This window comes from Carassius auratus, unplaced genomic scaffold (assembly GCF_003368295.1).
Source record: "Carassius auratus strain Wakin unplaced genomic scaffold, ASM336829v1 scaf_tig00214251, whole genome shotgun sequence".
NCBI classification, from domain to species: domain Eukaryota; kingdom Metazoa; phylum Chordata; class Actinopteri; order Cypriniformes; family Cyprinidae; genus Carassius; species Carassius auratus.
In genome coordinates, this window is record NW_020527579.1 from 95507 (window position 1) to 162500 (window position 66994).

Genomic DNA, 66994 nt, shown 5'->3' on the forward strand with positions numbered 1-66994 from the left:
TATTTCTCACCGTTCACCTTTTTACTAAAGCCACTCGCTGGTGGTGAGCCCGGGTGCGAGGGCCCGTTCGTCGCTGCTTGCAGCTTTAATTAGTGCCCGAGCACCGATGGTGTGAGGACCCTCTTGGAATTGCTCCGTTTATTATTATTATTATTATTATTATTATTATTATTATTATTATTATTATTATTATTATTCTTCTCCAAAATGAATCGCATTTTTGAGGGCCTAAACATGCTCGAAAAGTCATGAAACTTTGCACACACCTCAGAACTGGCGAAAATTTACGTCTGATATGGGTTTCAGAAGTGGGTGTGGCAAAATGGCTCAATAGCGCCACCTATACACGTTCAACGGTGTGTGCCTCGAGCTACGTTTCATGTACATGTATGAAAATCGGTATACACATGTAACTCTCCAATACCTACAAAAAAGTCTCTTGGAGCAAAATCCGAAACCCAACAGGAAGTCGGTTATTACTAATATTATGAGCAAATTTTGTGTCATTTTTGTCATTTCCATGCGTTGTATTTTAACGAACTCCTCCTAGAGATTAATTCAGATCAACACCAAATTTGGTATGCCTAATCTGAAGGCCTTTGCGATGTTAAATTGCGAAGCTTTTGAGTTTTCGTTAATGGGCGTGTCCGTGGCGGCCTGGCGAATTTCGATGATTCGCCATGAAACAGGAAGTTGCTATAACTCAGACATACAATTACCAATCTGCCCCAAACTTCACATGTTTGATGAGAATCCTGACCTGAACAGATTGACATGCCCATATTCAGTTATAGTCATAGCGCCACCTACTGGCAACTGGAAGTGACATATTTTACACTGCAATGAACTACTCCTAGAAATTTTATGACATCAATGTATTTTTTGTGGTCAGTCTAATCTAAAGGCCTGTGCGATGTTAAGATGTGAAGATCTTGAGTTTTCGTTTAAAGGCGTGTCCATGGCGCCGTCAAGAAGTTCGATGTCTCGCCATGGGAATAAAAGATGTTATAACTCAGGCATAAAATGTCCGATCTTCCCCAAACTGCACATGTGTGATAAGAGTCCTGGCCTGAACACATCTGAAGGCCAAAATTCCATCAGGTGTGGCAAAATGGCTCGATAGCGCCACCTATACACTTTCAACAGAGTGTGCCTCGAGCTATGTTTCACGTACATGTACAAAAATCGGTATACACATGTAACACACCAATACCTACAAAAAAGTCTCTTGGTACGAAATCCGAATCCCAACAGGAAGTCGGTTATTTAGAATTTTCTCTGCAAAATTGGCGTTGTTTCTGCCATTTTCAGGGGTTGTACTTTAACGAACTCCTCCTAGAGATTTATTCAGATCAACACCAAACCTGGTCAGTGTAATCTTAAGCCCTTTGCAATGTTAAATTGCGAAGATCTTTAGATTTCGTTAAAGGGCGTGTCCATGGGGGCCTGACAAATTTCGATGTTTCGCCATGAAAAAGGAAGTTGCTGTAACTCAGACATACAATGTCCAATCTGCCCCAAACTTCACATGTTAGATAAAACTTCTGCCCTTAACAGATCTACATGCCCACATTCAGTTATAGTCATAGCGCCACCTATTGGCAACAGGAAGTGACATGTTTTACGCTGCAACAAACTACTCCTATAATTATTTTGAGATTAACATATATTTTGTGGTCAGTCTAATCTAAAGGCCTGTGCAATGTTAACTTTTGGAGATCTTGAGTTTTTGTTAAAGGGCGTTTCCATGGCGCCATGACAAAATTTGATGTCTTGCCACAGCAAGAGAAGTTGTTGTAACTCAAGCATAAAATGTTCAATCTTCCCCAAACTTCACATGTTTGATAAGAGTCCTGGCCTGAACACCTCTGAAGGCCAATATTCCATTATAATGATAGCGCCACCTGCTGGCAACAGTAAGATTGGCACATATATGGGATATACTTTGATATATTCCACTTATATTTAGGACATTAAATGCATATTTCTCAACGTTCACCTTTTTACTAAAGCCACACGATGGCGGTGAGCCCGGGTGCGAGGGCCCGTTCATCGCTGCTTGCAGCTTTAATTATTATTATTATTCCGCTTCTCCAAAATGAATCGCATTTTTCAGGGACTAAACATGCTCGAAAAGTCATGAAACTTTGCACACAACTCATACCTGGTGAAAATTTACGTCTGATATGGGTTTCAGAAGTGGGTGTGGCAAAATGGCTCGACAGCGCCACCTTTAGACGTTCAACAGTGTGCGCCTCGAGTTATGTTTCACGTACATGCACGAAAATTGGCATACATATGTAACACACCAATACCTACAAAAAAGACTCTTGGAGCAAAATTCTAAATCCAACAGGAAGTCGGTTATTTTTAATATTATGAGCACATTTTTTGTAATTTTGGTCATTTCCATGTGTTGTATTTTAACGAACTCCTCCTAGAGATTTCTTCAAATCAACACCAATTTTGGTATGCCTAATCTAAAGGCCTGTGCGATGTTCAGTTGTGAAGATCTTGAGTTTTCGTTGAAGGGTGTGTCCGTGGTGGCCTGGCGAATTTCGATGATTCGCCATGAAACAGGAAGTTGCTATAACTCACACATACAATGTCCAATCTGCCCCAAACTTCACATGTTTGATAAGACTCCTGACCTAAACAGATTGACATGCCAATATTCAGTTATAGTCATAGTGCCACCTATTGGCTACAGGAAGTGTCATATTTTACGCTGCAACAAACTTCTAGAAATTTTTGACATCAATGTCTTTTCTGTGGTCAGTCTAATCTAAAGGCCTATATGATGTTAAATTGTGAAGATCTTGGTTTTTCGTTAAAGGGCGTGTCCATGACGCCGTGACAAAGTTCGATGTCTCGCCATGGGAATAAAAGATGTTATAACTCATCCTTAAAATGTCCGATCTTCCCCAAACTTCACATGTGTGATAAGAGTCCTGGCCTGAACACATCTGAAGGCAAATATTCCATTGGGTGTGGCGAAATGGCTCGACAGGGCCACCTATACACTTTCAACAGAGTGCGCCTCGAGCTATGTTTCAGGTACATGTACAAAAATCGGTACACACATGTTAACACACCAATACCTACAAAAAAGTCTCTTGGTACGAAATCCGAATCCCAACAGGAAGTCAGTTATTTAGAATTTTCTCTGGAAAATTGGCGTTGTTTTTGCCATTTTCAGGGGTTGTACTTTAACTCCTCCTCCTAGAGATTTATTCAGATCAACACCAAACTTGGTCAGTTAAATCTAAAGGCCTTTGCGATGTTAAATTGCGAAGATCTTGAGGTTTCGTTAAAGGGCGTGTCCATGGCAGCCTGACAAATTTTGATGTTTCGCCATGAAAGAGGAAGTTGCTGTAACTCAGACATACAATGTCCAATCTGCCCCAAACTTCACATGTTAGATAAGACTTCTGCCCTTAACAGATCTACATGCCCATATTCAGTTATAGTCATAGTGCCACCTGCTCACAACAGGAAGTGTCATGTTTTATGTTGTAACAAACTACTCCTAGAAATTTTATGACATCAACATTTTATTTTGGTCAGTCTAATCTAAAGGTCTTTGTAATGTTACATTGTGGAGATAATGAGTTTTTGTTAAAGGGCGTGTCCATGGCACTGTGACAAAATTTGATGTCTTGCCATGGGAATAGAAGTTGTTGTAATTTATGCATAAAATGTCAGATCTTCTCCAAACTTCAGATATTTTGAAAGTTTCATAGCCTGAAGACATGTTAAGGCCAGTATTCAGTTGTAATCATAGCGCCACCTGTTGGCAAGGACACACTTTGCAGGAAAATTGGCAGATATAAATCACTTTGACATATTTCACTTATATTTACAACTTCAAATGCATATTGCTCGCCGTTCACTTTTTTCTAAAGCCACTCGCCTGCGGTGAGCCTGGGTGCCAGGGCCCATTCATCGCTGCTTGCTGCTTGCAGCTTGCAGCTTTAATTAGGGCCCAAAAACCGATGGTGTGAGGACCCTGTTGTATCTGCTCTGTTTATTATTAGGGCTCAAGCCCGAAGGGGTGCAGAGCCCTATTGAATTTCTAAGGATTATTCTTATTATTATTCTTATTATTATTAGGGCTCAAGCCCAAACGGCAAGAGGCCTATTGTTTTCCTTAGGATTATTTTTTTATTAGGGCTCAAGCCTGGAGGGCGAGAGCCCTATTGTTTTCCTTAGGATTATTTTTTATTATTATTTTATTTTATTTTTTTCTAAAGTTTCTGGGGCTTTTGGGGTCCTTAACATGCTCAAAAACTCTTGAAAATTTGCGCCGATTGCCACCAAACTCGGTCAACATGATCTCAAGTTCGTTTTAGCTATAGTTCAGAATTGCGAATGGACAGCGACTCAAGTAGCACGTAGTAGCCTGTTATCGTGTTCTACGAATTCAGTAGCCTACATTTTTGGGAAACACACGAGGAATTGCAGCTAACGTTCATAACCTTGCACGTAGAAAGCGCTTTTAAGAGCTAAGATAGGCTAGGCTACATTGTTATCGGGGAAACCCGGCCCAGAACAGATAGCCTAAACAACAGAACAGGAAAGAAAATAATAATATAAATATAATATAGGCTAAATAAAAAAACATAAAATAGGCCTACAATAAATAGCTATATATTGTTTATACTTAAATAATTAACAAATTACGACGACAAAAATAAAACACTGAATAAGTTTGAAGCTTTGAAAAACCGGCAAAAAAATGTCCCCATCAGACAAAGTTTTTTCGTATAGATGTTTCTGAAAACTTAAGGCTTTTTTCTTCATAAAACAAGTTGGACATCATCACACAAATGTCTGCGTATGGACCAGTTTAAAACAGAAGACTAAAATTTGCCAGCAGAAAATAAGGATAATGAGCCTCTCACACGAGGTATAAGGTTGAACTGATTTTTTTAGTTTTTGATTTGCGTAGAATGCAAATTTTGTAGAACTTGAGAAATAGATAACGATAAAATAAAATACAGGAAATGAAAAAAAAAATAATACAGAAAATACAAAGTGTGCTTCCACAAATAAATAATTTCTTTAAACACTGTTTTTTCTTAGGATTTCAAGGACTTTAAATACTCTTAAGGACTAATTTTCTAAACAAAATAAATAAACAAAAAAAAAAGAGTATATTCTGCTATTTATGCTAATACCTCCCAGCAGTGCACGCACTAAGCAGAAATGACATAAGCCCACATATCTTTACAGACAGCCAAGTATAAAACACAAATACTGTTAGAACCCTCTGCTCTGAAAAAAAATTTTTTTAGAGTGGAGAATGAATTCTCACACATTGCTGTGGATGCACCAAATGACAATGCATGTTTGAAAGCAGTCGGCACACTGGGCATGGCAATCAGATGGTTGTGGTACGTTGAGATGATGTGCTGTATGGTCCAGTCTCCCCGCATTGCTTGCTTTTGTGACATTAAAAACTCTTTAGCAACTTCAAACTCAGCGTCAACAATAATCGATTGTGACAGGTCGAGAATATGCTTCACAGCTTTCACATCAAGAAAGTTATCGGCCTCTGGATTTAGTGCTGTAAGTGCACTGGCCAGTTGTGTGTTGCGCTCGCTGAATCTACGCTCCAGTTCCCCAACCACTGAATCAATAGTGTTGTAGTACAATCTCCGAAGTTCAGTTTCCACGTCATCATCACCTCTGTGTCCTCCTGTAGGCCCTGTAATGATGTAACCATCCATCCGTGTGCTCTCTATGCGTCTCCGTTTTGGCCCGGGTCTCAGTGAGTCACTGGTGTGCGTGGCAGTATCCAGCATCTGCTTAAACTCTTCATCACAACAGAGTTTTTTAACACATGCTGTTGCACTCGCCACAACACTTAAACCTGTCAACAAGTCAGTGTCCTCTCTCTGGAGAAGCTTATTCGGTGGGTCCAATAGAAAAATGACACTGTGGGTTAAGTTGGCAAGGAACATGAAACTTGGCTCAGATATCTCACGCAGCAGACCTGTAGCTTCCATTCTCGTCTCCGAGCCATAGTTCAGCACAGTGTCAGCATTCCATCGGGTGTCGCAAAATGGATCTATAGTGCCACCTATATACTTTCAACGAAGTGCCCCTTGAGCTACGTTTCATTTACATGAACAAAATTTGTACACACATGTAACACACCAATACCTACAAAAAAGTCTCTTGGTACGAAATTCGGATCCCAACAGAAAGTTGGTTATTTTGAATTTTCTCTGAAAAATGTGTGTTGTTTTTGCCATTTTCAGGGGTTGTACACAAACTCCTTCTAGAGATTTATTCAGATCAACACCAACTTGGTCCTTGTAATCTAAAGGCCTTTGCGAAGATCTTGAGGTTTTGTTAAAGGGCTTGACAAATTTCGATGTTTCACCATGAGAAAGGAAGTTGCTGTAACTCAGACATACAAAGTCCAATCTGCCCCAAACTTCACATGTTAGATAATACTTCTACCTTGAACAGATCTACATCCCCATATTCAGTTATAGTCATAGCGCCACCTGCTGGCAACAGGAAGTGTCATGTTTTATGCTGTAACAAACTACTCCAAGAAATTTTTTGACATCAACATTTTATTTTGGTCAGTGTAATCTAAAGGTCTTTGCTATGTTAAATTGTGGAGATCTTGAGTTTTTGTTAAAGGGCGTGTCCATGGCACTGTGACAAAATTGTCTTGCCATAGGACGAGAAGTTGGTGTATAAAATGTTCGATCTTCCCCAAACTTCACATGTTCGATAAGAGTCTGAACACATCTGAAGGCCAATATTCAATTATAATGATAGCGCCACCAGCTGGCAACAGGAACTGGCACATATAAATGACTTTGATATATTCCACTTATATTTACGACTTTAAATGCATATTTCTCGCCGTTCACCTTTTTACTAAAGCCACTTGCTGGTGGTGAGCCTGGGTGCGAGGGCCCGTTCATCGCTGCTTGCAGCTTTAATCTTTATTTGTAATGGCTACCATCCCACCTTCCTCCATTACAGGTATCTTTCTGTAGCTGTCAATTCCATTCATCTTCTTTATTATACGCCATACTGCATTTATTTCAGTTTCTCTTCCTATTGTATTAAAGAACCTTTGCCGTGCTGTCTTCTTCTGATTTTCAATAACCTTTTTAAGATAAGCTCTCTTTTTTGATAATCTGTGACTGTTTCTTTTCAAAAATGTTTATGATTTGTTTTTCTTTCTTGAATTGCTTTAGCTAAATAAATGCCATTTACTACTTTACCATATATATCATCAACACTACCCTCTACTGACAGATATATATCCATATTAAACCAAGATTACAATTTTTTATTTGAATCTTATTTTGAATTTCACAGATCAATGGCAAATGATCACTTCCAATATTATCTTTAGCTACTGACCATATGAATTTACCAGCTAATGATGGTGAAACTATTGTGATATCTAGACATGACATTATTATGTCTATTCTTATAGGGTTGCAATCATTTAAAAATGAATTCTGCTATTACTTCACCTTTTTTTATCTGTGTTTCTGCTACCCCAAATACTATTATGTGCATTGAAGTCACCACACATAATCATTTTGCTGGAGGATTCTTCCATGGGACTTTTCAGAACACCTACAGATAATTCTGAACAAGGATTATAAACGTGGACTAATCTGATTACGCCCTGTTTACCCATAACTTCTATATGGCAGTTTTCCACAAGTTCATCAAACAACCGCAGTAAGAATATTTCATCAAGCACGGTGAGTAATGGCTTCTCCTACAACTGTTATTTGCACCTCTTGCCACATGTACAGTTTATCTATCTCTGTCGCTGATGAGGGATTCACATGTGATAAATGCAGGGAAACAGTTAGGCTGACAGAGAAGATTTCAGAATTAGAGACACGCATCCAAACTTTAACTGAGGACAGTAAGAATGTTAGGGCTCTAGATATGGCTTTGGATGCGTCTAGCTCAGGGATTCCTGTACATTGTCCGGTTCCAGCAGAGCCCCTGCAGCAGGGCAACTGGGTGACGGTGAGGCAGCGTAGTCGTGGGTCAAAACACCGCTCTTCTGTTCCGATCAAAACATTAAACAGGTTCTCTCCACTCAGTGATGCACCCACTGAGAATCCTGATGAAAGTGCTCTAGTTATTGGCGATTCTATTGTACGGAACGTGAATATAGAGACACCAGCCACCATAGTCAAATGTTTACCGGGAGCCAGAGCGCCTGACATCTTGGCAAATTTAAAAGTGCTGGCTAATGCTAAACGTAAATACAGTAAGATTGTTATTCATGCCGGCGCTAATGATGTTCGACTTCGCCAGTCGGAGATCACTAAAAATAACTTTAAAGAGGTGTGTGAACTTGCAAGCACGATGTCAGACACTGTAATATGCTCTGGTCCCCTCCCTGCTTACCGTGGTGACGAGATGCATAGCAGATTGTCATCACTCAATGGCTGGATGTCTAAGTGGTGCCCACAGAATAACATAGATTATATAGACAATTGGACGAGCTTTTGGGGCAGACCTGACCTGTTTAAAAGAGATGGTCTTCATCCCTCCTGGGGTGGCGCCACTCTTCTGTCTAGAAATATGGCAAATAGTCTTAGTGTTTATACTTGACTAACTGGGGCCCAGGTCAGGAAGCAGACAGACTGGCTAAACCGACCGTCTGCTAGCTGCCTCCCGTCACAGAGGTCAGTTAATTCTCAGCACATAGAGACTCTTTCCCCTAGATATCACACTATAGAGACTGTGTCTGTTCCACGAACTAGAAAATACAAAAAACGTCCAAACCAAGTTAAGGTTAACAATTTAATTGAGGTTCAACAAATAAAAAACAAATGCAATATGGATAAACAAATGATAAAGATTGGCTTATTGAATATCAGATCCATTTCTACGAAAACACTTTTTGTAAATAATATGATAACTGATCATAATATATAGATGTGCTCTGCTTGACAGAAACCTGGCTAAAACCTGATGATTACATTATTTTAAATGAGTCCACCCCCCAAGATTATTGTTATAAACACGAGCCGCTTCTAAAAGGCAAAGGGGGAGGAGTTGCTTCAATTTATAATAACGTTTTCAGGATTTCTCAGAGGGCAGGCTTCAAGTATAACTCGTTTGAAGTAATGGTGCTTCACATAACATTATACAGAGAAACCAATGTTAATGATAAATCCCCTGTTATGTTTGTACTGGCTACTGTATACAGGCCACCAGGGCACCATACAGACTTTATTAAAGAGTTTGGTGATTTTACATCCGAGTTAGTTCTGGCTGCAGATAAAGTCTTAATAGTTGGTGATTTTAATATCCATGTCGATAATGAAAAAGATGCATTGGGATCAGCATTTATAGACATTCTGAACTCTATTGGTGTTAGACAACATGTTTCAGGACCTACTCATTGTCGAAATCATACTCTAGATTTAATACTGTCACATGGAATTGATGTTGATAGTGTTGAAATTATTCAGCCAAGTGATGATATCTCAGATCATTATTTAGTTCTGTGTAAACTTCATATAGCCAAAATTGTAAATTCTACTTCTTGTTACAAGTATCGAAGAACCATTACTTCTACCACAAAAGACTGCTTTTTAAGTTATCTTCCTGATGTATCCGAATTCCTTAGCATATCCAAAACCTCAGAACAACTTGATGATGTAACAGAAACTATGGACTCTCTCTTTTCTAGCACTTTAAATACAGTTGCTCCTTTACGCTTAAGAAAGGTTAAGGAAAACAGTTTGACACCATGGTATAATGAGCATACTCGCACCCTAAAGAGAGCAGCCCGAAAAATGGAGCGCAGCTGGAGGAAAACAAAACTAGAGGTATTTCGTATTGCTTGGCGGGAAAGTAGCATATCCTACAGAAAAGCATTAAAAACTGCTAGATCTGATTACTTTTCTTCTCTTTTAGAAGAAAACAAACATAACCCCAGGTATTTATTCAATACAGTGGCTAAATTAACGAAAAATAAAGCCTCAACAAGTGTTGACATTTCCCAACACCACAGCAGTAATGACTTTATGAACTACTTTACTTCTAAAATCGATACTATTAGAGATAAAATTGCAACCATTCAGCCGTCAGCTACAGTTTCGCATCAGACAGTGCACTATAGACCCCCTGAGGAACAGTTCCACTCATTCTCTACTATAGGAGAGGAAGAATTGTATAAACTTGTTAAATCATCTAAACTTACAACATGTATGTTAGACCCTATACCATCTAAGCTCTTAAAAGAGGTGCTTCCAGAAGTCATAGGTCCTCTTCTGACTATTATTAATTCCTCATTGTCATTAGGATATGTCCCCAAAACCTTCAAACTGGCTGTTATTAAGCCTCTCATAAAAAAGCCACAACTTGACCCCAGAGAACTAGTTAATTATAGACCAATCTCGAATCTCCCTTTTCTGTCCAAGATACTAGAAAAGGTGGTATCCTCACAATTATATTCCTTCTTAGAGAAAAATGGTATATGTGAGGATTTCCAGTCAGGATTTAGACCGTATCATAGTACTGAAACTGCTCTCCTTAGAGTTACAAATGATCTGCTCTTATCATCTGATCGTGGGTGTATCTCTCTATTAGTTTTATTGGATCTTAGTGCTGCGTTTGACACAATTGACCACAACATTCTTTTGCATAGACTTGAACACTTGTTGGCATCAGTGGAAGTGCATTAGCATGGTTTAAATCGTACTTATATGACCGCCATCAGTTCGTAGCAGTGAATGAAGATGTATCATATCGATCACAAGTGCAGTATGGAGTACCTCAAGGCTCAGTTCTAGGGCCGCTACTCTTCACGCTTTATATGTTACCCTTGGGAGATATCATCAGGAAACATGGTGTTAGCTTTCACTGTTATGCTGATGATACGCAGCTCTATATTTCCTCGCAGCCCGGTGAAACACACCAATTTGAAAAACTAATGGAATGCATAGTCGATATAAAAAATTGGATGACGAGTAATTTCTTACTGCTAAATTCAGAAAAAACAGAGGTGTTAATCATAGGGCCTAAAAACTCTACTTGTAATAACCTAGAACACTGTCTAAGACTTGATGGTTGCTCTGTCAATTCTTCGTCATCAGTTAGGAACCTAGGTGTGCTACTTGATCGCAATCTTTCCTTAGAAAGCCACGTTTCTAGCATTTGTAAAACTGCATTTTTCCATCTCAAAAATATATCTAAATTACGGCCTATGCTCTCAATGTCAAATGCAGAAATGTTAATCCATGCATTTATGACTTCAAGGCTAGACTATTGTAATGCTTTATTGGGTGGTTGTTCTGCACGCTTGGTAAACAAACTACAGCTAGTCCAAAATGCAGCAGCAAGAGTTCTTACTAGAACCAGGAAGTATGACCATATTAGCCCAGTCCTGTCCACACTGCACTGGCTCCCTATCAAACATCGTATAGATTTTAAAATATTGCTTATTACTTATAAAGCCCTGAATGGTTTAGCACCTCAGTATTTGAATGAGCTCCTTTTACATTATACTCCTCTACGTCCGCTACGTTCTCAAAACTCAGGCAATTTGATAATACCTAGAATATCAAAATCAACTGCGGGCGGCAGATCCTTTTCCTATTTGGCGCCTAAACTCTGGAATAACCTACCTAACATTGTTCGGGAGGCAGACACACTCTTGCAGTTTAAATCTAGATTAAAGACCCATCTCTTTAACCTGGCATACACATAACATACTAATATGCTTTTAATATCCAAATCCGTTAAAGGATTTTTAGGCTGCATTACTTAGGTAAACTGGAACCGGAACACTTCACATAACACCGTACTTTCTACATCATTAGAAGAATCTACGCTAATATTTGTCTGTTTCTCTCTTGTTCCGAGGTCACCGTGGCCACCAGATCCAGTCTGTGTCCAGATCAGAGGGTCACTGCAGTCACCCGGATCCAGTACGTATCCAGACCAGATGGTGGATCAGCACCTAGAAAGGACCTATACTGCCCTGAAAGACAGCGGAGACCAGGACAACTAGAGCCCCAGATACAGATCCCCTGTAAAGACCTTGTCTCAGAGGAGCACCAGGACAAGACCACAGGAAACAGATGATTCTTCTGCACAATCTGACTTTGCTGCAGCATGGAATTGAACTACTGGTTTCGTCTGGTCAGAGGAGAACTGGCCCCCCAACTGAGCCTGGTTTCTCCCAAGGTTTTTTTCTCCATTCTGTCACCGATGGAGTTTCGGTTCCTTGCCGCTGTCGCCTCTGGCTTGCTTAGTTGGGGTCACTTCATCTACAGCGATATCATTGACTTGATTGCAAATTAAAACAGACACTATTTCAACTGAACAGAGATTACATAACTGAATTCAATGATGAACTGCCTTTAACTATCATTTTGCATTATTAAGACACTGTTTTCCAAATGAATGTTGTTCAGTGCTTTGGCGCAATGTATTTTGTTTAAAGCACTATATAAATAAAGGTGATTGATTGATTGATTGATATGCGCTCTGCATTACTTTCTCTATTTACATGCGGGTATATCACATTTTCCTTTATGAATTTCACACATTCCTCCACCTCTACCATTATTCCTGTCTTTCCTTATTACTCCATATCCATTAATTGATTAAGCTTCTGGCATTCCAGTGAAGCAATAGGAAAGACATGATCATGTTATGTATCACTACATTGAGATGCATCATAGCTTGTTGTTGTGCTTCCTTCTGTCTTTCCTTCTTCAGATTTTAATATCTTTTGTTCTGCTGATATACCAATGGAATTCAAGAATTTGTTTGCACATTCTACCACAATTTTTATTTTGTCTGATCTTTTTTCCACATGTGCAGTGTCATTCACCACTGCACAGATAAATGCCACAAAATCAGTTTTGTTCAAGTTAATGCTGTCTGTCGAGTAATTTTTTAACAAGTTTAGCTGTTTCATTGACATTTTCAACTGAGAAGTTTGTGCCTGTTCTCTTCGGATTTGTTTCTGCTACTTTTCACTCTACGAGCCACTTCTGCATATGTTAAATTCTGCATTGCAGCATTTCATCTCAGTTCCTTCCTGACACTTCCCATACTCATGCTATTCTCCACATTTTACATACCACATTTTCCCTTTGCAAACAGCAGCAGTATGCCCTATGTGTTGGCAATTATAACAACGTAAATGAGGGGGAACAGATTTCCGTACCACATAACTGATGAAACCTAGCTTCACCTTTACTGGTAAATTGCTGTCTTCAAAGTGTATCAACACAGAGAGACTATAAAAAATTGTTTTATTATCTTTCCATATCATCAGTCTTCTGACAGAAGCAACTTTGCCTCCAATTAAGTTTCCTTTTACTTCCTCCATAGTTACATTCAAGGGCACTCCTGAAATAACCCTACCTACTGATACCTACTTCAGCACAGTTTATGTTCCCACCAGCCAGTTTTCATTTTTAGTATTTTTGCTCTCTGAATTTCATCCATACACTTGATCTAAACTCTTCCATTATTTCAGACATGCTGCCCCTTTCACTGATCCTATTTCTTTTTCTATCGCTTTTGATAGAACAGGATGCATATACTGTTTTGCTTGCTTGACAAATATGATCATGACTTTTATGTCTTTTTCATCATTACTTGATATCACCCTTTGCCCGGTCTCCCTCGTTTTACTTGAACACAATTGTTCACATTCAAACTCATCACCCATGTTATTTCTTTTTTTCTTCAATTTTATTATATCGTACTTCATTGAATTCCATTTCTGGATTATCATCATCCGAAGAATCATCCATTATGTCTACCTACTCGAGTCCAAAAACTGTTCCTATTTTGTCCTTTTAGAATCTGTTGATTCTAGCACCAATGTTGTTTTCGTCAACGAAAACCTCACATTGGTTGCTGCCAGAAACACATCCCCAAGAGCCCAACTCATATACCTGACTCACACTCTTGGTCTTCTTCAATACTGGTTCTTCTTGACACTGACAAGGAGCAGTTGGTAGGTCCAATCAACTAGACTAGGACAGGGAGGAGCACTGAAAATAGGACAAAACATACAAGAAATACAGCTCCCAGAGGGCCACTGGCAGCATATCAAGAGAGACACATACCATAATAATAAAACGCCAATTCAGACGTCCTGGGATCATGTTGTCATTTTCATTTGAAATTTTAACTTTCAATATAATACATATTCCAGTGCATGTGGCAAAGAGGTTTGCACACTTGAATTAAGGAAAGGGGGTTGTACTAGAAATGCAAAATGAAATGCAAAGGAAAATTCTTTTTACAGTAAACAGGTTGTGTGTGATCACAAAACAACTTCATGGAAACAGTGTAACATGTAATTTTACCCAGACATGTGCATTTTATATATATTTACTTTGACATGCATTTATTTGTAACGCTAAAAATGTTACATATTTCTACATCACAGTATAACAACATTTGTGTATATGAATTTCCTAAATGCACTAAAATTAGAAAAGTGTTTTGATTGGTAATAGTCAAACAGGGTTTTGTGGTCCCATACTGACATCATAAACAAATTTGTTTTCAGTTTCACATTTTTATTTTTATTTTTGGTTTCAATAAATAATTATTTAAAAAATAAAAATAAATAAATAAAGGAAAATGAAGTTGTGCATTTAAGGTTGTCTGACAGGGTAGATCCTTCAGCTACATTTATAAGAGTTCATCTAAGAAAAGTGAGCAAACTGGCTTAGCTAAATCTAATTGTACCCCCACCCCCGGTATGCAGTACAAAGTAAATAAAAAAAGGATTTAATGTACATCCTTGATCTAATTAGGCACTTTCATTAAAGCATTCCATAGCCAATGGAGTCATATGACTCTGATCAGACAGTTTATCACTGGATAAGTCAGCTAAATAAGCTACAGACTAAGAAGATGTTTAGCGATGTCAAGGCAGTTATGAACCACTGAACTGTTAACTTATTTAATATTAGCAAATAAAGATTTCTTAAAAGTAAGCAAAAAAATAAAGTTTTCTTAAAGTTTGCATTTGTAAATACTAAAATGTCAAGGTGTGTGTAATAGGTGAATGTGATTTCACTAAGTACATGTTCCTGGATCAACATCCTTGCTGATCCTGGAACAACATTCCAATCAACCAATCAGAATCGAGGGAAAAGTTTTCAAGAAATGTCAGTTTTAGGCTTATCGGGGTTTGATGCTTGTACACCCTTGTTATTCACCTATCATTTCTCTCTGATTTTAGGAATAAATTGTGGGTAAGGTTAGGTTTAGGGGTAGGGATTGGATTTAGTCTGTATTTTTGGACAGTAATGTTGATCCAGGATCAACAAAAGATGTGAAATTTAATTGTAGTTCAAAAAGATGAAGATATCCATAATGTAGGAAAAATCTACAACAAATAAATCTGCTCAATGGCGATAGCTTAACTTCAGTCTTAGTGAAGACAAGAACTGACTATTAACAAAGGAAAATGAACACTATGCACACACAAGATTGTAATGAACTAAACTAGAAACAAGTGAGCATAATCAAAAACCATAGAAACTAAGGGAAACTGGAAATAAGCTCAGCAAATGTGAAAATTAATTCACTTTTTTTATGAGTCTCTGAAACATAAACAGTAAATACATTAAATTCTAATATATACTACAGCCTACTAACTCCACACCTGTTAACTCCTGTTAACCATTACCATCAGGTGAGTATCACTCACAGAGTACACTAACGGGAGCTCCAGGGAAAGGGAAAACACAAACTCTGCTCCAGAACACTAAAAACACCATGGCAGAGCTGGTAGAGGAGAGTATGGTGGAGCTGGTGGAAGGTGAGACCACGGTGAAGCCAGAAGCCTAAGTGGATCCATAGATAGTACCAGGGTGAGTAGAGCCCGAGGATAAGAGGACAAGATTGAGCCGGTGGGACTAAGGACAACAGAACAGCTCGAAGAACGGAGCACCCAGTTAGAAACAGATCAACAGACCATGACGGAACAGGAAGCATGAGAAAATCCAGATGATTGACAATGGTAAAATCAATGGATTGAAGACCAGTCCACAAATGCAAAAGCTTAACATAACTTAGTCAAGATAAGAACTGACCATGAATAAAAGGAACAATAAATACACACACAAGATAATGATACATTAAAAAGGTTTTAATAATTTAACCATTTTTAAATTGTTGAAGGTTTTTTGTTGTGTTTATTTTTTACATGCATTTAACAAAAAAACAAAGGCAACACACAGCTGGTGTTCTACAAGATTTTACAGGCTAAATAATTTCATGCATGACCAATAAAAAGATCACTTTGTAACCAGACTGAGAAGGCTATTTTTATAACACATTAAGCTGTTTTGAATCTGTGATTTAATAAGCCCTGGCTGGATAAATAAAGTCCCCTTTGTTTCTTTGTTTAGTAGGTTTGGTCTTAGAAGTTTTAGATTTTAATTCACAGTCCTGCAACTCATTAAGTGTTTCCTTATGTCTTGCATGTCTGTTAAATATAATGTTTTTCTTACTTATGTGAAAATTGTTTATCTGTTTTGATATCCCACATAGTAGTTCATTAATATTAACATACTCCAAGTAAAGCCAAATTTCTCCAAGGAGTTTGGGAATCTCATTAATATTATAAAAAATATATTTTAGAAACTTTTACAAAATTTTAGGAAGAGAATGACTACATGCCCTGTTAATAAAGCAAAGCTTTGTAAATAACAGTCTAAAACAGGGTCAGTAAGCACCAGTGGAATGCAAGCAACAGTCAAAAACAAACCTCAAAACAACTGCATTTCTCTCACATTTCCCTTGTCTGAAACACTTTCTGTCAAAGTAACAACACAGTAGTTGAGTAATCCCACACAGAAAACCATAAACTGCTTAATGTGGTTAAGAGTTAAATGTACTGTGGCTTTGAAAAACCATTCCATGATAAACTAAACTAGAAAAGTAAAAATAAAAATAAAATAAAATAAAATAAATCATTTGTATTTTATTTTATTTTTTTAAAGAAAATAGTTGTTGGATTCTGTGTACGTTAAATAAGAGAACCATGTGTTTTCCATGAGAGAAAGAAGATTTAATGGCTTAACTAAATGTCATGTGGCCCTGATAGCTGGCATCATTCAGAATCAATTCTCTTGCCCACAGCCACAACTCAAACATGTGTAAAAGCTTGTGATAAGCATCAATAACACCAAACAGGAAAACACGTAAAGACAGAACATAATAAATTAAAAAGTTAGTATGATAATAGGTAATATTTTATTTTTATCTTTTATATATATATATATATGAAATGACGTGACGTGTATATATATATATATATATATATATATATATATATATATATATATATATATATATATATATATATATATATATAAATTGCAGCGTTGGGAACATTATAAAATACAGACTTTTTTTTATATACGTATATATATTTCAAAACTGAAATATAACCCCTGAAAAATGAATGTACTACTGAATGAGCACTATTTCCTCTAAACGTTCTTATTTTCAGCACTAAATATTCATGTTTTTCCTCAAAAGATTTAAACCTTAGGCAAAACAAATGGTTTAAATCAGTCAAACAGAGTTGTTAACCCAAAATTGTTAGACCCCCACCCACACCATTTATGAATTACGTTTCATTATGAAAAGTTAATTTTATTCCTTTTTTAATGCAAACATGAAATGAACAAGGAAAGACTGTAAAACTACAATTATTTTTAAGATGTGCGTGGATGAAACTTGATGAAAATTTAAGGCATCAAATATGAACTGACTGATGGGGTGGGATTAGAGTACTAGACAATGGTGTGTGGATTAATTCCATATTATATAGAATACCAGTGTTTCATTGAACAGAAAACTTCATGGCTGTTTTATCTCTCTCAGCAATTAATTGTAAATGCTTCAAATTAAACTTTTACTTTTTAACTACAGGCACTTGTACATGTCATATATTGTGCCATAATATTTATCCCATCAAGCATAATTTGTGTAAATCAAAAATCAAATGGTTCAATTGATTTATTTCATAGAAAAATCAGTCACAAGTGTTTTGTGTCTAAAAGTTAATAAAATTCATCTCTCTCAGTCAGCAGTATCTCAGTGTTTTTAGAGAGTCAAAGGTTATTTTCGCTATTTGCTAAGAATGCGACTGAATAATATTGGACAATAACATAAACATCAACGCAGATGCTCCTTAAGTAATTACTTACTCTAGAAGTAATTACTCACATTGCAAAGAGCCACGAGCAAAAAATCATTTCTTTTAGCGTCTTGCGCAGCTCCTGACTTCGATACGCGTAAATGAGAGGGTCTATAAGCGAGTTGCATATGATAAGAATTAGAAACAGGTTGAAATGACTGAAATAACACTTGCAGTAAGGATTTGTGGGACAGATGAGGATGAGGATGAGGTGGAGAAAAAAAGGACCCCAGCAGATGACGAAAACCCCGAGCAGGATAGTTAGAGTGATGGCTCCCTTCATGCTAGTGGCTTGTCGGCGACTCTTATGGAGAGCCATGATGCGTCTGGAGTGGACGTGCGCCAGGATGAACATGTGCAGGTACAGAACCGCCGTGAACACCAACGTCAAGCCAAAAAACGTGACGAGACAGGCGATGACCGCGTTGTCAGTGTGATAAACGATAAATAAAGAGCTCGAGGTGATGCTGGTGAGCCACACCACCGCGATGATGGCCACGGCGCGTTGTGTGGTCATGATGCTATGGTACCGAAGCGCGTAAAAGATGGTGATATAGCGGTCCGCCGCAATAGTGCACAGGAACGACAAAGAGGAAACGACGGAACTGCATATCATAATGTCAATAACATTGTCTAAGTGTTGTAACATCTTTGCCGTGACAAGCAGCAGTCCATGCTCCGTCAATAACATGAAGAGTGTCTCTACCACATTACTGACGCTCACCAGCATGTCTGACACCGCCAGACAGCAGATGAAATAATACATTGGCGAATGGAGATTCCTGTTCTTGATGATGGCCGCCACTACCAAGATGTTTTCCACCAGACTGACCAAGCCGAGCATTAGAAACAACTCCTGAGGGATCATGATTTGGGCGATCCCAGTGGCATTCATTTCGCCAAGCGTGGCGTTCAAAGTTATGTTATTGTCAATATTATATATGTAGTCCATGTGTTTCATGCTGAAGTAATGGCGCGACGAGTCGTTCATGCTCCTTCAGTCAGTGCCCGTTTTCATTAAGTTATTTTCCGTCTGTTAGATGTTCTTTTCCTTCAGCACACCTTTGACATTAAAACAGAGACCGTTCCGGTCGTGATGAACAATTCTAGCAATTCTCCAAAATGTTAGAGATTATGAACGAAACGAATACAGTTTTAAGAAACGAACAAAGCAGTTTTACCTTGCACTCTTTACAGGGCACCTCCGCAGACTTGGCATTTGATGGCTTCCTTGTCAAAATCAAATTATTGTTCTGACCATTAAGAGATATAAAAGTTTTCTGCTTAACATTTTCTAATCATTTAGATTATATCGCAATTGCGTTTTCAAGATTTAAAACTCACCAATGTAGTAGCCTAATATTAAAAGTATGCGAGACAGAGGGGGAAGGGGGGACGCAAGGTGGTCCTCAGGGAAGTCAACAGTGTCAAATTAATATTAATAATCATAAAACAGGAGCGCCTTTTAATGAATCCCTGTCGTGTGCTCTGATCGCAATGATGAGGATGATTATCTCTTTTTCCTCTGTCTCATAATCTTTTCTGTCATCCAGAGGCGTACTGTAGCGAATCAGCCCCAGGCCCATATGCAAAAAAAAAAAAAAAAAAAAATGTGTACGCCCTGAACCCCCCTCCCCGTCATGGGCTCCATCTCGTTTAACCTAGACCCTATTATTATTATTATTATTTTTTTCTTAAGTAAATAACGTTACAAGCTGTTTTATTTACCGTAGACTAAAGGCTAATGCTTGGAAATTATTAAAGTTTCCAAGTCCATTCATTATTTGCAGCATGCAAGCCACTCAATAATCACAGTTTTGTGCTGTTTTAAGTGCAACAAGTAGTTTTAAGAGGTTTTCAAGAGGTTGTGAACCACTGACGTCTTTTACACGTCTCGTCACTGTTGTGAAAAGACGTCAAAGCAAAACTTGCAGAATAAAAAAAAATTGTATACAAAGTAAATATATTTACTTTATCTTGTTTAAATAAATTATAATCACAAATTGTCCAGTGTGGTTAAGTGATTGCAAAGCCACACTGCTACTTAGTCATTATTTCAACCTGTTTTATGTATTCGTTGTTATTATTTTTATGGAATCTATGCACATGTAAAACAGATATATATCCGGTCACAATTTATGTCTGAGTTGGATGTAATTGCTGAAACTGTGCTGCCAAGGTGTAGAAACAAAACATAGTAATATATTTCGTTATATTACGAAATCCAGCTATAGGATAGATTATCTAGTGAGATAGGGTTGACGCGTTCTTTTTCTGCTCGGAACATTGAACAAGCACGAGGAGAGGAGGGAGTTGTATCTATTATATGTTTTATTATATAAAATCTACTGTTGGGTAAGTACATTTTGTATTATTTGATTAACGTGTTTGAGTTTTACTTTTTTGACACGAAGGAACCGCCCACATTGTCAACTGAAATTCACTAAGTAGGCTAAAATTAGCTAACATTAGAATGCTAAAAGTTACTTTGAATTTAAACATGGTATACCAGAGTATAAAGTATGTTTAATGATACAGTCAATGTTATTTCTGTAACTTATTAATGTAGCCTTTTGAGAGTTTATTTCAGAAAATAAATTATCTGAAAGAGAATGAAATGTTTAGCTGGATTTGAACATGTATAAAACATACATGTTCAAATCCAGCTAAACATTTCATTCAAGTTACTGCTTCAAAAATATTTTGTAATTTTATAATTGCTAAACATGTCCTCTGAGTACCAAAGTAAGTGAAGATAATGAAAGAGGAAGGGTTGATGCCTTAATCAGTCCCTCCAGAAAAACGCAGATTTTTTTTGTGATTGTTGCGGGCAAAAATCCTTGCTTTTGCGGCACGTTTTCTTTAAAAAATGCGATGGAATATGCGGGATATTTTTGCAATTTTATGCGATGAAATTGCGTGAACTTGCAAAAACTGCGGTTTGATGAAAAAGAGGAAAAAAGTTGATTCCCCCTACACCTTTTTCTCACTAGGCTACTACCTTAATGTAAAGAGTAATTTCTTATTACTTCCTATGATAAGCGAGCATACTAAATAACAGAATATTTAAGTTGCAATCTCTTACTGCAACGTAAATTATTTTACACACTACTAATATAAATACAACTGTAAGTTTGTGTTACTGTTCTGTAACATAAAAGTGCAATCTAACAACTGTAAAGTTTGTAAAGCATCAACTTCTGAATAAAACTACAACAGTGTTAGTAGCCTAGTGAGAAGGGGGTGTTTGGGGAATCACCTTTTTTTCTCTATTTCATCAAACCGCAGTTTTTCGCAAGTTCTCGCAATATAATTTGGCTCCACTGTCATGTAACAAATCGGGAAACTGCTTTGCGCGTTCTTTTGCGCTTATTTTTGTTAGCAAATTAGAATGATTTGCGTGCTTCAAGTTTCACCCTGGTTTCACCGCGGGGTTTGCAGATGATGTTCACGTCACGTAGTTACGTCACTTCATAAGGTTCCCATGGCAATAGGGGGAAAATGGCGCTTTACTTGTGTGAAGTAAACGCAACATTTTTCAACTTTCTGCTAATATATATGTGAGTTTTTTGCAACGAAAATACAAGGATTTGAAATCATGCTAGCCCCACATATTTTGCTTTCTGAAATCGGCAATTTATGCGGCAAAAGAGCGGCGTATTTGAAAAAATGCGACCCCGCATAAATATGCGGCCTTTGGCTGATTGTGCATTAAATCAGGCGTCGCATAATCGCGTTTTTCTGGAGGGACTGCTTAGTGGAACATGATACATCAAACCTGTTGATAACAAGTTGAACTGCGTAAGTTCTGACATAAAAAATATGTATATATGTATTTGTGTGTGTGTATATCCATCTATCTTTCTATAGCATTATTTCAGTGTAAGCTATGAATACATTCATTACTTGTCACCAAAACCTATGGATGAGGATATAGTTCATAGCACTAGTTACACGATAGATGAGTAGTTGTGAAAGTGTATGTTTTAACATTGCATGCAATTCCTACACTGCACAGTACTGTTAATTGTGATTTATTAGTCACGGGTGGGGAAGTCATGGCCTAGTGGTTAGTGAGTTTGACTTTTATCCCTAGGGTTGTGGGTTAGAGTCTCAGGTTGGCAGTACCACAACTGAGGTGCCCTTGAGCAAGGCAACAAACCCCCAACTGTTCCCCGGGCACCGCAACATAATTGATGCCCACTGCTCCAGGTGTGTGTTCACAGTGTCACGTCAAGTCACCTTTATTTATATAACGCTTTAAACAAAATACATTGCGTTAAAGCAACTGAACAACATTCATTAGGAAAATTGTGTGTCAATAATGCAAAATGACAGTTAAAGGCAGTTCATCACTGAATTCAGTGATGTCATCTCTGTGCATTTATTTGCAATCAAGTCAACGATATCACTGTGGATGAAGTGTCCCCAACTAAGCAAGCCAGAGGCGACAGCGGAAAGGAACCGAAACTCCATCAGTGACAGAATGGAGAAAAAAACCTTGGGAGAAACCAGGCTCAGTTGGGGGGCCAGTTCTGCTCTTACCAGACGAAACCAGTAGTTAAATTCCAGGCTGCAGCAAAGTCAGATTGTGCAGAAGAATCATCTGTTTCCTGTGGTCTTGTCCTGGTGGTCATCTGAGACAGGGGCTCTAGTTGTCCTGGTCTCTGCTGTCTTTCAGGGATGTAGAGGTCCTTTCTAGGTGCTGATCCACCATCTGGTCTGGATACGTACTGGATCCGGGTGACTGCAGTGACCCTCTGATCTGGATACAGACTGGATCTGGTGGCTACGGTGACCTCGGAATAAGAGAGAAACAGACTAATATTAGCGTAGATTCCATTCTTCTAATGATGTAGCAAGTACATCGGGTGGAATGGGAAGTGTTCCCGGTTCCGTTTTACCTAATTAATGCAGCCTAAAAATCCTTAAACGGATTTGGATATTAAAAGCATATTAGTATGTTATGTGTAAGCCAGGTTAAAGAGATGGGTCTTTAATCTAGATTTAAACTGCAAGAGTGTGTCTGCCTCCCGAACAATGTTAGGTAGGTTATTCCAGAGATTAGGCGCCAAATAGGAAAAGGATCTGCCGCCCACAGTTGATTTTGATATTCTAGGTACAGTATTGTTCAAAATAATAGCAGTACAATGTGACTAACCAGAATAATCAAGGTTTTTAGTATATTTTTTATTGCTACGTGGCAAACAAGTTACCAGTAGGTTCAGTAGATTGTCAGAAAACAAACAAGACCCAGCATTCATGATATGCACGCTCTTAAGGCTGTGCAATTGGGCAATTAGTTGAAAGGGGTGTGTTCAAAAAAATAGCAGTGTCTACCTTTGACTGTACAAACTCAAAACTATTTTGTACAAACATTTTTTTTTCTGGGATTTAGCAATCCTGTGAATCACTAAACTAATATTTAGTTGTATGACCACTGCTTGACATCTGTGTGGCATGGAGTCAACCAACTTGTGGCACCTCTCAGCTGTTATTCCACTCCATGATTCTTTAACAACATTCCACAATTCATTCACATTTCTTGGTTTTGCTTCAGAAACAGCATTTTTGATATCACCCCACAAGTTCTCAATTGGATTAAGGTCTGGAGATTGGGCTGGCCACTCCATAACATTAATTTTGTTGGTTTGGAACCAAGACTTTGCCCATTTACTAGTGTGTTTTGGGTCATTGTCAACCATTTCAAGGGCATGTCCTCTTCAGCATAGGGCAACATGACCTCTTCAAGTATTTTAACATATGCAAACTGATCCATGATCCCTGGTATGCGATAAATAGGCCCAACACCATAGTAGGAGAAACATGCCCATATCATGATGCTTGCACCTCCATGCTTCACTGCCTTCACTGTGTACTGTGGCTTGAATTCAGAGTTTGGGGGTCGTCTCACAAACTGCCTGTGGCCCTTGGACCCAAAAAGAACAATTTTACTCTCATCAGTCCACAAAATGTTCCTCCATTTCTCTTTAGGCCAGTTGATGTGTTCTTTGGCAAATTTTAACCTCTTCTGCACATGCCTTTTTTTTAACAGAGGGACTTTGCGGGGGATTCTTGAAAATAGATTAGCTTCACACAGACGTCTTCTAACTGTCACAGTACTTACAGGTAACTCCAGACTGTCTTTGATCATCCTGGAGGTGATCATTGGCTGAGCCTTTGCCATTCTGGTTATTCTTCTATCCATTTTGATGGTTGTCTTCCGTTTTCTTCCATGTCTCTCTGGTTTTGCTCTCCATTTTAAGGCATTGGAGATCATTTTAGCTGAACAGCCTATCATTTTTTGCACCTCTTTATAGGTTTTCCCCTCTCTAATCAACTTTTTAATCAAAGTACGCTGTTCTTCTGAACAATGTCTTGAACGACCCATTTTCCTCAGCTTTCAAATGCATGTTCAACAAGTGTTGGCTTCATCCTTAAATAGGGGCCACCTGATTCACACCTGTTTCTTCACAAAATTGATGACCTCAGTGACTGAATGCCACACTGCTATTTTTTTGAACACACCCCTTTCAACTAATTCAACTAATTGCCCAATTGCACAGCCTTAAGAGCGTGCATATCATGAATGCTGGGTCTCATTTGTTTTCTGAGAATCTACTGAACCTACTGGTAACTTGTTTGCCACGTAGCAATAAAAAAATATACGAAAAACCTTGATTATTCTGGTTAGTCACATTGTACTGCTATTATTTTGAACAATACTGTATATTCAATTGTATCTCTAATAGTATTGATTTTAGAAGTAAAGTAGTTCATAAAGTCATTACTTACTGTGATGTTGGGAAATGTCAACACTTGTTGAGGCTTTATTTTTCATTAATTTAGCCACTGTATTGAATAAATACCTGGGATTATGTTTGTTTTCTTCTAAAAGAGAAGAAAAGTAATCGGATCTAGCAGTTTTTAATGCTTTTCTGTAGGATAGGTTACTTTCCCGCCAATCAATATGAAATAGCTCTAGTTTTGTTTTCCTCCAGCTGCTCTCCATTTTTCGGGCTGCTCTCTTTAGGGTGCGAGTATGCTCATTATAGCATGGTGTCATACTGGTTTCCTTAACCTTCCTTAAGCGTAAAGGAGCAACTGTATTTAAAGTTCTAGAAAAGAGAGAGTCCATAGTTTCTGTTACATCATCAAGTTGTTCTGAGGTTTTGGATATGCCAAGGAATTTGGATACATCAGGAAGATAACTTAAAAAACAGTCTTTTGTGGTAGAAGTAATGGTTCTTCCATACTTGTAACAAGAAGTAGAATTTACAATTTTGGCTATATGAAGTTTGCACAAAACTAAATAAAGATCTGAGATATGATCACTTGGCTGCGTAATTTCAACACTATCAACATCAATTCCATGTGACAGTATTAAATCTAGAGTATGATTTTGACAATGAGTAGATCCTGAAAGTGTGTGTGTGTGTGTGTGTTCACTGCTGTGTGTGTGCACTTTGGATGGGTTAAATGCTGAGCACGAATTCTGAGTATGGGTCACATCACTGTCACTTATTGACCTTATTTAGTTATTTTTCTAAGGTGAAGAAATCCCACATTTCTTTCACAGAATGATGTCAAATGCTTTAATAGTGAAGTTCAGTATGAGGGGTGGTGGCCAGCTTGAAAAGAAGCCATTTAAAGCCACACCTTTATATGATGTAATTCAAGGTAATTTGGGGAATATACCAATCTAAAAAAAATCTCTTGTTCCTTGTATATTGATGTAGTTTTGTTTGGTACACTTTATCTATTCAGGGGCCAACACAGCTCACCTGTCTATCAGAAATGTCCTGTTCACTTTCTCACAGTCACACACCTAGTTAAGGGTCTTTTTCACAGTTACACACCTAGTTAAGGGTTTTTCTCACAGTTATACACCTAGTTAAGGGTCTTTCTCAAGGGCACCACAGTGGTATTGAAGAGGGAGGGGACAAATGCTGTTTTCCCTAAATGATCGAACACCCATTTAAAGCATAACAGCTTTTATACATATAAAATTTCTAATGTTTCATTCATGATTCAGCTTGTTCCATGTTTTTTTTATTTAGCTGTAGACCATAACAAATTTTGAAAATAAATTCATGTAATTTACCTCAAATTTTTCATTTTATTTATTTTAAAAATAAATATTTTCTCTTCCCTCAGATGCTGTGAAGAGGTGGAGACTCTGAAATGGATGCAGCAGTGGCAGAACACCTGAAGCTTGCTCCAGGAAGAGGTAGGGGTGATGGATACCAAAAATGAACCAAACAACTGTAATGTGTTTAAGGGATAGTTCACCCAAAAATTTAAATTGTCATTTTCTCACCCTCATGTTTCAAACCTGTATACCTTTCTATGTTCTGCTGAACACAAAGATATTTGGAGAAATGTTTGTAACCAAGCAGATCTCGCCGCCTTAACTATCATATTCATTTTTTTTCTCTATAATGGTATATATACTCTCACCTAAATGATTATTAGGAACACCTGTTCAATTTCTAATTAATGCAATTATCTAATTAACCAGTCACATGGCAGTTGCTTCAATACAACAGCAGAAGACCCCACCAGGTACCACTCATCTCCACTACAAATAGGAAAAAGGCTACAGTTTGCATGAGCTCACCAAAATTGGACAGTTGAAGACTGAAAAAATGTTGCCTGGTCTGATGAGTCTCGACTTCTGATGAGACATTCAGATGGTAGAGTCAGAATTTGGCGTAAACAGAATGAGAACATGGATCCATCATGCCTTGTTATCACTGTGCAGGCTGGTGGTGGTGATGACAATGAGTTCACTGTACTAAAATGGCCCCCACAGTCACCAGATCTCAACCCAATAGAGCATCTTTGGGATGTGTTGGAACAGGAGCTTCGTGCCCTAGATGTGCATTCCCACAAATCTCCATCAACTGCAAGATGCTATCCTATCAATGTGGGCCAACATTTCTAAAGAATGCTTTCAGCACCTTGTTTTATCAGTGCCACGTAGAATTAAAGCAGTTCTGAAGGCAAAAGGGGGTAAATACAGTATTAGCATGGTGTTCCTAATAATCCTTTAGGTGAGTGTATACACACTTAAATTATGCAGCAACACATTTAAACATCCAGAAGATGACACATTTAGACGTGCAGAAGATGACACATTTAGACATCCAGGGACGCGCAGAAAACACGTGGAATTCACAGCCAGATGACGTCAAAGACGTCGGTTCAATTTTCATTTTGATACTATATTTTAACCATGATGAGAGATGTCGGCTGAGTTTTCAATGGTCAATAGACGTCCGAATGTTTGCCGGGATATGAATCAATGATAATTTCCTCTTTAATATTTGGAGCACAAAATAAACATGTACATTTGAATACATGTTGTAACAGATATGCAGGTCATCGATTCATGGGTTAAATTCAGATGAAACCCTGTTTGCACTAAAATGCCTGGCCTGGCGCCAGCCTGGCTGGACTTAAATTAATTTACGATACCCGTGCAAGCCTCAAAGGAGAAATGAAAACCCCCAACCAAATTCCTGAAGACAAAGGAAACCTTTCGTAGAAGTTCCTTACTTTCATCATTTTATTAATAATATGTATTTTGAATATGTTTTGTGTGTACCATGGTTAACCCTTGTTATGCGAGGATCATAATTTTTCTAGCGTATAAATTGGGATTGTTTCTCCTCACCAACTTTCTCAAAGAGAGCCATGTGCTGCAACCCCCCCACTCTTGCAGCTCGTAAAAATTTTATGACCACACAGGACAACAGGGCAGGAGAGAAGCCAAATCACTGGTTTCTTTTCCCAATGCATTTCTAAACCATTACCTTTTTGTTTTATGTTTTCTAAATGTATTACGTATTTCTTTTTGGTACATTAGATGTTTCCCATATAAATTGGGACTATCTGCAATTTATTAGCGTGTGTTATGTTGTGTTATCTTTAAATGTGTGTATTTCTGCATTTGAATGTAACTTCGTGTTTCTATCAGTTATATACATGTACTGTTTGGTGTTCTTGTAATCGTCATGCTTTGACAGACCCATTTATCTAGAGCAAAGTAATGAAAAATTTATTTAATCTGGAATTACGAACTTTCTAGAATATCCCTGATGAAATCGGACAAGCCCTAAATCATCAGGGGGTTGGCTCCACAGAGACAAAGGAACCTTTCCCTCCGCTTCAGATCGCGGACGTTCATTGGCTGTTCACGCGAAAAGAGGCATGAACCATTTCAAGCTATAAGAATTGACCGGACAAGATCCGCCCTCTCTTCTCTTCTTCTCGTTCTTCGTTCTCGGACACGCTGCTCTCCTGTGCGACCAACGTCACTCCCGCGAGGCCCATGGCCTCGAGCCGCGCTCATTTCGCCGTCCCCCTCAGCACAGGGACTGAGGAAAGGAAAGACATTTTCATGGCTCCTTTGGAAGCTTTCGTTTTTGTTGTTTGTTTTCTTTTCTTTACAGTATTGTTCAAAATAATAGCAGTACAATGTGACTAACCAGAATAATCAAGGTTTTTAGTATATTTTTTATTGCTACGTGGCAAACAAGTTACCAGTAGGTTCAGTAGATTGTCAGAAAACAAACAAGACCCAGCATTCATGATATGCACGCTCTTAAGGCTGTGCAATTGGGCAATTAGTTGAAAGGGGTGTGTTCAAAAAAATAGCAGTGTCTACCTTTGACTGTACAAACTCAAAACTATTTTGTACAAACATTTTTTTTTCTGGGATTTAGCAATCCTGTGAATCACTAAACTAATATTTAGTTGTATGACCACTGCTTGACATCTGTGTGGCATGGAGTCAACCAACTTGTGGCACCTCTCAGCTGTTATTCCACTCCATGATTCTTTAACAACATTCCACAATTCATTCACATTTCTTGGTTTTGCTTCAGAAACAGCATTTTTGATATCACCCCACAAGTTCTCAATTGGATTAAGGTCTGGAGATTGGGCTGGCCACTCCATAACATTAATTTTGTTGGTTTGGAACCAAGACTTTGCCCATTTACTAGTGTGTTTTGGGTCATTGTCAACCATTTCAAGGGCATGTCCTCTTCAGCATAGGGCAACATGACCTCTTCAAGTATTTTAACATATGCAAACTGATCCATGATCCCTGGTATGCGATAAATAGGCCCAACACCATAGTAGGAGAAACATGCCCATATCATGATGCTTGCACCTCCATGCTTCACTGCCTTCACTGTGTACTGTGGCTTGAATTCAGAGTTTGGGGGTCGTCTCACAAACTGCCTGTGGCCCTTGGACCCAAAAAGAACAATTTTACTCTCATCAGTCCACAAAATGTTCCTCCATTTCTCTTTAGGCCAGTTGATGTGTTCTTTGGCAAATTTTAACCTCTTCTGCACATGCCTTTTTTTTAACAGAGGGACTTTGCGGGGGATTCTTGAAAATAGATTAGCTTCACACAGACGTCTTCTAACTGTCACAGTACTTACAGGTAACTCCAGACTGTCTTTGATCATCCTGGAGGTGATCATTGGCTGAGCCTTTGCCATTCTGGTTATTCTTCTATCCATTTTGATGGTTGTCTTCCGTTTTCTTCCATGTCTCTCTGGTTTTGCTCTCCATTTTAAGGCATTGGAGATCATTTTAGCTGAACAGCCTATCATTTTTTGCACCTCTTTATAGGTTTTCCCCTCTCTAATCAACTTTTTAATCAAAGTACGCTGTTCTTCTGAACAATGTCTTGAACGACCCATTTTCCTCAGCTTTCAAATGCATGTTCAACAAGTGTTGGCTTCATCCTTAAATAGGGGCCACCTGATTCACACCTGTTTCTTCACAAAATTGATGACCTCAGTGACTGAATGCCACACTGCTATTTTTTTGAACACACCCCTTTCAACTAATTCAACTAATTGCCCAATTGCACAGCCTTAAGAGCGTGCATATCATGAATGCTGGGTCTCATTTGTTTTCTGAGAATCTACTGAACCTACTGGTAACTTGTTTGCCACGTAGCAATAAAAAAATATACGAAAAACCTTGATTATTCTGGTTAGTCACATTGTACTGCTATTATTTTGAACAATACTGTACTAAGTTTATTCAACTATTCGCCTCTCCACACAAGGGTGACGAATTCTGGAACATTTTTTGTTGAACCTTTCAAACACCGCGCGAAGACAAAACAAAGGCCCGCTCCCGCTGCTCCTCGCTCACACCAAGATCCAGCGCAGCTTGCACGCGCGCAGTTTTCAAAAGGACCAGCACACAAAGCGTCACAAAAAGACCACGCTCACGCACGATGGGCCATGCAAGTATCACTTTTCTATGGAGATTTAAATGCTGCTTTAAAGTGTTGCTGTGATCTGATTGTTGTTGGCTTCCAACAAGGTTACTGACTGATTTTCATACCTGAGCTCATTCTGTGATCTCTCTCGCTTTCTCCATTTTCTCTCTCTCTCGCTCGCTCGCTCGCTCTCTTTCTCTCTCTCTCTCTCTCTCTCTCTCTCTCTCGCTCTCTTATTTGGATTCCGTTATGTCTTGTATAAAGGTGACTGTCTGTATTGTCATACGCATATTTACTCTGTGTGATTTGTAGTTTCCATGTATTATTAGTCAATTATTAAAAAAACATATATCCATGATTGGCTTGGACTCCACCCCACTCACATTACGAGTCACTGAAAGGTCTGATCTTTAGCTACAAGTTTAAATTTAGATACTAAATTTATCATAAGGATAGGATAATGTTTTCATGGCCAGAGAATATTTTTCCTTGAATTATAAGAAGTGATAACTTTATTGAAAATGGATAGGTCAATCTGGTTTGCTGGACAAACCACTGTTTGATTTGCAGTAATTTACAGTAAGAGATATCACAATAATTGATATGAAGAATGGAGTATTGACATATTAATGAGTAAGTTATAGTGCCCTGAAATTAGTTATTGGTATAGACAATTGAGCTATTTTTCATAATCAATAAAATTTAATGTAACTGTCATCTGAGATATATATTAATCATATTCCTGATTAATTATTCAAATTCCCTATATATCATTTGAGTTAATTACTATGTAAAGCTCGTTGTTACAATGTTGAAAATAAACCTGAAGAATTTAATACAAACGAATACCTCATGAAACCAGAGTTTGTTTGTTTTTTTAAGTCAAAAGAAGGACAGATGACTTTTGATTTTTTTGAGGGGTAGGCCTCTAAGTGGAATTTTCACATTAACTTCACGCAATATAACATTATTTTATTATCGTAATTTTGACTTTATTCTTAGAATATTATGACGTTAATCTTATATATTTAGTTATTTTGCAAAAATTAATTTGACGAACGTGACTTTGCTGTCTCCTCATTGGACTGCCTTAAGAGAGAAATGCACCTTTACAGATTACATAATGAAATATGTTTTGTATTTTAAAATAGTAAAGCATTCTATAGATAAATTCATCATGTCGGCTAAGCGCTCCTGCTCAAGACCAAGAGGACAGAAAGTGCATTTTGTTTGTTTTCCTTTCTTTACAAATGCACAAGGTTTTGTATCTTGTGCATCTTTTGCATCAACATGGATATTAAAATCACCAACTATTAAAACTTTATCTGCAGCCAGAACTAACTCTGATGTAAAATCACCAAATTCTTTAATAAAGTCTGTATGATGCCCTGGTGGACTGTATACATTAGCCAGTACAAACATCACAGGGGATTTATCATTAACATTTGTTTCTCTGGATAATGTTAATTGAAGCACCATTACTTCAAACGAGTTATACTTGAAGCCTGCCCTATGAGAAATCCTGAAGACGTTGTTATAACTTGAAGCAATACCTCCCCCTTGCCTTTTAGACACGGCTCATGTTTATAACAGTGATCTTGGGGGGTGGACTCATTTAAAACAATGTAATAATCAGGTTTTAGCCAGGTTTCTGTCAAACAGTGCACATCTAGATTATGATCAGTGATCATATTCTTTACAAAAAGGGTTTTTGTAGAAAGGGATCTGATTTTCAATAAGCCAAGCTTTATCATTTGTTTATCCATATTGCATTTGTTTTTTATTTGCTGAACCTCAATTAAATTGTTAATTTTAACTTGGTTTGGACAATTTTTGTATTTTCTAGTTCGGGGAACAGACTCAGTCTCTATAGTGTGATATCTAGGTGAAAGAGTCTCTATGTGCTGGGAATTAACTGACCTCTGTGACGTGAGGCAGCTAGCAGACGGTCGGTTTAGCCAGTCTGTCTGCTTGTATGAGCTGACCTCCAGGCTTTGAGTGCAACAGACAAGACGTGATGAGCCTCTGGAAGATCAGCTGTGAAGTGATGTGACTCTGGATGATCTGTTGTGATGTAACAAGACTGTGGAAGTTCAGCTGAGACGTGATGAGACTCTGGAAGTTCAGCTGAGAAGTAATGAGACTCTGGAAAATCAACCATGCCCTGACTGGACTCAGGAAGATCGACTGTTACTTGACTTGACTTGTGAAGATCAGCGGTGACATGAATTGACTCAGGATTGGCAGCCCTGACATGACGGGACTGTGGAAAGTTAGCTGAGAAGTGACGAGACTCTGGAATGTCAGTGAAGATGTGACTTGACTTAGGAATACCAACTTTGACTTGACTTGACTCATGAAGATCAGCTGTGACACTGTGGCTGCCATTTTGCAGTTGCGCTCTGCTGTTGCCTCCGTTTTGTGCTCATGCTCTATTGTGGCTGCCAATACATGAGTGGGTGTGGTGTTACGTTCTTCCCCCGCTAAACCCACAGTAAATGAAGTGCACACAACAACATCGTTCTCCAGTGATCGTGGGCCTTGTCTAAAGGCAAACAAAATTATTCCTGTGTCCTGGCCAATGTTCCTCAGAAAAAACACTGAATCCTTGTGTGGCAGAGTTTTCTGCAATGGGGCTGACGAGTTGTGAGACATGCGGATCCATGTGCAAGCTTTTATTACACAGAGACATATACAGGCATGGGTCAAACACTGGCAAACAGGTATACAGAAGGCAAAACAAAGAATATTCCTAGGGCAAGCATGGGTCAAAATCCTGACTATGAAAACTAGAAACTGAAACAAGACTATGAAAATTAGAAACCAAAACAAGTTTATGAAAACAAACACGGAATGGCTTGGTATCACAACTATCACTAGGAGAGGGATATGTGCAGAACAATACTTGGCAGTGTGTGAGAGGAAGTCCAATGCTTATGAAGCATGTCTGATAATTGTGCTGTGTGTGTGTGATTGGTCTCGGGTGCATGGTGTGATTTTTATCAGGTGAATGTGACTGGTGCAGTGGAGCATAGGAAATGTAGTCCAAGGTGTACTGTCTAGTATTAAAGTCTGTTTTGTGGATGAAGACCTCTGGTGGTGAATAAATGGAAGTTCACTGACCGGATCTTGACACCTGTCTTTGTGAGGTAATACAGACAGGCCCCTCCCAAGATAGTTTGATTGACAGTAGTGTTTCATCACCAATTTGACTGACATCTTACCCTGAGTGAGCTGTCATCAGTCCACCATTGTTTCGATGACAGACTAGATGTAGACAAGAATGTCTCCTAACCGACTGAGATTTTTTGTTGTTGGCTGTAATAATGAACACAGCAGTCATCATTTACTCCAGGCATCTGAACCACTGAAGATGCAGTGGATTAAGTCGAGTAAAGTCAGGTCACCTTTATTTATATAGCTTTAAATATAGCTTTAAACAAAATACATTGCGTCGAAGCAACTGAACAACATTCATTAAGAAAACAGTGTGGCAATAATGCAAAATTATAGTTAAAGTCAGTTCATCATTGAATTCAGTGATGTCATCTCTGTTCAGTTTAAATAGTGTCTGTGCATTTATTTGCAATCAAGTCAATGATATCGCTGTAGATGAAGTGACCCCAACTAAGCAAGCCAGAGGCGACAGCGGCAAGGAACCGAAACTCCATCGGTAACAGAATGGAGAAAGAAACCTTGGGAGAAACCAGGCTCAGTTGGGGGGCCAGTTCTCCTCTGATCAGACAAAACAAGTAGTTCAATTCCAGGCTGCAGCAAAGTCAGATTGTGCAGAAGAATCATCTGTTTCCTGTGGTCTTGTCCTGATGGTCCTCTGAGACAAGGTCTTTACAAGAGATCTGTATCTGGGGCTCTAGTTTTCCTAATCTCCGATGTCTTTCAGGGATGTAGAGGTCCTTTCTAGGTGCTGATCCACCATCTGATCTGGATACGTACTGGATCAGGGTGACTGCAGTGACCCTCTGATCTGGATCCAGACTGGATCTGGTGGCTACGGTGACCTCGGAATAAGTATATCGGGTTTACCTAATTAATGCAGCCTAAAAATCCTTTAACGGATTTGGATATTAAAAGCATATTAGTATGTTATGTGTAAGCCAGGTTAAAGAGATGGGTCTTTAATTTAGATTTAAACTGCAAGAGTGTGTCTGCCTCCCAAACAATGTTAGGTAGGTTATTCCAGAGTTTAGGCGCCAAATAGGAAAAGGATCTGCCGCCCGCAGTTGATTTTGATATTACATTTGCTTCTGAAGGGAATGTGTCCCCAATCTACCTAAATGTGTCCATCTTTGCACAAATCATTTGTGGTCCAGCTTCACCTACATAAAAAGTGATTATAAGGTTTTTAATGAATCTTTGCAAATCACATTTCCTAATTGTGTGCTAATTAGCAAGTTTCACAATGAATGCAGCTAAAGTCAACAGTCTTTCTGAGACCGGCTTGGAAGACAAAGACGGGGTCAGCGGAGCTCATTTATATTTAAAGGAAAATGCTACAATATGGCTTGCTCTGAAAATGTCTTGGTTACGCATGTAACCCTCGTTCCCTGAAGGAGGGAATGGAGACGTTCCGAATGGGATCTTGCCCGAGAGCCCAATCACCTTCGAGTGGTTTCTCTACTTCCTGTTGGCCTTCTGTAGCTAATCGTAGCTCCGTGTAGCTGTTTATTTTAATTGTATTTTTCTCTAGAATCTTTATCTTACTATCACTCTCTGTTTTTTTTTTAAAGTGATAAATATCACACCATATTTGTGATACTATCGATCAATCTTATCAGATTAATTTTGATCGTTCACTTTTATTTTATATCCGTGAGTGCAGGACAACTGCAAAACGTTAGCACTTGTTAGCTTGTCATTAGCATTTTCATTCAAACCTATCGCTGCTTTCTTTTCTCCTCTCCTCTCTCTCACTCCAGTTTTTCACAAGTTCATCAAACAACCGCAGTAAGAATATTTCATCAAGCACGGTGAGTAATTGCTTCTCCTGCTATTATTATTTGCACCTCTTGCCACATGTACAGTTTATCTATTACTGTCGCAGATGAGGGATTCACATGTGATAAATGCAGGGAAATAGTTAGGCTGACAGAGAAGATTTCAGAATTAGTGACACGCATCCAAACTTTAATTGAGGACAGTAAGAATGTTAGGGCTCTAGATACAGCTTTGGATGTGTCTAGCTCAGGGATTCGTGTACATTGTCCGGTTTCGGCAGAGCCCCTGCAGCAGGGTGACAGTGAGGCAGCGTAGTCGTGGGTCAAAACACCGCTCTTCTGTTCCGATCAAAACATTAAACAGGTTCTCCCCACTCAGTGATGCACCCACTGCGAAACCTGATGAAAGTGCTCTAGTTATTGGTGATTCTATTGTATGGAACGTGAATATAGAGACACCAGCCACCATAGTCAAATGTTTACCGGGAGCCAGAGTGCCTGACATCTTGGTAAATATAAAAGTGCTGGCTAATGCTAAACGTAAATACAGTAAGATTATAATTCATGCTGGCGCTAATGATGTTCGACTTCGCCAGTCGGAGATCACTAAAAATAACATTAAAGAGGTGTGTGAACTTACAAGCACGATGTCAGACACTTTAATATGCTCTGGTCCCCTCCCTGCTTACCGTGGAGACGAGATGCATAGCAGATTGTCATCACTCAATGGCTGGATGTCCATGTGGTGCCCACAGAATAACATAGGTTTCATAGACAATTGGACGAGCTTTTGGGGCAGACCTGACCTGTTGAAAAGAGATGGTCTTCATCCCTCCTGGGGTGGCGCCACTCTTCTCTCTAGAAATATGGCAAATAGTCTTAGTGTTTATACTTGACTAACTGGGGCCCAGGTCAGGAAGCAGACAGACTGGCTAAACCGACCGTCTGCTAGCTGCCTCCCGTCACAGAGGTCAGTTAATTCTCACCACATAGAGACTCTTTCACCTAGATATCACACTATAGAGACTGTGTCTGTTCCCCAAACTAGAAAATACAAAAAAACGTCCAAACCAAGTTAAGATTAACAATTTAATTGAGGTTCAACAAGTAAAAAACAGAAGCAATATGGATAAACAAATGATAAAGCTTGGCTTATTGAATATCAGATCCATTTCTACGAAAACACTTTTTGTAAATAATATGATCACTGATCATAATCTAGATGTTCACTGTTTGACAGAAACCTGGCTAAAACCTGATGATTACATTGTTTTAAATGAGTCCACCCCCCAAGATTACTGTTATTAACATCAGCCACGTCTAAAAGGCAAAGGAGGAGGTGTTGCTTCAATTTATAACAACGTTTTCAGGATTTCTCGGAGGGCAGGCTTCAAGTATAACTCATTTGAAATAATGATGCTTCATATAACATTATACAGAGAAACAAATGTTAATGATAAATCCCCTGTTATGTTTGTACTAGCTACTGTATACAGGCTACCAGGGCACCATACAGACTTTATTAAAGAGTTGGTGATTTACATCCGAGTTAGTTCTGGCTGTAGATAAAGTTTTAATAGTTGGTGATTTTAATATCCATGTTGATAATGAAAAAGATGCATTGGGATCAGCATTCATAGACATTCTGAACTCTATTGGGGTTAGACAACACGTCTCAGGACCTAATCATTGTCGAAATCATACTCTATATTTAAAACTGTCACATGGAATTGATGTTGATAGTGTTGAAATTATGCAGTCAAGTGATCATATCTCAGATCATTATTTATTTTTGTGCAAACTTCATATAGCCAAAATTGTAAATTCTACTTCTTGTTACAAGTATGGTAGAACCATCACTTCTACCACAAAAGACTGCTTTTTAAGTTATCTTCCTGATTAATCCAAATTCCTTAGCATATCCAAAACCTCAGAAAAACTTGATGATGTAGCAGAAACTATGGACTCTCTCTTTTCTAGAACTTTAAATACAGTTGCTCCCTTACACTTAAGGAAGGTTAAGGAAAACAGTTTGACACCATGGTGTAATGAGCATACTCGCACCCTAAAGAGAGCAGCCCGAAAAATGGAGCTCAGCTGGAGGAAAACAAAACTAGAGGTATTACGTATTGCTTGGCGGGAAAGTTACCTATCCTACAGAAAAGCATTTAAAACGGCTAGATTCGATGACTTTTCTTCTCTTTTAGAAGAAAACAAAAATAACCCCAGGTATTTATTCAATACAGTGGCTAAATTAACAAAAAATAAAGCCTCAACAAGTGTTGACATTTCCCAACACCACAGCAGTATTGACTTTATGAACTACTTTACTTCTAAAATCGATACTATTAGAGATAAAATTGCAACCATTCAGCCGTCAGCTACAGTATCGCATGAGACAGTGCACTATAGACCCCCTGAGGAACAGTTCCACTCATTCTCTACTATAGGAGAGGAAGAATTGTATAAACTTATCATCAAATCATCTAAACCAACAACATGTATGTTAGACCCTATACCATAGGATATGTACCCAAAACCTTCAAACTGGCTGTTATTAAGCCTCTCATCAAAAAACCACAACTTGACCCCAAAGAACTAGTTAATTATAGACCAATCTCGAATCTTCCTTTTCTGTCCAAGATACTAGAAAAGGTGGTATCCTCAAAATTATATTCCTTCTTAGAGAAAAATGGTATATGTGAGTATTTCCAGTCAGGATTTAGACCGTATCATAGTACTGAGACTGCTCTCCTTAGAGTTACAAATGATCTGCTTTTGTCATCTGATCGTGGGTGTATCTCTCTATTAGTTTTATTGGATCTTAGTGCTGCGTTTGACACAATTGACCACAACATTCTTTTGCATAGAGTTGAACACTTTGTTGGTATTAATGGAAGTGCATTAGCATGGTTTAAATCGTACTTATATGACTGCCATCAGTTCGTAGCAGAATCAAAATCAGAATCAGAATGAGCTTTATTGCCAGGTATGTTTACACATACGAGGAATTTGTTTTCGTGACAGAAGCTCCGCAGTACAACAGAATGACAGCGACAGAACATAAAACACATAATAAAAGAATAAAAAATACAAATATGTAGACAGTGAATGACAATATACAAATGACAATTGTAGGCAGGTATATTACAAAGTGAAGTTATGTATGTACATATATATTGTGTGCAAGATTTAAGTGTATACTAAGTATGTGTGTTAGATAAATAAAGTGTGTGTGTATATAAATATAAAGTGTAGTGTGTTCGCCATTATTGTCAGCTGTTCATAAGATGGATTGCCTGAGGGAAGAAACTGGTCCTGTGTCTGGTTGTTCTGGTGCTCAGTGCTCTGTAGCGTCGACCAGATGGCAACAGTTCAAAGAGGGAGTGTGCTGGATGTGAGGGGTCCAGAGTGATTTTGACAGCCCTTTTTCTCACTCTGGATAAGTACAGTTCTTGAATAGATGGGAGAGTTGAACCGATGATTCGCTCAGCAGTCCGGACTACTCTCTGTAGTCTTCTGAGGTCAGATTTAGAAGCTGAGCTGAACCAGACAGTTACTGAAGTGCAGAGGATGGATTCAATGATGGTGGAGTAGAACTGTTTCAGCAGCTCCTGTGGCAGGTTTAACTTCCTCAGCTGGCGGAGAAAGTACAACCTCTGCTGGGCCTTTTTTACGATGGAGTCAATGTGAATGTCCCACTTCAGGTCCTGAGAGATGGTGGTTCCCAGGAACCTGAATGACTCCACTGCAGTCACAGGGCTGTTCATGATGGTGAGTGGGGGGAGTGCAGGGGGGTTTCTCCTGAAGTCCACGATCATCTCCACTGTTTTGAGGGTGTTAAGCTCCAGGTTGTTGAGACTGCACCAGACAGCCAGCTCTTTTACCTCCTGTCTGTAAGCAGACTCGTCACCGTCCTGAATGAGGCCGATGAGTGTGGTGTCATCTGCAAACTTCAGGAGCTTGACAGAGGGGTCCTTAGATGTGCAATCGTTGGTGTACAGGGAGAAGAGCAGTGGTGAGAGTACACAGCCCTGGGGAGCTCCGGTGCTGATTGTACGGGTGCTGGATGTGTATTTTCCCAGCCTCACTAGCTGCTGCCTGTCTGTCAGGAAGCTGTTGATCCACTGACAGACGGAGGTGGGCACGGAGAGCTGATTTAGTTTGGGCAGGAGGAGGTTTGGGATGATCGTGTTGAAGGCCGAGCTGAAGTCCACAAAAAGGATACTCACATAAGTCCCCGGTCTGTCTAGGTGTTGCAGAACATAATGCAGTCCAATGTTTACTGCATCGTCCACAGACCTGTTTGCTCTGTAGCAGTGAATGAAGATGTATCATATCTATCACAAGTGCAGTATGGAGTACCTCAAGGCTCAGTACTAGGGCCGCTACTCTTCACACTTTATATGTTACCCTTGGGAGATATCATCAGGAAACATGGTGTTAGCTTTCACTGTTATTCTGATGATACTCAGCTCTATATTTCTTCGCGGCAACACACCAATTTGAAAAACTAATGGAATGCATAGTCGATATAAAAAACTTGATGACGAGTAATTTCTTACTGCTAAATTCTGAAAAAACCGAGGTGTTAATTATAGGACCTAAAAACTCTGCTTGTAATAACCCAGAACACTGTCTAAGACTTGATGGCTGCTCTGTCAATTCTTCGTCATCAGTTAGGAACCTACAGTAGGTGTGCTATTTCATCGCAATCTTTCCTTAGAAAGCCACATTTCTAGCATTTGTAAAACTGCATTTTTCCATCTCAAAATTATATTTAAATTACGCCCTATACTCTCAATGTGAAATGCAGAAATTCTAATCCATGTATTTATGACCTTAAGGTAAGATCATTGGAATGCTTTATTGGCTGGTTGTTCTGCATGCTTAGTAAACAAACTACTAATGCTTAGTCAACACTGCACTGGCTCCCTATCAAACATTGTATAGATTTTAAAAAATTGCTTATTACTTATAAAGCCCTGAATGGTTTTGCACCTCAATATTTGAAAGAGCTCCTTTTACGTTATAATGCTCTACGTCCGCTACGTTCTCAAAACTCAGGCAATTTGATAATACCTAGAATATCAAAATCAACTGCGGGCGGCAGATCTTTTTCTTATTTGGCACCTAAACTCTGGAATAACCTACCTAACATTGTTTGGGAGGCAGACACACTCTTGCAGTTTAAATCTAGATTGAAGACCCATCTCTTTAACCTGGCTTACACATAACATACTAATATGCTTTTAAAATCCAAATCCGTTAAAGGATTTTTAGGCTGCATTAATTAGGTAAACCGGAACTGGAAACACTTCCCATAACACCCTATGTACTTGCTACATCATTAGAAGAATGGCATCTACGCTAATATTTGTCTGTTTCTCTCTTATTCCGAGGTCACCGTAGCCACCAGTTCCAGTCAGTATCCAGATCAGTGGGTCACTGCAGTCACCCGGATCCAGTACGTATCCAGACATGATGGTGGATCAGCACCTAGAAAGGACCTCTACTGCCCTGAAAGACAGCGGAGACCAGGACAACTAGAGCCCCAGATACAGATCCCCTGTAAAGACCTTGTCTCAGAGGACCACCAGGACAAGACCACAGGAAACAGATTATTCTTCTGCACAATCTGACTTTGCTGCAGCCTGGAATTAAACTACTGGTTTCGTCTGGTCAGAGGAAAACTGGCCCCCCAACTGAGCCTGGTTTCTGTCACCGATGGCGTTTCATTTCCTTGGCACTGTCGCCTCTGGCTTGCTTAGTTGGGGTCACTTCATCTACAGCGATATCGTTGACTTGATTGCAAATAAATGCACAGACATTATTTAACTGAACAGAGATGACATCACTGAATTCAATTATGAACTGCCTTTAACTATCATTTTGCATTATTGACACACTGTTTTTCTAATGAATGTTGTTCAGTTGCTTTGACACAATGCATTTTGTTTAAAGCGCTATATAAATAAAGGTGACTTGACTTGACAAAATGAGCCAATGGTACACAAAGTACCTTGGTCTGTGGAATTTGGGTATATAAGGAGCAGCTCGCGCAACTCGCATTCAAGTCTTCGCTGAGGAGCCGAGCCAGTGACCTGGCTGTTCAGCGGAACAGCGATGTGGCAAGGGGATGTAACGTCTCTGTTCCCTCCTTCAGGGAATGAGGGTTACATACGTAACAAAGACGTTCCTTTTCAGTCAGTCACATTTGACGTTATGAATGGAGTCCCTTACAAAACGCAACATGGCTGTCTTCCAGTGACCCGTGTGAGTGATAGCACGCTGTTGTGAGGCCAGCACATCCACCAAGGTGGTGATACATAAGAACTCTGAGGTACCCAGCCCGCAAGGTGGAAGTTTCAATGACAGAGCTGGCAAGGGGCTTACCAAGGGAAAGACACATGCTGCAGAGAGACTTACTGTGGACATACGCATGTGGGATTGCCCAGAAAGGGGGAATCACAACACATGGAGGCACTTAGTCCCACACAGGGCTGACCAAAGGGCATGTACGCAAGTGCTGGACATCTACAGTGCTGGAGGAACCCAGGGTTCTGACTGAGGAACTCACCTGAGGGGAATAGCATACGCATCCAGTCTGTGGAGTGGAATGGCGCAGCAAGCGGATTGACACTGAGCAGGTCCTTACTGGCCCGAAAGGGCGAGTACCTGGGAGGACACGAGCTCTACACGGAGATTATAAATCTCACAAATTTGTTAGGTGTTGCCCAGCCCACAGCTCTACAGATGTCTGTTAGCGAGGCACAATGCGCCAGAGCCCAGGAGGAAGCTACACTCCTAGTTGATTGAGCTCTCACCACTAGGGGGCATGGCAGGTCTTGAGCCTGATAAGTCAGGAAAATAGCAACCACTATCCAGTGGGATAACCCCTGCTTGGAGACAGCCTTTCCCTTCTGCTGGCCTCTGTAACAGACAAAGAACTGGTCTGAGGTCCTAAGGCACTGAGTTCTGTCCACATAGGTGCGGAGTTCACGTACTGGACAGAGCAGCGCCAGGGATGGGTCTGCCTCCCCCAGGGGCAGCGCTTGCAAGTTCACCACCTGATCCCTAAATGGAGTGGTAGGAACTTTGGGCACGTACCCAGGCCAGGGTCTCAAGATAACTTGAGAGTTAACCGGCCCGAATTCCAGGCACGCTTCGTCAACTGAAAATGCCTTCAGGTCCCGACCCTCTTCACCGAAAGCCAAAGCCGTCAGGAGTGGAGTTTTCAAAGATGAAAACTTTAGCTCTGCTGAAAGCAAGGGTTCGAAGGGAGCCCTCTGCAGTGCCGATAGAACCACTGCGAGGTCCCAAGAGGGGACTTGCTGAGGGCAAGGCTGATTGAGCCTCCTTACTCCTCTTAGGAACCTGATGATCAGATCATGCCTCCCAAGAGACTTACCTTCAACAGGGTTATGGTGAACCTAAATGGCGGTCACATAGACCTTTAGGGTGGAAGGAGACAGCGTTCATTCCAACACCTCATGAAGAGAGGAAAGCAATGAAACGATCAGACATTTCCGGGGGTCCTCACACCGCGAAGAACACCAAGTGATGAAGAGGTTCCACTTCAAAGCATAGGGGTGTCTGGTGGACACGGCTCTAGGTCAGGTGATGGTAGCTACTACGCGTGGTGGCAAAGTACCTAAACCTTCCATGACCCGTCCAGAACCCACACATGAAGGTTCCACAGATCGGGACGTGGGTGCCAGAGGGTGCCCCATCTCTTAGAAAGAAGGATCTTCCTCAGAGGAATTGGGCAGGGAAGGGCTGTTGCGAGGAGCACAAGTTCGGGGAGGGCTGTCACGAGGAGCACAAGTTCAGGGAACCAGGTCCGGTTGGGCCAAAAAGGTGCAACCATGAGGACCTACTCCTCGTCCTCCCTGATCTTGCACAACATCTTTGCAAGAAGGCTCACTGGGGGAAACGCATACTTGCGCAGGCCCAGAGGCCAGCTGTGTGCCAGGGCATCCATGCCAAGAGTGCCCTCAGTCATGGAGTAAAACATCTGGCAGTCAGAATTTTCTGGAGAGGCAAACAGGTCTACCTGAGTGTATCCGAAGCGTTCCCAAATCAGCTGAACTGACTAGGGGTGGAGTCACAATTGAGCTTGCCCGGAATGTGAATTGCACGATGTGACCTCAGATGCTTCTGACTCCACAAGAGGAGATGGCGAGCGAGTTGCAACATGTGGCGGGAGTGTAGACCACCCTGATGGTTGATGTACGCTACGGTCGCATTGTTGTCTGTACGGACTATAACGTGCTTGTTTTTCAGCAGGGCCCTGAAGCGGTGCAAAGCAAGCCGTACTGCTAGCAACTTGAGGCAATTGACATGCTACTGAAGAGCGGGGTCCCGTCCAGGAGCCTGACGCACCACAGCCCGTGGCAGAAGCATCAGTTGACACAACAACATGTCTGGACACGTAGAAACGAGGGGTGGGGAGTTTCCAAGTAGCGTTCTCGAGCCGGCTTTGCATGGAAACTGGCAAGGGGAGAGGAGAATGAGAGCGGTGAAGAAGCACGTCCCCAAATGTCGTTCGTGGCCTCTTGGAACCCGGAGGTAGAGGAAACAGCTCTTTTAGTGAAGGTTTGGGTACCACCGGCCGCAGGGCCAGTGGTGGAACAAAAAGAAAATGAGAACAAAGGATTCTCCCCCAGCTCTCCTCCGGGGGAAGGAGTGGTCCGGCTACCATCTCCTGACGAGCTGACGTCTCCAACTCGGTTGGGTCGCCTGTCTCAGGAACGCCGCTTGTACTGGTGTTTGGCAGGCATAGGGGCAGAGACGGGTTGCACCACCCTTCTGCGGCCATCTACTCGCTGCGGCCGGAGTAAACGCTGCTGCTGTGGCCGAGCGGGAGTGGAGGAGCCTGCAGAGGGGCACCCTCGGCTACCAGCAGGCTGAGACGGCTGCGCCGGCGGCAGGGTGGAGGCAGCAGTGGGCCGCTGGGCAGGATGTGTCTGATGGCCTCAGACTGCTTCTGGGCAGCAGCGAACTGTTGGGCAAAGCTCTCTACCACGTTGACGAAGAGGCCATCCTGGGAGACTGGGGAATTAAGGAGCTGAGCCCGATCAGACTCCCTCATGTCTGCCAGTTCAGCCATAGGTGGCGCTCCTGGACCACCAAAGTGGACATCACCTGACCCAAGGAGCGCGCAGTGACCTTCATAGCCTGGAGAGCAAGGTCGGTAGCAGTGCGCGCCTCCTGCAAAAACCCTGGGTCAGCACTGCCCTCGTGCAGCTGCCGGAGCAGCTTGGCCTGATAGACCTGAAGTGAGGCCATGGCACGTAGGGCAGAAGTGGCCTGACCCGCAGCTCTGTAAGCCTTGGCCACAAGCATGGATGAGAACTTACAGGCCTTGGAGGGCAGCTTGGGACCACAACGTCAAGCAGAGGTGCTCTGCGGACACAGTTGCATCGCAACAGAATTCTCCACCGGGGGAATCTCAGCATAGCTCTTTGCCGCCCTGCCATCGAGGGCAGTGAAGGCAGAGGAAGTACCTGAATGGTTTCAGGCAGTTAAAGGTGCCTTCCATGAACTGGTTACTTCCTGGTGCACTTCCGGGAAGAAAGGAACCAGAGGGGGGTGCTGGCGATCCACATGAGCAGCCCCCATGAACCAATCATCCAGCCTCGAGCGCTCGGGACAGGGCAGAGGATTCCACTTAGGCCCGATGCTCTCCACTGGCTGGGAAAGCACTTCCGAGGGAGGCAACGCAGCCGAATCCTCATCTCCCGAGGACTCAAGCCTCCCTTGTGATGTAGCAATCGACATACAGTCCTCTTCGTGAGCCCCGAATGAGATGTCAGGAGAGGGTCCAGCAAACTCATCCGCAAACTCAACCGGCTGCGGCGTATGTGAGGGGGGTGTGGCCCGAGGAGGTTGGCTCATCGGGGAAGTCCACACGGTAACCCTTAGGTCACCCTGGCCACCAGTAGCCCTCTTACGAAAGAGGAGCTAGAAGAGGAGTGTGGCAGTGGGGACTCAATACCTTTTAAGGTAATCAAGTCTCGTTCTCAACGCCGAGATGGTCATGTCCCCGCAATGAGAACATGAGCCATCTACGAATGCAGTCTCAGCGTGCTGGAAGCCCAGACATGTGACACAGCAATCGTAGCCATCACGAAGAGTGATGTATCGACCGCACCCAGAAACACACAGGCGAAATTACATCTTTAAAAATCTAATCGACCCGATAATCTTTTGTGAAAGGGAAAAAAGATACATTTTAACCAAACTATGCTACAGACTTTTCATTACGACCCTAAATAATCATATCAAGTTGTGGAAAATGGGCATCCAATGACTCCTTTAACTAAAATACAGCTTGTGCTTTGTGTTGAATGAGAACGAGACTAGGTGACCAAGTCTAATACCGTACATATAATAGACATTTCACAGTAATGTTTTTCGTAAACAGAAAAGACAAAAATAATTGTTTACTATTAGACAATATACATTATTCTGTTCTATATAAAGTAATTAGTGAGTTTCCTTCTGTTTTGTTCATTTTTGCAAAGAAGCAAGTGCTTGCTTTTTACTGCAAAGAAGAACTGCTAATTAAAAAAGAATGAGGAATAGCTGTTTGACCAAATGAGACTTATAAAATGTAGATAGGTTAAGAATTGGAATTTTCTAATGTTAGTTAGATTAACATTAGAATTAAACTAATGTTAGTTAAACATTGACTGCAGGAGTTGTAACGTTAACATTATATGAGAATTTAATGGTACTGTCTGAATCAATTGTTTGTTCGAGGCTGTGTGTGTATAGAGCGGGTTATTGTTCAGCAAATCTCCAGAAAAAAATTCTTCTGAGTTAATAAAGGCAAATGGCTGAAGCAGGACCAGAAACATTGACAAACTACATCGCTGTCTTGTGTGGTTGAAACGACAGATCTCCATCTTGTGGTTAGACACATACATAGCTTCTTATTTTTATGTCATATGGACTTAATAAATCATTATCTTGAGGAAAATTAACACTGTAGCCGCACTGGGTTGTACATTATAATTAACTCAAATGATATATAGGGATTTTTAATAATTAATCAGGAATATGATTAATATATTTACCTCATATGACAGTTACATTAAAATTATTGAAGATGAAAAATAGGTAAATTGTATATATCAATAACTCATTACAAGGCACTGTAATTTACTCATTAATATGTCAATATTCCATTCTTCATATCAATTATAGTGATATCTCTTACTGTAAATTACCGCAAATCAAACAGTGGTTTGTCCAGCAAACGGCCGTAAGATTAACTTATCAACGTTCAATAAAGTTATCACTTCTTATAATCCAAGGAAAAATATTCTCTGGCCATGAAAACATTATCCTATCATTATGAAATTTCAGTTACTAAAAAGTAAAGAGCTTGTAGCTAAAGATCAGACATTTCATTGACTTGGGATGTGAGCATTTTTGACAGAGGCAATCATGAATATATATTGGTTTTTAATAATTGAACTAATAATACATCAAACTACAAATAAATACGTGTAAATACGCGTACGACAATACAGAGAGTATACTTTGTACAAGACATAAGGGAATCCAGATGAGAGAGAGAGAGAATGAGTGAGAGAGGATGAGAGAGAGAGGTGAGAGAATTAGGCACGATCACAGAATAATGCTCAGTTATGCAAACTCACAGACAGTAACCCTTGAAAGACAACAACGAAGCAAATTACCTTGAAAAGGTCATAGACAAACTTTAAGCAGCATTTAAATCTCCATAGAGAATTATACTTGCATGTGGTCTCTTTGTGATTGGGCATGTTCTCTCGTGTCTTCCGGGGCTGCTGCGGAATCGCGTGATATTTGAAAGGTCCAACAAAGTAATGTTTCAGAATTCGTCTTCCTCGTGTGGAGAGGTGAATAAACTTAGTATGGGAAAGAAACGAAAACAACAGAGATGAAAGCTCCAGAAGGAGCCATGAGAATGGCTGTTCTCTCAGCCGCCGTGCTGAGATCAGAGACGATAGACGAGCGGGGACCAAGAGCAAGGACAAGAGAGGAGAAGCAGGAGCTTTCTGGGTCAGATCTACTTATGGAGTGACTGGTTCACGCCTCTGTTTGCGCGAACAACCAATGAACGTCCGCGATCTGGAGTGGGAAAAAGTTCCTTTGTCTCTGGGAAAACATCCACTCTAATAAGTTCTGTCTTATCAGATTTCAGCAGTGATATTCTAGCAAGTTCGTAATTCCAGATTAATACACTTTACAAACCTTTCCTATAGGTGGATAGTTGGGTCACAACATGACAATTCCACAGATACCAAAAATGACATATATAACTGACTGAAACACGACGTTACATTCATATGCAGAATTACACACATTTAAAGTTTGATTAACACATGATACAATTGTAGATACTCCAATTTTTGATTATGGAAAACATCTAATGCACCAAAAAGCAATACTCAATACATTTAGAATACATTGAGAAAAGGTAACAGTTTAGAATACATTGAGAAAAGGTACCAGTGAGCTGGCTTTTTCCTGTCCTGTTTCCCAGTGGGATCATAAAGTTTTATGAGCTGGTCAGGAGTAGGGTTACAGAATCATGACTCTTATTTGAGAACATTAAATTAGGAGAAGCATTTCCAATTTACAAGTCAGCAATTTATAATCCTTGCATAACAAGGATTAATAATTTTATGCAACACACAAACCTATTCAAAATACATATTATTAAGGACTTGCATAAAGAGCATAAAGAAAAGTTTGTTTGTGTGTGTGCTTATGTGTGTGTTTGTTGTGGAATGTGTTTCGTTTCTCCATTGAGGCTGCTCACGTGACTGGGGAATTTCTCGTCCAGAGTGTCGTAAATAATTTAAATCGAGCAGGCTGGCGCCAGGCCAAGCATTTAATTTAGAGAGAGTTTGGTTTATATGCCTGAATTCAAAATCTACAAGCTTTGGGTTTGCATTGTTTTAGATTCAACTAACCGTGATTCATTAGTTCAGAACCAATGAATCAATGAACTGCATATCTGTTACAACACCCTGAGGTTAAGTACAATCTATATCTTTTATTTTGAATATATACAAATGTAATTTAGTGTTTAGTACGCATGTGCATACTGTACGTGCTCTAGTCTGCAAGAAATAGATTGAATCTGGAAATAAAGCAAAATGACTTAGAAAAAATAAAATCAGTCCCCAGATGTCATGTCCGTTATAGCAAAACATCTAGCATTAATTCAATCTCAAACTTATTAATTTAAAGAAGGTATTATTCCACCACCTGCGTCATCACGTGGTTGAACGTGGTTTGCAGCCATATGGTTTTGGGAAACAATCGTGACTCGCTAAGTGATTTGTTAAACGTTGTATCATACTATGGTGGTGAAGCAGTGAGTCACATCATTGTATGAAAAATGCACCCTATTTTAGCAAAAGAGTGTGAGGTACAATATCACTACAATAGTATGTCTAAGGTCAAATTAGTAATTACAGTCTGAAGTGATTATTATTGATGGTGCTAACTGTCCCCACACCCACCCAAAAAAATTAAATAAAACAAAAAAATAAATAAAAAGTAAAATCTGACCTTTTCCCTCTGTTTTCCAGATTGGATTTTGTTTCCTGGAAATTCCATTATTTTACCTTTTATTGCTGAATTTGGTGAGTCCAAAAGTAAACAACTATGAATTTAATTTGTATGTGTTTTAAATAGGAATGACTAACACTAGAGAAAAGCATTTAAATTACCACAGAGGTACGTCACTGTTACCACACACACACACTCAGTCAGAGTCCGGTCTTGCTCGCAACAATGTCTTACCTGTATGCTAACTCTAAGGACTAACTCTTCCTCTACTTACCTCTCTCCAGCGATCCTCCGAAGATCCAAGTCTCCATCGTGATTGTGTGTGGTACGCCTCCCTCCTCTGACGTCTTCACCCAGCTATCGCGGACCCATTCATCACTCTACCCAGCACTACCCGCTCCCCTGCTTGTGCCTTCAATAAAACCATCTATTACTCCTCAGCCTCTCGTGTATTCTGTAACAGAAGACCGGACCAACACCGCTTGGCACAAGCATGAGCCTCACGGACCCCTTCCAAGATCTGGTCGATGCACTCCGTAGGACACTCACAGCTCAACTTGCATCCCCAAAACCAGCGAGCACTTCCGTCAACGATGCCAGCACTTCCTCACCTTCCGTTCATGCCAGTCCCATGGCCAGGCCGGCGCCCTACTCTGGTTCGGCGGAGGAGCACAGCAGATTCCTCCTTCAATGCTCGCTGGTCCTGGAGATGCAACTGCACTTATATCCCACCGAGAGATCCAATGTAGCATTTATAATTTCTCAACTGCAAGGTAAAGCACTACTGTGGGCAGATTCTATATGGACTCAAAATAACCCAATTATCCAGTCTTATTCAAGCTTCATTGACCATTTCCGAGAAATATTTGGCAGACCAGCTTGGGACTCGTCAATTGGTGAGAAGATGTATAATCTCAAACAGGGAAAAATGTCTGTCAATGAATATGCCCTTCAGTTGACTCTAGCGGCCTCCAGTGGATGGAACGAACAGGCTTTACTGACTACCTACCGTCAGGGATTGGAACATCGAGTGTGGTTGCATCTCGCTGCATATGAGGACACCATCGGGCTTGAACGGTTCATCCAGCTTTCCATCCACTTCTCCACCCGCATGCAGTTGTGCTTAGAATAGCACCAGGGCCAGGCGTATTCCACCACGCCACTCTGCTGACCAGAGGCCATCAGCTCCCCAGAACCAGCCAACGAACCCATGCTAGTGGACTCATATTGACTCTCAATGGCTGAAAGACAAAGACGGCTGGCCCAGAATCTTTGCCTCTACTGTGCAGCCCTGGGGCATGCCATCACTGCATCCCCCATCCGTTCTCCTCATCCCATGGTGAGTGCCATTCATATTCAAAATACCAAATGAAACCACTCACCACTGTTGTGACACTTACTGCCGCTTACATTTCTCTTCCAGTTCAGTTCAGAAGGCCATGGAGGAATACATCAAGGAGGCGCTGACCCAGGGTTACATTCGTCCTTCTACCTCCCCTGCTGCTTCGAGCTTCTTCTTTGTGGAAAAGAAGGACCAAGGCTTGAGACCCTGTATCGATTATCGGGCTCTCAACAACATAACCGTCAAATTCAGATATCCATTTCCCCTCGTCCCAGCTGCCTTGGAACATCTCTGTGGTGCCACTGTTTTAACCAAGTTGGACCTCCGCAGCACCTATTTCCTCATCCGGATATGAGAGGAGGACGAGTGGAAAACTGCCTTCATAACCCCTACTGGCCACTATGAGTATTGTGTGATGCCGTATGGACTTGTTAACGCTCCCTCCGTCTTCCAGGATTTTATTCACCAGGTGTTCTCCGGGTGTTCCTCCATAAGTTCTTCCACATCTACATTGATATCCTCATATACTCCCGGAGCCAACAGAACATCGACGCCACGTTGCGGAGGTCCTGCAACACCTGAGGGCCTTTCAGCTCTGCCTCAAGGCCGAAAAATGCTCTTTCCATCAGCCCTCAGTGCAGTTCCTTGGGTACAACATCAGCAGCAGTGGCATCCGGATGGACGAGAGGAAGGTTAATGCCGTCAGAGATTGGCCCACTCCTACCACCATCAAAGAACTACAACGATTCCTTGGCTTTGCCAATTTCTATAGACGGTTCATCCAAAACTTCAGTACCATCACCAGCCCTCTCACCAGTCTCCTCCGTAACAAACCAAACTCACTCTTTTGGACTCCTGCCGCCACAGAGGCCTTCCACACCCTCAAATAGGCCTTTACGTCCGCTCCACTCCTGGTCCATCCTGACCCCGACGGACCCTTTGTCGTGGAAGTCGACGCCTCAACTACCGGAGTAGGAGCGGTCCTATCTCAGCAGCAGGGGAACCCCAGTCGCCTCCACCCATGCGGCTTCTTCTCCCGGAAGCTCAACTCAGCGGAGGAAAACTATGACATCAGCAACCAGGAGCTGTTGGCCATCAAGTTGGCCCTGGAAGAATGGAGGCATTGGCTGGAGGGAGCCAAACACCCCTTTCTGGTTCTCACGCATCACAAAAATCTGGAGTATCTTTGAGTTGCCAAGATGTTAAACCCGAGACAAGCCCGCTGGGCGCTATTCTTCACCCGCTTCCACTTTACCATCTCTTATCACCCAGGGTTAAGAACGTAAAGGCTGACGCCCGGTCCCAGTGTCACGCCCCAGAAGAGAATCTCGAAGAACCCGAATCCATTCTCCCTGAAAAGGGCATCGTCTGCCCCATTACCTGATCCACCAAGACCCTTCCTCCAACCGATCCTGCTATAAACACCCCACCGGTTTGCCCACCGGGACATCAGTACATTCCCAGGACACGGCACACTCCACTCATTCACTCAACTCACACATATCTTGGCACTGGTCTCCCGGGGGTCAATGAAACCCTCTCGTTGCTTAAAGAACGCTTCTGGTGACCCAACATGGCCTCGGATGTCAGTAGGTACGTGAACAGATGTACAAACTGCGTAATATCTAAGAGCCCATGCCATCTTCCATCAGGCAAGCTCCATCCTGCCCGTTCCTAGTCGCCCTTGGTCACACCTAGGGGTGGATTTCATTACTGATCTTCCTCCTTCAGATAATAATACCTGCATTCTTTCCATAGTGGATAGATTTTCTAAATCATGTTGTCTTCTCCCCCTGAAAGGTCTGCCCACGGCCATGGAAATGGCCGAGTTATTATCACTTCATCTACAGCGATATCATTGACTTGATTGCAAATTAAAACAGACACTATTTCAACTGAACAGAGATGACATAACTGAATTCAATGATGAACTGCCTTTAACTATCATTTTGCATTATTGAGACACTGTTTTCCAAATGAATGTTGTTCAGTGCTTTGTATTTGTAGTGCGCAATGTATTTTGTTTAAAGCACTATATAAATAAAGGTGATTGATTGATTGATTGATTATTTAACCATGTCTTCAGGTACTTCGGCATCCCAGAGGATATCATCTCGGACCGAGGTCCTCAGTTCATCTCCCGGGTATGGAAGGCTTTCCACTCACTCCTAGGTGTGGCCATCAGCCTGTCCTCCGGATACCATACCCAGTCGAACGGGCAGACGGAGAGGAAGGTCCAGGAGATTGGACGCTTCCTCCGTACCTTCTGTCATGGCCAGCAGAACTCCTGGAACAAGTTCCTTGGGTGGGCTGAGTACGCACAAAACTCCCTTCGACAACCTACCACCGGACTCACTCCATTCCAGTACGTACTCGGCTACCAACCTCCTCTATTCCCCTGGTCACCATCGACTACTGGTTCCGGGAGAGATAGAGGGTCTGGGACGCGGCACACCACCAACTCCAGCGGGCCTTAGGCAGACGTAGAATGACAGCCTACATTCGCCGATCTGAGGCCCCAACTTACCAACCCGGTCAGAAGGTCTGGCTGTCCACCCGGGACATCCGCCTGCACCTGCCCTGCCGCAAGCTAAGTCCCAGATTCATTGGCCCATTCACCATACTTCAGCACATCGATTGCAAAGTGGTACGTCATTTCACAAAGATCAGCACTTACAGAATTTTAACTGTCAAGTGGATTAAACTGTTCTGCAAGAACTAGCATCAAATAAGATCCTTTTCCAGCTTCATTTGGTGGTCTTGGGCCACTTTCGACTGCTTGGAAGCGAAAGACGTACTACAAAAAACATTTTGATATTGTAGAACCTATAGAATATGTGTCAACTCACAAAACAGAAAATCTTTTCAATACATCTCTATACTAAAACCTTTACAGCAGATCCTAAGTTGTAAAATATTTTTGGAAAAAGCAATCAACTCCTCCCCCCTCATTTGTTTTTTTAAATTATATTAATGTTTTAGCACATTACAATCATTATATCATGGCTCGAGTTAGAATGCAAAATGAGATAAAAATGCAAAATTGGACTTCATAATAATGCATTGTGTGTGTTTTGGCTCTCACTTAGAGCTTCAAATTGAATCAAAAAAGGGAGCGTCTCCTAAAATGCCTTATGGTATACCTTGGGGAAAATGTTGACCATCTAATCAAGGATTTCAATAATTACTCATGTTGTTCCACACCCATAAGACTTTTGTTCTTTAGAAGACAAATTAAGATATTTTTAATTACAGAATTTTGTCAGATTTCCTTCCATAGTCTGTATTTGTGTTTCAAAAAGTTCATAAAGAGATAAGAAAACTAATCCATAAGAATCAAGTGGTTTAGTCCAAATTTTCTGAAGAGAATCGATCGCTTGTTATGATGAAAAGATTTCATTTAGTCTTTTACTTGCATGTAAACATTGATCAGAAGCTAAACCTAACTTGAATAACACACAACATAGAACCTCTTCCTGGAAGCACAAATGTGCTGCATAAAACATGAAAATGAACCTCATTGGTTACGCAGAATATTTTACCTTCCGGAAGATGTTTGTTCTTGTGCATTATTCACACTCAGTTGTGCTTCTGCTTATGTTCCCTGATCAATGTTGTTTACATGCAACTAAAAAACAAAATTAAATCAGTTAATCATAAGTGTTAGTTTCTCTTCAGAAAATTTGGACTAAACTGCTTGGTTCTTATGTGCTGGTTAATAAATTCTATATTATATTTTTGTAGAACAGTGTATATTATTGTTAATTAATCACATTTTTAAATATGTTTTAATTCAGAGCTTCTTGGTTGAGGTATGTATACAGTACTACTGTATTTGGCACAGAATATGTTGTAACTTTTTGAAGATAGATATTATGTAATAATTGTACCAACGCTTTACTTGGGTCAAGTTGCTATGAAAAAAAAATATTTGGAAGAGTCAACATTAAGTATCTGCTTGACTTTGCAAGTCATTACTTTTTTTTATTACTAGACCTTCAATATGTTTAAAGTTTTGATTGGGAGAATTTATTTTTGTTCATATTTTTAATATAGACACATCAGTCACTGATTTCATCAAAATAACTTTAACTGTAATGTCTTGTCTTCGTCTATTATTAGGTTGTTCAAAAGGATGAAGCTGAAGCAGAGCTTCAGAGATGCATATGGCAGTTTATGTCTTAAAGGAAGATGAGGATCCTCTCCAGCCACCACATCTCATTGGAATCGTTGTTGACTACATCTACATTCTAAATAGAGAACCCAAGAAAATGGTACGCAGACTGTTCAGTCTGAGTGTCGATCTCTAAATACTGGAGTAATCAAAGACATTTGGATACAGGATGTGTTCTATTGCATTAGATCTTGTATTCAAATATATTACATGATTAATCGAAGGCAGCATTGTTAAATGTAAGTAACATCGTAATAAACAAGTCTTTCCAAGAGAATATTTCTGTCTTTATTTATAGTAAGTCAACTAAATTAAGCATTTACTGACAATCTTTGTGTTTTATTTTAATGGAACATTTTTAATATTAAAGCAAATTAAGTATTTGTTCATGGTAAAAGTTTGTTCATGGTAAAACTTGTAACAAAGCAAAATATATATATTGACCTACATTTAAGTAAAGTTGTATCTTGTGACTAAAGAAAATAAATAGATTTATGTGTTATTAAAAATATAGTTTGTTCTGAATCAGAAATTTAACTTAAGTAAATGTAATAAAATAGCTTGTAACAAAATTACAGCAATTTATTTAGTTTAGTCCAAAGTAAAAATTATACTTCGATGTTTGGTAAATGGTAAGTTTTTCCAAAGTACAAAATTTAAATTGTACCAAAGTAAAAAAATAATGATTTGGTCTCCATAAAAAACAATATTTTAAGTTTGTTTCAAAGTAATATTTTATATTTGGCAGAATAGATATTTAGATTGATATTAAATAAAATTTTACGCTTCAACCAAATCAAAAATATAGTTTGAGAAAAACTAATAAATTTAGCTATAACAAATTACAGCAATTTTTTTAGGTTGGTCCAAAGTATAATTTTTTTTCAGAGTGGCATAGTGAGGGCTATTGAATTAATCAAGTATAGGGATACGATACAAATAGATTAGACTATGTAGAAGGACTCATGAACAAGACTTATTACAGACTTATGCACAAGGTGCCAGAGATTATATTTTGATTAAGCATTTAATTAATCAAAGCAATTAATATCCTAATGTTTAGACACTGTCGCATGGGGGAATGCCACAGTGCCTATGTTCAGTAGCTTCTGCTGTTGTCAAAGTTGTGTTACCCATTCATATTTAGTGGTATTCCACTCCTAACAATATATACATTCCCCACTTAGTGCACAATCTGCTGAGTCAGACAAAAGTTATGTAGCTCTGGCCAGATGTATGTGTGAAAGTGTGAGAGTGTGTGTAAAAGTGTGTGGTGGTGCTGTATGGAACGAAAGATGTTGTTCGAAGAGACATTAAGACAAATAAATAATTCCGTCAAAGTTTCAAACTACACCCAATAAAATAATGTCTATTGATGAATTGGATTATGAATCCTGGTCAATATCAAGGTTATTATTGTGGCAGAAATATAACAACAATAAAACAATATATCTTAGGAGAAGATCTGCAATGATCAGCAAAAGGGTTTTAGATTGTAACACCTGCATTCAAGTTTATCAACTTAAATGTCTTGGGTTACGATTATAACCATGGTTTCCTGAGTAGGGAAATCGATACTGTGTCCTCTAGGGGTCGCTATGGGGAACGCCTTGTTGTGACCTGTGTCTGAAGCATGCATTGAAAAAACCTCAACAAGTTGGCTGGCAACAGCCCCTGGCACATTACAGTTGCGACTTAATCTAAAGCTTGTGTCCGAAGCATGACAGGAAGCTAGAGGACACAGTTACTCATTCCCTACTCAGAGAACCATGGTTAAATTCATAACCTGAGACATTCCCTTTCAAGGGAACTTCAAACTGCTTCCTCTAGGGGTCGCTATGAGGATCAGTATACCAACGCCGCCATGCTGAGGGGAGTGCAGGCCAGAATCATGGCGAGCACTAAGTACAAACACTACCATTTACATGGGAGTTGCCCCTAGGAAGTTAGACAGCAGTCTGTGACATTATCCCTTATGGCCAAAGGCCTAGGCTACATAACCAACTTACCTGTTAGGGCTTTGGAATCAAGAAAGACTCCTTTAAAGGGATACGGCAAAGAGTCTAGCATTTTATACTAAGTCTTGCCTGTCACACAGGGGCTACTGCTTTCTCTTGCATAAGCTTGATGTAGGAACTGTCTCGACAGATCCCTAGTTACAACGCCCTGTTTAGATAGGTATCCGAGGATACATATGGTGCAGCACCCAAGATGAACGGGGCTTTAACTAACTCAAGAAAGGGCACGAAGCAACCATGCGAAGCCTTCACCATATAGGATTTTTAGAAGGAACGCAGAGTACCAGCGTGCAAACTTACCACAGTGTGGATTTCAGAAAGTGTGTAAAGACTTCACGTGCACACTTGCCATAACATGGATTGTAAATACTGTTCTGGGGGGGGGGGGCTCTCAAGGCAGCTCATAGATGGAATGGTGCATCCCAAAACAATAAGTTTGAGCGTCATCAACTTGATCTATGATAATAATGCTAGAGCGGCTAGCAGCAAATATCTGGCTGAAGGGAGGGTCAAACACCCAGCTCTCAACAATAATTCACTTAGCTGAGGGAGCACAACCCAACTCTCACAAGAGAGGGGGGCTCAACCTGCAGCATGTTCCATGATGGAACGGCCAGCAGTAGGCTACCTATCTAAGGGAGAACAACCCCAACTTTCAACAAGAGAGAGGGCTCGACCTACAGCCTGATCATGAGAATCAGAATGGTAAGCATACTGCAAGCTAGCCAAAAACTCAGCACATCAGAAAGGTGAAGGAAGGGCCTAGTTTATCTGATACTGCTGGATGTCAGGTGCTCTGGGAAAAACAGATAACTCAACTCTCACATTAGAGGCGAAATCCGAATTCAGAAAGAGAGTAGCACACTTGTAGGAAACCCTTTTTGGTAAAGGGGAGCTCTGCTAAACTGCCAAACCACACAAAAACGGACATAATGCTGATGAGTGTTTAGTAAACACTGTGACTGAGCACTGCAAAGAAAACTCACATACATAACCACCAGAAATTTTATACATATGTAAATATATATAGAATGGTTTTTGTGCTGGAGCCACACTCGAGGAGACCCGAATGCAGGAAGTTCCCACCTAACCTTGGTCAGGTGGGGAGCTGGTGGTTCTAGGGGAATTAGGAAGGGGAAGATAAGGGCAGATTTAAAACCGCCAAAGGGAACGAGTAGATACTCAAGTATCACTCTGATCCAGACGAGAGTGATGATGCCTTGTCTGGATCATCTTCCTTTGACCAGTGATTTCTCCTACACCTACCCGCAGGTGTCTCAACGGAGGTATCGAAAAATTTGGATGGCAAGACCCTATCCCGATATCTGCCAGGGCGGCACAACTAAGCTACCTCATCTTGAAACTGTTTTTGGGCATCACCTCGATATTGCATACTCGTATGCTGGAATCGTTGAATGCGTAAGAAAAACGGCCTCTTTTATTTTTAATTGCAAGAAGCGGATGTCGGCCCTTCTTTCCTTGAAAAGAGAGACAACCGAGAGCGTTGAGGTATTTTTTGTAATGCTCACAAATTTACCCCTCAAGGACATTGCATGTGTGCTCTTATCAAATAATGGTTTCAAATAACGATGACATTGAGGCACACATGCACACACTGAACATTTTGCTAGTGCTTGCTTTGCAAGGAGGAAGTATTAATAGACTTACATCTTAAGAGAAGATGCTCCCCGCATTTAGAGAGAGATGCATACGTGGGAGAAGTTTTTGAATGCGCTTGATTTCTGTGGCTCCCGCGGAAGCTGAATGCATGCTGCGCATTGTATCGCGGTGAGAACATGTAAAGGATCTGACGGTAAATTTCTCCCTATCATTAATTTCCTTTTGTTTATGCTGCACTCTGCCTTAAATTTCTTTTTAAATAAAACATAAAAAATAATTATCATCTGCATCCACAGATTCCAGCATCCTAGTTATGCCAACATCGAGGGGATACCAAGATGACTAAGATGGCGGCGCAAACACATCGCAAGGCTCAGCGTCTCTCCAGTTTTTGCAATTTTGCCGTATTATTCCTGCTCATCTCGGGTCTGTTCGTACTGAACAGCTTTGCTTTGAGATCATACACCCGACAGGAGCTTTTGAATATCGATGAGGACTTTTCCAACAGTTTTATCACCAATCTTCGACTCATCCCTGAGATCGCTAGAACATCCGAGGGTACGCACTCTACCCGGCCGGGCGGAAGTGCTTGCAGGCGGCATCGAGATCGTAAACAAAGGCGGGGTAAGCGCGGAGGTCTAAGAGCCAAGCTAAAGCTAACACTGCTCCAGCTCTCTTTACCCAGCATTTTCCCCGCTAATATGCAGTCACTGGTGAACAAAATGGATGAGTTACGACTTCGCATCACCCACAGTAAGAGACTTTTGGACTGCAATGTCATGGTTTTCACAGAAACATGGCTACACAACGACGTACCCAATAATGCTATTGAGCTAGCCGGACGCTACACGTTCCGGGCAGATAGAACGGCAGATGAATCCGGCAAGACAAGACGTGGTGGATTGTGCATTTATGTCAACAAAGCTTGGTGTATGAACACTGTCATTGTTGGGAGACACTGCTCAGCTAACCTAGATTTTCTCATGGTTAAAGGTAGACCTTTTTATCTGCCACGGGAGTTCACTTCCGCCATAATAACCGCAGTCTATATTCCACCGGATGCTAATGCCAATCTTGCTTTGAACGAACTTCATGCAGCCATTAGTAAACTGCAGACTGCTCACCCGGAAGCTGCTATTAATGTTGCGGGTGATTTTAATCACTGCAAATTAAAAACAATGCTCCCCAAATTTCACCAGCATGTTTCCTGCCACACCAGAGCAGACAAAACTTTGGATCATGTATACACAAACATTAATGGAGCTTACATCGTGACCCCCTCCCCCACCTCGGACAGTCTGATCACCTTTCTTTGTTTCTCACCCCTAAGTATTCACCCCTCATCAACCGTGTGAAGCCATCAGTGAGGACCATCAAAGTGTGGCCAACTGGAGCAGACTCTTTACTTCAAGACAGGTTTCAACACACTGACTGGAGTATGTTTGCTTCTCAGGCTGCCTGTGGCTCTCACAAAGACATTGATATCTACACCTCCTCTGCACTGGATCACATCAACTCCACCATTGACAGTGTTACAACAGAAAAACAGATAACAACATACCCTAATCAGAAGCCATGGATGAACAAGGAGGTGCAACTTCTGCTGAAAGCCCGCAACACTGCCTTCAGGTCATATGACGCTCAGGCCTACAGTAAATCCAGGGATAACCTGAAAAGGGGCATCAAAAAGGCCAAGTACTGCTACAAGCTTAAGGTAGAGGAACACTTTTCCAACTCTGACCCCCGACGCATGTGGCAGGACATCCAGATCATCAGTGACTACAAGTCAAGCAACTCCACTCCAACGGTCACGGACGTCTCCTTCCTTAACGAGCTAAATGACTTTTATGCTCACTTGAACAGCGACAGCAAGGAGACGGCCACCAAAATTACACACTCAGCAGACCACCAACCTCTCAAACTCACCTCCACAGATGTCCACACTGCACTGAGCCGGATCAACGAACGCAAGGCTGCTGGCCTGGATGACATTCCTGGACGTGTACTTAGGGCATGTGCAGAGCAGCTTGCAGGGGTCTTCACAGACATTTTCAACCTGTCCCTCACCCAAGCAACTGTGCCAACATGTTTTAAGTCCACATCCATTGTGCAAGTACCGAAACACTCCTCCCCAACGTGCCTGAATGACTATCGCCCCGTAGCACTCACACCCATCATTATGAAGTACTGTGAGCAACTGGTCCTAGCACACCTCAAAGACTGCCTCCCACCCACACTGGACCCACACCAATTTGCCTACGGCAGAAATAGGAGCACAGAGGATGCAGTATGCACAGTGCTGCACTCTGCACTCACACACCTGGACCATAACAACACGTATGTTAAGATGTTGTTTGTTGACTTCAGTTCAGCATTTAACACCGTCATTCCCTCCAAGCTGACCACAAAACTTGGAGACCTGGACATTAATACCTCCCTCTGCAACTGGATTATGGATTTTCTGACCAACAGGCCTCAGCATGTTCGGTCAGGACACACCCACTCCACCACCATCACACTTAACACTGGTGTACCACAGGGCTGTGTGCTGAGCCCATTCCTCTACTCCCATTACACCCACGACTGCAAGCCTGTGCATGGATCCAACTCCATCATTAAGTTTCCATCATCCAGAGGAAATGCTGTCTATGTCGAGCTCGCAGCATTCTCAGGGACTCCTCTCACCCTGACCATGGACTGTTTAAACTCCTGCTCTCCGGGAGGCGCTTCAGGAGCCTCCGGACAAGGACCACAAGATTCAGGAACAGCTTTTTCCCTAAAGCTTTCTCCTTGCCGAACTCTGCCCTCTGACATCCCTCAACACCCCCCACACCACACACACAGACTCCTCCCCCTCTTCAACACTCTGACTGATTTATTTATTTATTCACAACAGCAAAAAACAGTAACTTGTTATTACTTGCACTACTGTCTGTTCATCCAGGAACACTGAATAATCCATTTGCACACTGAAATATTTTCTATGCACTTTACTGTCCATTGCAATGGTGTAATTATGTTCATATGTTCATAGTTCTGCCTATAGTGTACATACACTTTTACATAATCCATCTGTATAGTATGTTCATAGTACACCTATCTGTATATCATGCTAATAGTATTTAAAAAATCTGTAAATTATGTCCATAATACTTATCTGTATAGTTATTGTACATATTATAGACCTTGTATATTCTGTACTTACTGCTTATTGCACTTCTGGTTAAATGCTAACTGCATTTCATTGCTTTGTACCTACATGTGCAGTGACAATAAAGTTGAATCTAATCTTATCTAATACGTGAGAATGGTTATGAGAAGATGCGAATGCACTCATGCGAATGTTGGTACAAACTCTGGTAAATAGTAAAAAAACACACATCCCCTCAGACTCTCATGAATGCATCACATGCAACCTACTTCCTCCCACACTGCAGAGAAAGTGGGGGATCAAGGACGTGCTAGTAACGACTCTTCCTTGCCAACAAGAGAAAGCCCATTGCAACTGTAACAGGATGAACGAGACTTGAGATATGTGGAACCATCTGCAGGCTTTTATTAAACAGGGACGTGGTCGTAAAATAGGGATGGGTTCCAAATCAAAAAGCTGTTCCAAAACAGGGTATTAACTTCAAGAAAAAATAAAAGTTGTGACATTTTTTTCCAAGTATGGTAATCCATACTCGCAATGGGTGCTATGCATTTAACCCATCCAAGCACACACACTGCAGTGAGAAGTGAACACACCATGAACACACACCCGGAGCGGTGGGCAGCTATATCCAGCGCCTGCAACTAGGGGTTCAGTGCCTTGCTCAAGGGTACTTTATCCATGGGTATTGTTCATTCACTCCCACTACAACTCCTGCCAGCACAGAGACTCAAACCCGTGACCTTTGGGTTACAAGCCCAACTCTCTAAGCATTAGGCCACAGCTGCCCCCAAGGCAGGCGGAGATCAGACAAGATGAGATAACAGGCAAGGATCAGGTGAACTGACTAATAACTAGGCTAGGCTAGACTCAACACTGAAAACTGGGAATGGCTCCATAAAGTAGCTATCAGCTAACACTGTAGTCAAGACAAGTCACCTTTATTTATATAGTGCTTTAAACAAAAAGGATTGCGTCAAAGCAACTGAACAACATTAATTAGGAAAACAGTGTCTCAATAATGCAAAATGACAGTTAAAGGAAGTTCATCACTGAATTCAGTGATATCATCATCTCAGTTCACTTTAAATAGTATCTGTGCAATCATTTGTAGTCAATCAACGCTATCGCTGTAAATGAAGTGAATGAAGACCTCCCACATAGCAAATGTCTTTTGGCCCAGATCTGGGTCACACAATCACTTTTCCCTCTGCCCAAATACCACAAAGAATGATGGCCTGGAAGTGGCTTAGAACTGGATTAAAGACTCAGGCCTCACATGGGCCACAACCGGCCCGAATCTCAGCCAGTTAATCAGCCTTAGCTGGCCCTAATCTGGGCCAAAACAGATTTTATTGTTGGTGCCATTTCTTAGCCTTAAGTAAACCAGAATCCCCAAATCTGAGCCACACCTGAGCCTTATATAGCCCAGACCTAACCCAGACAGCAAGCAGTGTCGACCCAGATCCAGCCAGAATGGATTTCACACGGGCCAGATGTGGGCCGGATCTGGGCCAACACTATATTGCTGTCTGGGAATTTTAACATTTCATATTATTACCTTGCATATTACTATGATTGGAATTATTCTTTTGTGACATGCTTTATGTAGACACAAACTATGTCAATAAAGTACATTAAACTGAATAGAAAATCAGACTTAAAACCCACACATCATGTAACTGTGCAATAAAAAAAACTTATTGCATTTTCTATTTATTTTTATAAAGAACAAATCAACCAATAAAGAGTGAGTGTATAGAGTCTATAAGAGAAACGTAACAGATAGACACATTTAACTTAATTATGTTAATTAATAATAGTAGTGTGAGGATCAGGGGATAATTTAAGTTTTTAAACGCTGAAAATACTATCCCGATGCACTCCCTCAAGGCGTGCGTTTCTCATTCAAAACACGCATCACTGGAAACACGGCATGTTGCAATCTATGACGAAACCTGAATTTGGATCTGTTCCTCAGACCAAGCCTCAAATGGATACAGGATTTAAATAAAAATGAAATACTTTCATGATCATTTTATTTAATGCTTGTGCATGACAGCATACTAATAAAAATAATGTGCCCCCACTCTCTATTATCTAGTAAACCAAATAAATATAACATGATAACGGTTAAATATTACTCGCTCTTTCTTTTCATGTAAGGATTCTAAGATTATTTATACCAAGAATAATAATATAACATTTAATAAAATTATAATTAAGTGCAGTTTAATGCACTTGACTGATTTGCTTTATTTTTAAATGATAATGTTTCATTCTGTTTTGACTTGCCATTTCAAATACTACATTTTAACAATACTTTACTTCATTAAAATGTATGTGATAATTTAACCATTATCATGCAATATAGTATTTATCTTCTTTTATCATGGGTCACATAATATGCTGCCAGATCTTAGCCTGATTTGGGCCACATATCACTGGACTGATCTGGGCCACACTCCTCCCATCAACAATCGGCCCTTATGTTGTTTGCCAGATCCCCCCGTGCCATCATTGCCACAAATGGCCCAGCTCTAGCTGAAAGGGTACATGCCATTGCTGACAGGAGGCCAGCAGTGCAACCTTGAGGCCACATTTGGGCCAAGTCTGTTTGCTATGTGGGCTGTAATAAGCACTAAACAATACTTGGCGATCTGAGCAGGAAGTGAGTGGGATTTATATAGTGTGTGTATGACTGGTCTCGGGTGAGTGTGTGAATAACGAAATGGCAGATGGGAAATGTAGTCCAAGGTAATATGAAAGTCTGTGCAATGTGAGAGTCAATAGACTAGATTTGTGACAGCAACGGCTTGCAAAGAAAGAGACCCCTTAGTGGTGAAGATGGAAAATCAACAAGGCTAGTGAGAAGATCAACACACCGGGATAAAGATGTGAATGAACTAATGGTTTAAGCTTAGCAGATGTATCCATTTGTGTGATGGGTTTGAGATTATTTCATTATATTTACTCAAACTAGGGCTGAGTGTTGATCTGCATTTCATGATTTGAAATGTTCAGGTAAATGTAAATTAAATAGAGGGAAATGACTTACTGCTGTAGGCTATAGGGACTCTTATTAGATACATTTATGTAAAAATAATATTATATAGGGACTGTTTTTAAATAATCTTGAGGCTTTTTAAGATCCTAATACAGATGTTACAATTATAAATGCTAAAGTTTGTAACAGATGACCAGTATTTTTTGTCCTTAATCTTACAATGATAACAGATCTAGAGGGTTTTACTTCAGCAAAGTGGGTTAGGTTAGGTTACTTCATATATAAAAAAAAAAAGGTAAATATCATAATCTAATTTATATGTGGGTAAAGGTAAGGAAAATATGTGTTTGTAAGAACTCTTGTTCTTTGTGAGTTGTGAGATTACAATACTACCTGCAAATCAACATAGTAGATTGAGTTGTGAGAGGAAAACATATTTCATTTCTAAATAGCTGATTAGTTACATGGTTATATATCATACCCAAATGTCTGATGTATGATACTTGTGCTTTAGTTGAGCTTAAAATGACCAAAGTTAAACCAAGTTATGTAGTGAGCTCAAAGGTAAACCTTAGACCAGGGGTATTCATAAGTATCATTATATTTTGCCATAATATATCATTATATTATGTTCATTTGTTGACTTTGAAAATACGATTGCAGAGAGGTAGGTGATTTAATATAATGCTATTCTCATGACGAGAGTGGTATAACAGTAGATTTTAAAACAACCTGTTTAAATCTTGTTTAGTAAAATTGTCACCAGATTACATTAAAAGCCAACAAAATTTTGGGAGAAAAGGAGAACACAAGTGTTTTGGAAGGGAAATTGTGCAGAACATTCTCCATGTTGAAGGAAAATGCACGTGGTGGTCTTAAATGACCTAAACAATATTTGCCGTATACCACTAAATCAAACCTCATCAGTGAAAGGGGTATAAAAATCTGTTAGACATTTTAAGATGAATGTCATGCAATTTGTTATTGGTACATGAATATGTAGGAATTCAGAGTAGGTCTGAGATAAAGATTTGACACTCTGTACAAATACAGCTTCCTTTACAGCAATATCAGCTTGTTGAGAATTGACTCTGTATAGCAGTTTACTATGGTTATTCTGTTTCTAATATTCTATTGCTTGAAAATAAGACATGGTAAAATTGTGAAAATTAGTAATTTCATACCAGTTTAGGATGCTTATGGAAGGAATATCAGGTATCAAGTAGAATTAAATTAATTAAGATATTATTTTATTTTATAAAATAAAATAGGGTTCTTCTGTGGTTATCGAAGAATGATTCAAAAAAATAAAAAGTAGTGTGGAGGAAATATTATCTTCTGTATTATTTGCTTTAATGTACTTTAAGGTGCAGTCACACTAGCCTTTGAACGTGCAAAAATTATTTTGGACGCCCCTGCGAATATGGGCGGGAGCAAGATATTCACCTCAGTTATCACAACATGGATTAATCTGTGCTTATACTGTGTCTTTTGCGACGCCGTCGAAAGCGTCTTATTATATTGTACTCTCTTTCTCTCTCTCTCTATAAATATATACACACTTAACAATAAAAAATTATAGAACGTGTCCTCATTCAAATGTACCATCTGTTCCTGTTTCAATTGACACTGCGAACCATGCGGCTTCTTTTTTATTATCTTTTAAATATGTATTATATAAAATAGGATGCTGTGCTACTGCTAAAATTAGCACTTCCTTCATTTTTAAATTTCTGTACAGAGCGGTCACGCAGTATCTATCATCTACTGGTCACACGACTTCACGTGCGAATTCGCAGGTCAGAGTTCACCAAACTTGAACTTACGAACGCAGCGAAATGCAAAATTTTTCACATGAGCCTGCGTTTCCGGTCTGATGCATTCGCATGCGTATGAATGGAAGTCAATGGAATGAAAAGTGCAGTGTGACCACCCCTTAAGAGTGTTCTTTAGACTCAGGACCACTGCTGGGCAAGCCCTAAGCAGAACTGTATTGTTGTGCCCCTACCCCCCAAAAAAAAGAAAAAAAAGCTTCACCGTTTTTTATAACAAATTTGAGTACTTACCATGCATTAAATGAAAAAGATATTAATTACTGAAAAAAATTAGTGAGTGTACTTCTGAATAAAGTTTATAGTTTAAAAATAATAAATTAAAAGCAGTCAGAGTAATAAAACGTAGTTACAAAAAACCTCCTATGGCTATGATTTTATTAATACAGTTGTATAATTTATTTTATAGTCTCAAGCATTCAGAAATCACATATAAGAAAATTAAGTAGTTTTACTATGATAAAACCATGTTTTGTGATGATTGTGATTTCCATATGTTTTGTTGAAGAAATTACAGAAGCTGTAGCAACTTTATTGCAAAAGGTGGCCAGTAATTAAATATTAAGTGGATGTTTGATCAATATTAAACAAGGATTCGATTGTCCTGTAACAGGCCTTTGGCACCATTTGAGGGGATTTGTAAATTGTTTCTTTTTTTTTTAATATACTCATTAAAATAGACTGTTTAGCCTACTTCTTTGTTAATTATTATTTGAAGAAACAAAACCATGGTTAATCTGTGGTTACCATGGCTACAAGAACCATCTTTTTTCATATTAAAACCATGATAATGTTTTGTTAAGGAACATGGAAAACTCAGAAAGAATATTAAGGCAGATGCTGT

At 40.2% G+C, this 66994-nt stretch overlaps 1 protein-coding gene and 1 long non-coding RNA gene across 3 annotated transcripts; one reads left to right on the forward strand and one right to left on the reverse strand.

Annotated features, from left to right (window-relative positions):
- Positions 1–17397: 17397 nt before the first annotated feature.
- mc1r (melanocortin 1 receptor) lies at positions 17398–19811 on the reverse strand. Of its 2 annotated transcripts, XM_026257189.1 has the most exons (3): positions 19562–19811; positions 19399–19470; positions 17398–19279 (listed from the first exon to the last, which is right to left on the reverse strand). In XM_026257189.1, exon 3 carries the CDS (start codon positions 19206–19208, stop codon positions 18243–18245), a length of 966 nt encoding a protein of 321 aa, XP_026112974.1. In that variant the 5' UTR covers positions 19209–19279; positions 19399–19470; positions 19562–19811; the 3' UTR covers positions 17398–18242. The 2 variants fall into 2 exon arrangements, with proteins under 2 accessions (XP_026112974.1, XP_026112973.1); XM_026257188.1 differs by having other exon boundaries at positions 19399–19811.
- Positions 18448–54760, forward strand: LOC113091616 (uncharacterized). The gene is made up of 6 exons (XR_003287411.1): positions 18448–18578; positions 26375–26447; positions 49291–50345; positions 50430–51941; positions 52435–52995; positions 54471–54760. It is a non-coding gene; the product is annotated as an uncharacterized LOC113091616 (long non-coding RNA).
- Positions 54761–66994: the final 12234 nt, after the last annotated feature.

Bases quoted from the DNA above. Each gene is read 5' to 3' on its own strand.
- mc1r (XM_026257189.1), bottom strand. From the start codon at position 19,208: ATGAACGACTCGTCGCGCCATTACTTCAGCATGAAACACATGGACTAC.